General features: G+C 34.3%; 1 protein-coding gene across 2 annotated transcripts; it reads right to left on the reverse strand.

Annotated features, from left to right (window-relative positions):
• Positions 1–54,332: 54,332 nt before the first annotated feature.
• On the reverse strand, positions 54,333–59,049 carry LOC129786767 (uncharacterized). 2 transcript variants are annotated; one of them, XM_055821988.1, is made up of 3 exons: positions 58,879–59,049; positions 58,749–58,816; positions 54,333–58,684 (listed from the first exon to the last, which is right to left on the reverse strand). In XM_055821988.1, exon 3 carries the CDS (start codon positions 58,578–58,580, stop codon positions 54,837–54,839), a length of 3,744 nt encoding a protein of 1,247 aa, XP_055677963.1. In that variant the 5' UTR covers positions 58,581–58,684; positions 58,749–58,816; positions 58,879–59,049; the 3' UTR covers positions 54,333–54,836. The 2 variants fall into 2 exon arrangements, 1 of the variants encoding a protein (XP_055677963.1); XR_008750168.1 differs by having other exon boundaries at positions 54,333–54,524; positions 54,587–59,049.
• Positions 59,050–60,948: the final 1,899 nt, after the last annotated feature.

A 60,948-nucleotide genomic window follows, 5' to 3' on the forward strand; every position in this document is an offset into this window, starting at 1 on the left:
CAACATTCTCTGAGGTATCTTTAACGGTGTGCCGAAAATTAACCATTCGTCACTTGCATCATCACTTGTCGTATAAAAATTCACAAAAAAGAAGAATTTTTATATGGAAAAATTTGATGCAAATAACGTACGTTCAATTATTCCGAATAAGTACAAGTAGAATATTTGAATGTTTGTCATCCAGATAAACACCCCTTAATTTTCATCTTATTCTTTAGGTTTCTCAAAATATTCCCTTTTCTTTCTCTCGTGGGTGACACTGTCAGACGGCGATAGTGGCAAAAAATGAGCCAATAAAAATCCATTTCTACCAGGGGAAGTTAAGAAAAGGCTCTGCCATCCCCCCAAAACTTCAATGAACAAAGAAATCATCAAAGTTATAATCACATTTTATTTATTATCTTGCCACAAAGCGAGGTAGACTGAACTCATTTTTTTTTCTCTACGCGGTGATAATTTTCCAACCCCTTCTTTTCCTTACCGCCCCCCTATAAAGTGAGCTACTGTAAAATTATTATTATGGCGCTCTTTTTTTTTCCTTTAGCACTCGAAATAAAAAGGGTGACGAGTTTGATGATTTTATTTTTTAAAAGAATAACCCAACCATCATTTACCTAATTGCGTTGTCAGTAAAATGATTATAATGTAATTTATTTAGTCAACTCGTGGTAAAAGAATAACATTCTTTGATAGAATATTTCTATATATTTTTTGGTGAGACCTAAGCAATGTAATTCTTTGAAAATCAATTAGTGACAAATTTCAGCAGCATGAGCTTGAAAAAATATTGCACATTTTCATGCAATTGGGGGAAGAATTTCACAATGAATTGTCTCGCGTTGATATTCTGTCCAGGAAACAGGGGAAACAGGAAGCTTCGATCGGCGCGTGGCTGATTGACTCACTGGGTATTTCGCTATTTCGATGGAAATTCAATAAACACCGACACGAGCGGAAGAAGTCCTCACGAAGAGTTTCGGGAAAATTTATTTAATTTTCCGACTTTCATTGCATCAAGGGCATTGTCATTTCCTCTCTGTAGAGTGAGGCACCACCGCTCCTACAAAAAAAATTGGTGGAAGTGACAAAATGCCTCGTGAACTCGGAAACGTTCCAAAAAGATGCCACAAATTTTGTGAGTATATGTATGTACATGGGAAAAAAGATCACATTAAATCACACGTTTTCCCCGACCCTATGCCTCCCTACTGGGTGCACGCAAAAAGATCAACCCCTTTCTTATTTTGACGCAATAAAAGCTGCACGCTCCATGAATTCTCGCCTGGGACTTTATTCACGGAGCACTGCAAGAGGCGCATTCGGGTAGCAAAGGTTGTTTGGCACCAAAGCCAAATTTGGTTTCTTTTTTTTTTCACTCTCTCAATACTGCTCCTCCTTCCTCCTCCCAAATGCAAGAAAAACCAACTGGGCCAGGTCTTGGGTCAGGTTCTTTTAGTTTATGTATTCTTCTCCCCAGACTGTCCTGTACTCGCCACGGCGACAATATCTCACTCTAGCACCCCGCGGTGCACCCAAAAATAAAATGCCATCGTGTCGTGTATATATGAGAGCTTTCCTGTAAATTTATTTATGCCTAAAATATTCATTTTCCTTGGCAACAATAAATTCATATACATAAAGTATAACATAACTCTTGAATATTTCTTTTAGTCAATTTGTTAGCATTGCTATATGCGGTGGCTAATTGTTTGATTCTCCTCCTGGCATCCCTGCATGTTTATTGCTAATTAAAATGGCAAAAGGAATGCGACCATGGGGAAAGGATAGGGCATTAAGTGCCATTAGAAGAGGAATCTGTATGTACTTAGGAGAGACGTCTTGGTCGTCGTTTTCATGAAGAATTCGCGAAGAAAACAAATTAAATCCAAACCTCACTAATCCACCACCTCACATCGAAGGATTTCCGTTGGTGTGCTACTGAGCCCAATGGGAATGAAGTAGCAAAAGGAAATTCTTTCGCCTAAAACCTTCCAATGAATTTGGCGTGCTCCATACCACAAACCCAAAGGGGCGGGGGGTGAAGAGAGGGGTGAGAGCAAATGGAAAAGTCGCGGTAGGAAGGTATTAATTAAAATAAACCCCAATAAAACTTTCTCCAGCGAGAATTTCTTGTGCTCGGGCATATACATAAAAACAACATTGCGCGACTCAATCCACTCCCAATTATTGCTACAGAGAAAGAGCAAAAATATCTATATTATATGTAATGTATGTGTGATTATTTAAGAAATCAGTGACGCCGTGTCGACGATTCAATGGAGAGGAGAGGGAGAGAGTTGAAGAAAGAAGGCGAATGAAACAATAATATGGCACTCAAATGACTTTCGCCACAAATTCCGAAATCCTCCAATTTTTCAAGCAATTAGCTTCATTATCCACATCACCGACCTACTTTCATTCACCCCGCCAATCTTCGCGCCCTCCTCACCTACGTATACCCTCGCTTTTACCGCGCTGTGACTTCTTTCCTTATTAGCAGGACAAACTTTCGCCTCTATAAGATACAAAAGAGCTTTACTTACAAAATCCCCGCATCGCGATTGAATAAATTCAATTGCGATCCTCTCTCTCTCACTCTTCTATACACTCTTTCCAATTCCCCAAATTGAAGTAGATGGATAATTTGACCTTTTACGAGGTGATTGACTCCGGATTGCAGTGTTTTCCGCGCGTTCTCTCATTAATTTCAATCTGTCGCATAAATCGAGGTGCCATAAAGACTCACAGGCTCTCTCTCTTCATGATCATTATTCCAGGTCGCTTTTCCGAGCTTTTCCTGGTACATTTGGATGCCGCGATAAAAATTTTGTCGTCTTCGCACAGGACGCAAATGGAATAGGAAGAAGAAAAAAATGGTTCATAAAGTTTCATATCATTACGTCATCATCACACTCAAAATATATCCTCAAGTAATAAAATCAGACCACAATTAATTCATCAGGAAAGATGATTTAAGATTGGGGCAAGAAGCGATTTTTTGTGTGAGTAGTAATGTGGGAAAAAAATGAGCTTTAATTGAAAAAATAGTTATGGATAAATAAATTGTTCCAATTTGCCCGGTAATTTAAAATGCAACCCAAAGCTCTTCGGGAAGCTACTCAAGCGCTTGTCGAACATTCTGGCCTACGAATGTAATAACTTTGCATAACAATAAAAGTCAACCACAGCTATAAAAAAGTGTATGGTGAAAAATAATAATTGCAGCCAGTCACATCCCAATGGAGTCCATTACGCGGGAATTTTATTCACCTAGTCTGCACTGTGCGGACCATTAATTCGGCACTCGAGGGCCAAAGTCGCTCAATGTATTGCATGTATTGCATATGCCCGTGCGTGCAAGTCATGAAATATGGATTTATTATTGCATTTTTTGGGGCCATTAGTAGCATCATATGCCAATTCTTCCTCACTCTTATCCGAGATGTTACGAAAAGGTATTTCTATTATGTATGGTACATATGTATGTACATATAGGAAAATTCTTTGTGCCAAAGCTCACATTACTAAAAGTTCCCATAAGAGCGCTAATCAATTCCTCTTCTTCTTGTTTCATTGGGGAGAACCACGTGTTTAAGGCATTCCCGAAGGGGGTACACCAAAGAATTTCTATAGTACTGCAACATGGAAGGGGGGAGGGCTTTATAATAAATCAAGACACCAAAGAAGAGTTTTACTCCAGAATCCGCGCGTGAATTTCGGTCCCCGGTTGAGTCACTCAAATTTGGAGTAATTTACAGCCGGGTTTTAGCCGACTGCGGGAGGCCAGAGCGTCACGTTTGTTTGTTGATTGCGCCTCTTTTTCCATCACTGAACGGTGGTGGTGGTGCTCCAGAAGCACAAATGACGGAATTACATAAACATTCCGCACAGTGAGAAATGTCCCGGGAGTCGGAACATTTGGCGTCCGCCCTACCAAAATGCCACTTGACTTGCCGTTTTTATCCGGAAAGCCTCCCCCTCTCCTATATCGTGAAAAAATTCTAACTCTTTGCATTGGAAGCTCATAAATCGCCCAAAGAGAATTTTAAATGTGGGAATTCCCTACATGTGGCTGCCCTACATGTGAAAATTCAAATCAATATTGAGTATTTTTGATTGCTAAACCTTAATTAACTAAAATGATTTTTTTTATGCTGAACTATTTTACATCTAATTACTCAAAAAAATTTGTATAAAATTGTATAAAAATATTTCCAATACAACAGAATTTATTAAAAGTTTAATCCTGAAGACTTTATATATGGACTATACATATGTACGTATATACATATAGCAATCTTATTCAAAAATCCTGAAACATTTTGTAAAATATACACTCTTATATATATAGAGAGAGTCTTTCTTATGTACCTACTACTTCCAAATGAAATCAAATTTACTTTTCATTACCATTTTTTCTGATTTTCTCTCCCTTTTTCTTTGTACAAATCCATGAAAATCTTTTGCCACTGTTTATATTACGAAAATTCAAATTGTCTTCAATTTTCATTATTTTGTTCTTTGTGTTATTTTATTATTTCCATCATCCCATCATCATCAAGGCGCTCAATGGGGGTGGCCCCAAAGAAATATCATTTGCCATCCCTATATACAATTTGTGTGTATTTTGTACACTTTTTTTTCCACCGCACTTGAAACATTTTTCATACTCTTCACTCTCAAACAGTCAAGAAAGTGTTTTCTCTTGATTATATATAACTATGCGCGTGCCTCCAAAGACCTCAATATTGCTACTACTTCTTCTTCTTCTTCTGTATACATACCAAATAATACCATAAGATTATACTGTAAGAATAGATATGTATATTTCACACAAACACTTTGGAAAATTAAGGAAAATACTTTGCAAACGAATTTTGATTGAATGAAAATTTCTCAGGATAAAGATAAGTCAATCCTTTTCGTTGTCTGCAAACCACAAAAAAAAACGATCTTATTATAATCACACCTATTTACTTCCGACGTTTATCTTTAATTAATTGTTCAATTAAATTTAAACAGAACTTGAAACAAAAGAAACAAATTGTTTTTCCACACATCAGGATAATAATCGGAGGTTTACAAAAAAGAGATTTTTTTAATTTCTTTTTTTTTTTGTAAAAGATTGTCATAAGATAGATGGACTATATTGTATGTAAAGTAAAGCAATTGAGATAGATTAGAAGAATAGAAACACAAGATATCGATTACATTATCTAAAAATTGTTTTCAAACATTCAATGGAAAAGTCAAAAGAGCGTGATGTAAAATGATGGAGAAAATGAGGGAATAAAATTATTTTTCCCATCATTACATAATATGTAGCAATTTCTATGCATACACTTACATTTATTGTCATCCTCCCTCCTCTCACATAGATAACTCCAAAGCACACAGTATCTTGTGTTCTATATAATTCTCCTTCTGTTTTACATGATTGCCCAAAAAGTCAAGGACTAGAAAGCACAGAAGCAAAAAAAAAATGAAACTTGAGTTTGTGATGAAATCTGTTTATACGATGTCATGTAATTTACCATGAGATAATCTACATATTCGTCCGAAATGTTAAAAGGCATTGTTGACGGAATTTTCGTTTTATTATTATGTTCCAGTGCCATTGCTGATGGAGTAAAATGGTCACAAAGAACCATCTCAAGAAGCAATATTTTTTGTTTTAAGTTTCCTTCTTCCATGTGATCGAAATCTTACATAGCTCTCTCTCTCTAATTCCATGTAGTACAAAATATAGTCAATTTATGTATGTGTGTATGTGTGCGTTAAATACGCTCCTTGAAACAACCTCAATTTGCTCTTCCGCGAAAGAGAAATACAGTAAAATCTCATTCGCATGAGAGAAATTATTTCCCATAAGTTACAATTTGTCATTCAGTCAGAACGCGAAACGAGAGAGACAGAGGGAAGGAGGTGAAGCATAATCTTATCTGGCTATTACTGAAATCCCAAATAATGAGATTATAGTATGAACAGACCATTTAGCTTTAGATATACTTCATATGGATACCAATCCCATTTTTTTGTCAATTGTTCTAATCCATTTAGCATACAAAAAACAATGCAATATATCTTCTTATTCTACATATTTTTTCCCTGATTTTTTTTAAAGATAGTTTAATTAAAAAAAAATAGAATTATTTTTTTTTATTTCAAAAGAACAAGTTTAAATAGAAAAAATCTGAATGGAAAATTTTTGATTTGAATATTTCTACAATGCTCTTGTCAAAGCTTAAATCAATGTTTTTTTTTTCATTCATTCCTTCTTTTTTTTTTAGAAAGGAAAGGACGGTAAGGATTTTTCTGCAGAGAACAAAAAAAAGATATACTATGTACACAAAAACAACGATTGATGATATTTTGAATGGTTTCGTGATGGTGAACGCCTCTTCCATTCATCCTCACATATTCTACCTTATAAAATCTTCTCTTTTTGCCTTCACACACATTGCACAAATGACTTTTTCTGACGGCACTCTGTCAACCCTATTCGTTTCTCCACACCTCCCCCGCATCGTCCTTCTTTCCCGGTAAAAGACTCCAGTCACATTGAGAGCATAGAATAATGATTGTGGGTGGGTGGATGCCATCATGAAAAAGTGACACCTGACTGATGTGAGGTTGAAACGATGCCAGGATAGAAAATAATTGATAGCGGAGAAAAGTGTTCTTTTATCATCCCATCTTTTATCCATTTTTGTACATTCAAATGATACACATATATATACATTATAAGCTTGTTAGGGATTTTTCTTTTTTAAAAGGAAGTAAAATATTAGGATTTTTAATATGAATATTACAAAAAAGAGAATTAATTCCAGCAACAATTAATTCCACCTAATAAAATTGAAAATTATGTTCCTACCATATTATTTTCAAAATTAATTTGTAATCTATTTTTTTATTTTTACATTCCATTAGTGAATATCCTGTAAGTAAAAGGACTCACTATCAAATAGAAAATGGCAAAAAGATAGATTTCTTTTTAATCCCTCCTTAGGTGAGAAATCTTATCAGAAAACGGTATAATTCATATTCTTAAGCACTATTAACTTCTACACTTCTTGTGATATATTCTGTGTGTACAAATTCAAGATTTATATACATACTATGCACATACATATGTACGTACATACAATGAGGTAGAAACTTAATTTTATATATTATTAGGGAGAGTCTTAAGACACCCTCTGATTTTACCTCTATTGCCAAGTCTTGAATCCAATTAAATGACCCATGCGAAAATGAAGGTACCTATATACATACGTATTGTACATACAGGGAACAATCTTAAGTCTCTCTAAAGCCCAGCATGATTGTCCAACGATATATCGTTTAATTGTTTGAAACCATCTCTTGTTCATTCGATATAGTTTTGAGTATATGTGTATATATTTAACATCACCATACTTTGAAGCAATCAAGTCAACGATAATTGATATTTGGGGTTGTAATTGGGGATGTCAACTTTGAAATTTATACTTTGGTACACGCGAAGAAGAAGGACTTGATATTTAATGGGGTATTTTGTTGTGATTGGGTAGAGTGACCTTACACTCATGAATATTCTAGTGACTGACCTTTTGTTTGGTCACATGCTTTATTATTTTATCAGTACGAAGGTAAATTTGTCTTTAAGTCGAAACTTCATGAAAGATGTTGTGAAATATACAAGAAACAACACTCTGCTTGAATTTTGAATTGTATTCTACAATGTATATTGGCTTTGTAAAAGTAAATTAATTAATTCAATGTGAAACATAAAAAAAAAATATTTCTTTTACATATAGGAAGAATTTAAGCTTCTGAAAATGTGAATATAATGTAATTCTTTTTATCTATATATACAATATCTATAACGTTAAAGTTATGAAGCCAGACAATGTGATAAGAAAAGTGCCAAAAGTCCCTGGTGGTATTGCCTACGTGTGAGCCCTTGGCAACAATATGTCACAAACGTCTTTTTTACGCATCCTCCCTTACACGTGTGCCATAAAATACGGGAGAAAAGATGAAAGCCCACACTGATTAATGATATCACCGGTGTATGTGATAGATCGTATGTTATACTTTCATCACGATAATGTCAGAAAGTGTCTCACGCATTTAGGTATGTGCTAAATCCACGCATTAAGTATGATATTTGGAGGAAAAGACTCTCTCTTATCCATTCTCCTTTCCACTTATTAATGACGCAGTCATGTACCAGTTGATGCTCAAAAGAGGAAAATAGTATAAATTGAAAAAGCATGTATGTACATAAAATCTCATTAGATCTTATTCATGTTTGTGTTAATCCTTTCCAAGATAATTTTCTTAATTTATTAAACAATCAAGCATAATTTTGTCCAGAACATCTCTAATTGGATTTCTATTGCAAAGCAATTATCTCATTCCGAAATAAAACTTACTTTTTGCTACAATTTCGCAGAATTTTGAAAAATAAAATGGAAATGAAAGTAAATTTGCAAAAAGAATCTTTACTAAATTGCACTCTCACTTCATTTTTCAGAGTGTTCGCAGTGCGGGTGAGTCAAATTTTCTTACTTTTTTTACATTTTTACTTTGGTATGTTTTCGATTAAAAATGAATTTAGCTGAAAAAGCGAAAATGCAATTTGAACTGAGCAAAAGCCTTGTTGTTTTTGCCAATGGAATTAATCAAGACAAAAAATAAAACTGTTTTATCTGGTTGAATTTTCATACAGAATTTTTTCTCTCAGATTAGAAATTTAAAAAATTGTTAATGGTTGAGGTTTTGATTTTCTTTCCCCCACACCACCGTCTTAGAATTTTTCTCCCAGAATTTTTTGCAAATTTCTCCCAGAAATTCTAAAGAAAAAATAATTTTAATGGTAGAGGTTTTAATTTTCTTTCGCCCACACCACCCTGCCTGTTAGAATCTTCTCCCAGAAATTTATGCTAAATTTCTCCCAGAAATTCTTAAAAATTTTTTATTGATGGTTGAGGTTATAATTTTTTTATTTTTCCCCCACACCACCCTGTTCAGAATCTTCTCCCAGAAGCATATTGCTTTAAACTTCAAGATAAACTTAAGATAAACCCTTTTTCTGTTTATACTTAAACACATGTAATGTACATACGTATGTCGTTGAGATTTGGAAACACCTTTCTTTAACTTCATGGCTTACACGAGGAAACATTTCTAAGACTTTAAAAGATAATTATGACTCTCTAGATAGTAAATTTTGTTGATGAATAAAAGGCTAAAAATAAATTAAGTAAATATTCTAAAAAGATCAAAAAGTTAGAAAAGCATTCAACTCCATGTCCGGCAAAGTGTATAAAATTATATATGTATGTATATTTTTAAATATTTCAAATTTACATCTATATAATAAAGAAAGGTCTGTTTGTTGGTGAACGTCGTTCCGACTTTTCTATACAAATCCACACCGTTTATCCGATCGCGATGAAATTTGGTACAGAGGCTCCTTATAACAGGCGGTTTCAGATGGCCGTATTCATTTTCCCCCCAAAGCCCCCCTTCAGGTAGCCCCCATAGAGATTTCATGCAGTTTTTGCAAATTTTTGAATTTGGCGCCTGAAATGTTGTATGAAAATGATTTCTTCTCTTTGCAAATTTTTTCTTTTGGGATTGATAAGTGGCCTCAATCAAACCATCACAATTTTTTTTCCTATAAAATTTGCGCGAAGCGCAACAAATCCCCGCGAAGCGGGGCGAGGTAAATTGGAGCGAAGCGACAATTTACCTCGTTACTATATAAGATAACCCTTAATATATTAACGTTGAATTATATACAAAATAAAGGCGAAAGTTTATGTAGAGTTCAAAGTTTGAATAAACTCTCTTGATTCGATAACTCCGGAAATGAGTTAAGGACACAATATAATGCGTCAGCTGCTGTAATTAGACTTTATTTTCGGTCCTTGTTTTCTGATTTATTTTTTTTTCGACACACGGACGCTAATTTAATAAAATAATACGTGGACGGGCATACTAACTTATAATATCTGTGTGTGATGATGATGTTATCATGCCTTTTTAATGAAAATGAAAAATTTGTATTTTTTAAGTAGATATACTTACATATAGGTATTATTAATTATTAGAATTGTGTGAATACCTACATAAAAAGTACATACATATATACATAATGTTTTCATAAAGGTCTGATTTTTCCTGACAATTGAAAGAACGCGTTATATCCGTGAAAATGAATGTGCCTCATAAAGAATCTCACCACAAGAGACTACATTATACTGAGAATGAGAAATGTCTGGGTAGAGAACGATGAAAGGGGGTGGATAATGCTACTCGGGGACTTGTAAATATCATCTTCTTCGTATTTTTTTTTTTGTTAATGTTTCTGAAGTACTATTATTCACGAGAGTTCAAAGTTTTTATAGGTTGTTTTTTTTTTTGAGTGCAATGTCTTTTTATTATTTCACAAGGTAGAATAAATAAAAGCAAAAAAAAAAGTTTAAAATTTTTCATCTCAATGTTATACCGCCTCATACCAAGATAATTTGTGCAACAATGGTTTTAAAGATGTTTACTTATGGAAAACTTATATTCTCTTAATTTGTTTCTGTTTCAAGCTTTACTTTTCTGCGTAGAAAACACCTGGAACTTATTTTGAGAAAAAAACTCTGTCAAACGTTTTTTGTTTGTTTGTTAATCAATCGGATTTTAAACTTACATTACGAACGCTTTTTATGCAAGAAAAAAAGCCTAAAATACACATACATATACCTTGTATTTGATGATATATTAAAGATTTCTGATTGTGATAGAAAAGAAATTGGGTGTAGTCAAAGAGACAACAATTAAATTCAGTGTAATTTGCGTAATTTTCAGAACACTTCAATGGTGGATCCTTTAATCAAATTATTACCAAGAAAATGGAATACAGAGACATAAAACAAAAAAGTTTGAAAGGGAATAAAGAAAAGAGACTAAATTAAAGAAGCGAATTTATCGTAGATTTTTTTCTACTGTTTGTACAAATTGAGTTAATTAGTAGGGGTTAGAGAAAAGAATAAGAAATAGATATATCCAATCTCGGTGAATTATTTTAGCTTTTTTGTGAAATCGTATTGTTTTGTTACCAACATTCTTTGCAATTCAAAATTTTTGTTTTAAAATGAAACATTTCAAAATTTGCATTAAGAACTCAACAATGAATATTAAAATATAGCTCAATAAGGATAACCAAACTAAATGTCTGTGGAATATTTCATTTACCTACATACATTTTATATACATACTGACCCCTACATGTTTATTTATCTATATTGCACAATATATAGACTTTTATAGAGGGAGTACAATAAAAAAATGACCAAGTTATCCACCCCTTCTTTCATCGAATTGCATCGATTTTCAAAGTGACCGTGTTAGATTTAACCATAAACCAATCTTATATGATTTTTTTGTGAAAAAGGAAATCGAAAGTTGTAGATATAATATTTTTATGTTGGACCCTTGTAATTTTCCAAACATTTTTCATCACGATTTACATTTATTTTATTTATATATGACGAATTGGATACTTTTTCTTATATTATATAAATAGTTTTCACCACAAAAAAGCTATTGCAGTAATTGCAAGACATTTTTTCCTTTAAAGAAAAATACTATTTTAATCTATGTACAGTACACTGTATATAATGAAAAACGCTCTCATGGAATTTCATAGAAATACATAGCTAGTGAGGCATATGATAAAGCCAAACGGGCGCCTGTATAGAATTTGCATTTTATTACATTTGCATATCTACCTCATCGTGTACAAATTATAGTTTAGTAGGTAATGTATATAAATACACAAATGTATTTAGGTACATATATATGTACCTATAAACCAACGACTAGAGAAAATTTCACATATTCTATTTTCTTTCATTATTATGATAAATTTTTGTAACATACTTCTGAGTAACATAACTACATAATATACAACCAAGAGATCATCTAGTAGGACCACTTAAAAAACACTTTCTTCTCATCCTAAAACAATAGGAGAAATCATTGAAAATTTAATTTATTAAAAAAAAAACATTTAACAAATGAAAGTAATACGAATACAAAATGAATATAAAGTCGAAACAAATTTTCTAATGATTTAAACCCCCATGGAGAGAGAGAGAGAGAGAGAACATAGCAAAAGGGGTTGTGTGCCTTTTGATTTTAACCCTTGAAAATCACACCCCATATATTTTCCAACAATACAACAGGGGGTACCGTGAAAAATACATTAAAATTACCTTAAACAGAGGTAGATGTCTATTTGATAGGCTCCACTGTGTATGCATGTGTGTGTGGGTGTTTTCATTTAACAATCCCTCAAAATGAGAGAAGCAGATTAAGTGAGGATTTGTTTTTAAGTGATTGATTTTGCCACGTTGCCCCCACAAATGAGAAAGATTTAAGCGCATTGGAGAGATAGAGTATCCCTTTGCAAATTAGGGTTTGCCTAACTTAACACGACTGAATAATCCGTATCTCCTCAAAACGAGTCATTAGAGGAGTACTCCTATATATCTCTTGTACACATTCTTCACGGTTAAAGGAATTGATGGCGAAATGTATGAAGGATGATCCTCTATCGCAGAACAATTTTAACCCATTCCATCTTGTAAAGGATCAAAAAACATTGAAGAATCGCGAGAGAAACTCCCCAAAATCCACTGGGATCACATCGAAAAGTGCAAATAAAAATTGCAAAAAAATTCAAATATTGCGACGCCATTCGACGTTTTTTTCCCTATAAAAAATGTTTCAAAAGTTTTCTGTAGACTTGTCGCTCATTTTCTGTAGAGTTTTTTTCTAGTCAAAATAAATGTTTATTATTTCGTTTCTGGAGTGATTTCTACATCTGAATATGTGAAATCTTCTGCTCCTTGGAAGTCTGTGCATCTAATGATACTCTCAAAGCACTGAGAAAACAAACTAATTGCGAGTTTATTGCTGTGAATAATTTCATGAGACTTCCGGATGTCTTGACATTGCAGCCTCCTCGAGAGCGGATGCAACAAGGAAGAGGTCATAGAATCTCTGTTCACTACCCATTGATTCAATTTCAATGTGCCGGAGCAAATCTTTCGCTTCCGGAAGTCCCAATTTCTACAGCAAAACCTCGTGGGCATTCTGCAAAAAAGAACTCTGAGAGGCAAAATGAGAGTTGAGAATCACTTTTGTCAGCTCCAGGAAGTCATTGCTCTTGGGAAAGATGTATGGGAAGACGGTGATGAAGATTTTGTGGACTTCCTCAGTGTTACAATCCGCGGAAGGAGACTTTCCGGAGGAATCCCAGAATAGCTTTGAGGGCAGTTAGTTCTGCGACTCTCAGAAATGTCTTCCGTGCTGGTCATGATTTGCTTGATGACTCCGTCGAATGTTTCCGGATACTGACTACTAAACTGATTTCTACATCTGAATCAGGTATATTGCGCTGGATGGGATTCAACTCGGTAAGATTTGCTTAAATTCTCACTGCCAAAAAGGCCCAAAAAAATGTAAAAATATTTGTTTTGATTTGCAAGGGGCTGGTTCTATCAACCTCCCTCAGCTTCATTTCGCTGTGCATCACCTGATTTAGATGTAGAAATCACTCCAGAAACGAAAAAATAAACATTTATTTTGACTAGAAAAGAACTCTACAGAAAATGAGCGACAAGTCTACAGAAAACTTTTGAAACATTTTTTATAGGGAAAAAAACGTCGAATGGCGTCGCAATATTTGAATTTTTTTGCAATTTTTATTTGCACTTTTCGATGTGATCCCAGTGGATTTTGGGAAGTTTCTCTCGCGATTCTTCAATGTTTTTTGATCCTCTACAAGATGGAATGGGTTAAAATTGTTCTGCGATAGAGGATCATCCTTCATACATTCCGCCATCAATTCCTTTCATTAGATTTTGTTTAGTGTGGTATATGTACATACATAGGAAAACAACCCCTGAAGTAGTCTCTCTCCTCTTCTTCTTCTTCACTTCCATAAATTCACCCTTCGCACCTATAAATTTCTTAATTTCCACCACCGATTTCCCACCCTACCGTCATTGTTTATGGATGCCAAGAGAGCTTTTCTCATTGCATACTTTTCCAGTCGCAGAGTGGCAATGTGTACCCATCAAACTCTCACTTGCAGCACCTTACTTCCTTGTTTTTATTATTTGTGTACATAAAAATTACTTAATATTCCATCGTCCCTCGTGAGGGTGAGACTTTTTCGCACTGAAGATGGCAATATGGCATCATTATTAAGTCGTTACCCCGAAGCTACACTTCACTCTTACCCCCTGTTTTGAACTTTTTTTTTTCTGGTCGTGAAGGTGCAGACATGGGCTGAATTAACGTGAAAATGACGCGTGGGTGAAAATAAATGATTTTTTTGAGAACTCAAGGTATAAGAGGCTATACACTTTGAAAATGAAATTTGACCTTAATAATGCCATCACAACGTAACTGGTGCTGTTATTTTTTTTTTTAAGGAAGTACACGTAATCCTGCCAAGAAATTCTTGAAATCGTTAAAGTTAGAATGTAACTAAAAACAGGTAATAATAAAAAAATAATTAAATAATTTTTTAATGAAATTAATTTAAAAAAAAACATCCAATACCCTTTCACCTATATCTTAATTCATAATTCGTATATGTTTTTAAATATTTAAAAAGATATATTAGAATGTAAGCATATAGCGAATTTCTTTTGCTATATCACTTACTTTTCACATTGATACCCCTAATTTGTACGGAGAGACGTGAGGGACACCATTTGAGCAGCATTTTTTTTGCTCTGTCACAAATTCACGCCCTTTTCTTGCCTTTCACCCACACACACCGAGGGTGAAGAATGACTAAAAGAAAAAAAAATTAATAAACTCTTTTTATCCCCAGAGTGAATAATTAGCACCCCTCGGGGACTTTTTTACACGAACACTCCACCAGTACTTGTGAGACACCCCCACAGGATTGTGATTATGGCAAAAGTTTCCCTTTTTAACCTGGAAAAAGTTAGAGGTGGGGGATGATGGTGGTGTGAGATATTTATGAAATTTTATCTCTCACCTTTACCTAAACAACGAAGAAAAAGTTTCACGAGTACTTGGTGTGCTATAAAATCATAAATCTCTGCAGTATTAAATATGAATGATAAAGTAGGAAATAATACGCACATTTATATGTGAAACAAAGTAAAATATATGGGACGGTAGAATATTAATGTCATCACTGTATAATATGTAGTATAGTATGAGCGAAATATATATGTAAAATGTTCTACATATGCGAATATTTTGTATGAGACGACAGATTGAGTGAATAAGAGATTAACAAGTTTTGTGAATACACTATCCTATCAGTCATTTCCAGAAATTGCAAATAATAATTGAAGCCACTCAAACCACAGACAACCACAAACCCCACGGCACCACGATATCCCCAAAGCATGAATAGATAGATGAAGTGTACCATTTAGGAACTCACCTTTGAAGGCACCCAACGTGAGTTCAGTTCCATGGGTGAAAGGGAATATATTGTGTAATTGTTTCTATTGTAAATAAAATTGGGGTTTTGATTATTGTATGAGGATTTGCCTTCCAAACATACAAACTTTGTCCTATATATTTTATATCTATTTATGTATAATATTTCATTTACATACATACATATATGAACATAGGTATAGTTTGTCTCACACATTAATTTAAATCTTCCATAAACGGTGAATCTCTTGCAACCTCTTGGGGATCTCTTAGGAATCTCTTGGGGAAAGTGGGGGGGGAGGGGGGGTTGAAAAGAAAAAAAACATCACCTACACCCTTTGCTTATTCCAATGTGTATGCCTCTGATACATATTTGTATGTATGTACAGTACATAGTTTTCAGAATCTAAATGAAAATACTTTTACACAATGTCAAAACAAAGAATATAATTTGAAAAGTTTTCTCAATGGGAATTTCCTTGAATCCACGCGCGAAGCGTCTTTGAAAATGTTAACGGGAATCAAAGGTAATATTTTCGTGATAAAGCTATTAATTTAATTAATACATCAACCAAGTTCAACTCTGATTTAATTATGCGGTTAAGCAAACAGACAAATTAATTACTTTCATCTCCCAACCTCTAATTCCTTCACTTCAACTTTGGATATATAATAGAATATTAAGAAATCCCCTTTTTGGGGATTTGTTTTTCGTGAATAAATATTTGAGACTCAAATTAAACTGGTGCGCGTTGCTCTTTTATCTCTTACTTTACGTTCACAATTTCCCATATTTTCCTACCCAAAATACACACCAGTCAATATAAGGTAAGAGAGAAAATTCTTCGATGTGCCTTTTTATCTCGGGCGCATTTATTCCATATTCACCCGACGAAGAGCAAATAAATAAATTCAATTAAAAGCTCCAACAAAAATATCTCTATATATAGGTACCCAAATTGTGGGGAAATTTTGGATCCCTTTTAGTGGTTTCATTTTATTCAATTATGGTCAGGTGGGAAAATAATTGACTTTTCCGTTCCTCCTTTTAATCCCATACAAATGAAATCTCTCATTTTACCATCACCACCGTATTAATCCTCTGAAAGTCTTCTTGAACTAGTGCCAAATAGAATTTCAGTCTGGCTCTCCTCAATATATTAATATTGTAATTTCACCTTGTTTGTATTCACAAAAGCAAACATATGGATTTGATTAATTTGTGAAAGTGTTTGATTATGTTTATATGCATGATACGAATTATTAGTCACTTATAGTTAACCTGATCCATAATCTGATGAACTAAAATAATTGAAATTTAATTTTAATAAAAGAAAGGAAATAATTAAACATATGGATAATTTAATAAAATCCATTTTAATAAATTCTTACGAAAATTTATCTTTATCATTTAAGAATCATATTAAGTTTATTGATTTTATAAAAATTCATATTTTTTCTAATGGTATAAGTCATTCTATCACGACAAAACCAAACGTAATTCATAAATTTACCACATATATGCACATATACATAGGTAGGTTATATACGGAATTTTCCTGTCTTTTTGAAGACACGGGGAATGATTTTCCACTTTCACATGACTTACTTTGGATAAAGATTCATTTCTCAAAATATCCGACAACGTCACGATTCTCGCGTACACAAAGGACGATTCACGGCAGTTTATAGCTTTATCGTTCTTTTCACACTTTTCATCCCTTTTTTTTTTACTTTTTTCTGGGGCAACAAAAAGCATGTATAAAGGGGCGTTTAGTGGTGAGACTCCATTTATTGCATAAAATTGAGTGGTCTGAAAGAGAGATACTAAGAAGAAGGTGATATTGAATTAATTACTAAAATATTATTTAAAATCAATACGTTTTAATTCTTACATACATAGAAGTATGTATTTATATAGTATATCGATTAATGTGTCTAAAGTAGTACATAAAAAAATTAAATTTATTGCGTAATCTCTCCACTGAATTCTTGAACATCCTAAATATAATAATAGCATGAAAAGCTTATAAAAGGTCCTTTCAATATTCTCCTCTCACATTATACCCAAAAACTGCTGTAGATACCCACAAACACGCCACACGGGCAAAGAATAAAGGTATATACTTCTGGATGGAAGATTAATTTTGAACTTTTCACTATGACCAAGAGTAAATTTGGGGGATCAATAACTTTTCCTTCAACAATATACCAACGGTTCTCATACACATTCTCTCTGACGATGAAAGTTGTATAAGAGGAATGAGGTGAAATGATTAATGACATGGAATATTCTCGTGATCCTGTTCACCGTGCTATGAACGCGTCTCACGACCCTGAAAAACATTCAATTTATTGCATAAATGTGCGAAAGAATGAGAACCCCAATTTTTTTTTATCTTAAAACTCTGATAAACCCACCTTTACAAGAACACGACAAAAAATATTTAGTTAATCTTTTTATACTAAAAAAGAAGATCTAAAAACATTTGCTTAATTTTTTAAAATCTTTCTTATTTATTAATAATTTTTTAAAGTATTTTTTGTAACAATTTTTTTTCTTTTCTTTTTGCGGCTTCATCGGTTTTTCTAAAATTTTGTGCTAACCGTCTAAAAATCTAAATTATGTTATTTCTATTGATAGTACCGCTAGTGCTATGAATTAAATATCTCAGAAATAGTTAGGTATAATTTTAAAAAATATATCTATATCCCATCTGTTTTCTTAGAAACCCGTGCAGTGCATACAAAAAAAATTGCTATTATTCTTTGTGAAAATTTATATCCATCATTGAAGATACATATACTTAAGTTACCTACTCCTTTCAAGTATTTGCAATAAAAAAAAATCATATGAAATGTTGTCCATAAACATCACCGGACGTTTCTCAATTTCCTTCTTTGAATCTTTTTTCCCTATATATAAGAAAAAAAATGTTTTTATTTTCATGTCTTTTTACGAAGATCAAAATGAAAGTCTCAAGTAAACAGGAGGGAAAGAGAAAATTGTATTATATGTATATTATATGCACAATTTTTAACCCGATGTTTTCAATTTCGTGACCTCATCTTTTAGGGTAAAAAGCTATGTATATGGTATATTATTATAGATATTTTTCAGATTTTGGCACGTGCATTGCATATTGAGAAAATTCATACATTTACATTTTCATAGTGTTTTGCTATGCTATAAATCAATAAATATACATATATTATATGATAAGATAAACCACGTAAGGTGCACCATATGTATGTATTGAATTTCAACAGAAAAAAATCTACTTGACCAATACAAGTCGATATTATATAGCATTTTACTCCTTTAATATTGAATTCATGTGTAAACTTTTTCTATAAAATCTATACCCTAAAGCTTTATCTTTTTATGGTTCTACATGAAAAACTTTGTTCACACCGAATGCAAATAAATACGTATTTATGCTATACATCGTATATATGTACGTAAATGTGTAGTCCATGCTCTAATAAAGTAATGTTTTTTTTTTAATGAAAAGAATCATTAAAATAATTCATACGGCATAAGGAGGATTTTTTTTCTCAATCGAAAATAGTAAATATCTTAAAATTCTTTTTTTTTTAATGTTAAATAATATTATTATAAGTAATATTCATATATTGATATTTATAATTTTTTTATATAAACATGTTGTAGATATTTGAGGGTCTTCCTCCACTTTTTTCCCATTGATTTTGTATCCCGCGCTACCTACTACATCCTCCACTACACAAGTTACCCCATTCTTTTGGGTTGTCCCCTCTTCTGTATAAGTCAGATACACGAGAAGCAACCGATGTGTAGGTGAATGAGACAAGGGGTGGAAATTTTGGTAGATTCTCTGTCATACTTGAGCGAGGGGATGAATTGGAGTCGGAGATGCTGCTATTCCTCCGTTTCTCCGGTATGAAATTAAGGTGCGGGAGATATGAAAGAGCAGCGGCTCCAGGCTGGCGGGCACCTTTTTTGCCTCTCAGATACGGCTTCTGTGGCAGGCAAAGTTTCACCACCCTAGGTGGCTTTCTCACTGACTTGGGGTGGTTTTTGTTAAAATACAGATGAGAAGGTAAAGTGTGTTAAAAAATTTTGCTACTTAAAGAAAAACTATATGCATACCTACCACTGCACTGCAAGATAATTTGGCATTAAATAAATGAAGAAAAAAAAACACCAATTGAGGAATGTGGAGCATATAAGCATAGGATAATTTGTTTTTCACTAGCATATGGTGTGGAGAGGCAAGTTGCGATACTTTTACCTCATTCAACAACATATCTTCTCACACGTATCCCGTAAATCCTGTAGCCACTTACACATTATCCCATGGTACAATATATTATTCGTCTCCTGATGGCTTCGCACATCACATACATACGACAATTTACTGCGGTTCGTGATGGATTTCCGAAAAACTCCCAGTGGCAATAATTCATTTGGACTCGAGCCATTCTCCTCCCTGCGTTAGACTCCTCTCCACCATGGCCCTGTTTTTGATACACTCTTTTTTGTTTCTCATATCCTATCCAACCCCCTCCTTTTGCCTACATGCCACCATCGCGTCATTTAGCCGCGTTACAAGCATTCTTCTCACTGTGCAGCGCATTTCAATTCCATGTGGATGAATATAAGTGGTTTGGTGGTAGCTTTTTGATGTAACGCTAGAATAAGTACCTATGCTATATATATTTATGTACATAGATTCAAGTGATGCCCCATATCTATGCATGTAGGTATAGTTTTCCCATAATCTCTCCCACCCTTTGGGGAAAGTGCAATTGGGGTAAGCAATAAATATGTATGTATGTACTCTACGGAGTGAGAAGGTACACAAAACACACCACCCAACCTGGAAATTTAAGCGTTAATCGATGCCACGTATCGGTTCGGAATCTGTCAGTCACTCTATGCCAAGGGTGGAAAAGTCACATGCGGCCCATTTAATTACACTCAACGTCAAAGTGGGTGTTGTACGCTATGGCAAATCACACACCAGAAAGCCCACACACTGTGTACATATACGTACAACATATAGTGTATATGTACACAACAACACAACCTTTGGGAAAGGTGAATGTTAAACCATTCCATTCCAATCTCAATTTTCGAGGATGGAGAGAAGCATGGAATGCAAATAATCCAGGATGATGCGCTATTCCGGTGATTGATATATTGCCACTACCTGGCAATGACTGGCCCCAACATTCGCATGTTACAACCACCAACAACACAACACATTCCACCTGACACATTTTGCTATATATTCCAGAATGGGTGGGTGGCAAGATTAATCATTAAAGCGGTATGAGACAGCGGTTTTCATACTATACAAATATTTAAATTCGCACTAACGTTTTCACTTGGTTATGATACCCCATCAAATACTTACATACTTTTTAACGTAAAATTAACTTAATATTTTCCAACTTTTTTTTTGCTTTCCTTCACTTTTTTTTTATACTACACTTATACATACTTATATAAATTGATCTATTTCACAACCCCAAAAATTCACAGATAAAATGTAATGATATTCATGCTCACGCATAAATAGAAACTATTGAAGAATATTTCCTTAAAAATAAGATTGGTGTCAAGAGCAGAGGAATATGAACTGAGTGAGAAAAAAAAGGGTGAAAAGAAGGACATACTGAAAGTGTGATATGTAGAATACATACATACATATATGAATGCGAAATTCACCCTTGAGATTTTTGTATAATAAAAATGTATATCCCACTGCCACTTCATGGTTTTGCTGCTTGGGTATTTTGTGTGATGTGGTGAAGTAAAAATGCACGTCACCACAGGGGGAGAATCTCATGGATATTGCTTTTGAGTGCTTGTCCAATATTTATATTTCTTTTTCCTATCAAAACCAAACTGGAGAATAAATTCTAAAACATAATATGATGGTTGAACCAAAAATCCTTTTTTTTTTATCCAAATAATATATAAAACCATTGGTTTTTAATGGTACCTATTTAAAAGTAAAGCGCGTGTTAAGCAATTTGTTTATTTCCAAATCTCCCATTTCCCAGCAATTATTTATTAGTCAGTCAGTAGATACTACATGTTATAGTTTAAAGGGCGTACAAAAGCATAAACATATTCTTCAAAAAAAAAACTAATACTCTATATTGTAATTTGGTCCATAAACATACATACATATTATGCAGAATTGGTTTATGTATGAATTTCTTTGCTACACATTACAACCCTTTTTATTCTTCGTCACACTCGATCAACTCCATCTTGATTGTTAGCCAGCCACAATGGATTTAATCTTCCTACTGCCACCCATCTCCATATACATACATATGTGTTCCACTTAATTTTTGTGGTGATATTTTTGATGTGTCCACAACCATCGTTTGAGTACGGCATGCGAAGATGAAACATCTCTGTGGCGTCACTTTGGCGCCAAAAAAAGATGAACATGAACGACGAAAAAATGGATGTCCACACATATTCGCAATGAGAATTCCAAATTTTGTTAAGTCAAACACAATCTTTGCAAACGACAACAATATTCATTTTGTTCGTGAGAAACATCTTGATATTTGCCTTTTACCCATTCCCCCTGGGATTGAATTCGGTCTTTGGCTTATACAATTTTTACCCTATAGAACTAGAACGTTGAACGTCCTATTTCTCACACCCCGAAATACAAATTAGCCAAGAATTGTTCTCCATCTTCTAAGTTAGTTTCTTCTTCCTACACAAACCTCTCATCTTAACTACATACGATTAATATTGTGAAATGTCGCTATATATGCAATTTATTTTTAGTGTTGTTTTTTTCCCAAAACCGATATTCCTCTTTCTTCTTCTTCTTCTTCTTCTTCTTCTTCTTCTTCTTCTTCTTGAACAGCAGCAATTTTTCAATACTAGAAAAAGAAATTAGAAAATATTACCTACAACATTATTTCATTTTCTTACCCAAAGGTATACTCATATATGTATACTCATTTTTCGCAATGAAAACACATCTTATTTTACCTTCTGCACACAGAATTTAATGGAATTTCAGCTATTCGTTTGCATAATTAATTATTCGAAAGAGATTTACTGTTCCGAATGAGTAATCACTGGTGGGATTATCGACTTAAAATCCGTATAATTAATGGCATTCTCCCTAAAACCACTTTGGGACTTGTATTATATTATGTAGTACACACTCTATATTTCGCGCATTACTAAAGTTTATACATATACATATGTATGTAGGTATTTTCATTGACCTATTCATACAAAAAGTTTTTTTCTTCTTATATTTTTTATCCAAAAAAATCGAATATAAAAGTGTTGAATCTTAAATTTTAAATTCAACTGAAAAAAGAAATAGAAAATATAATATATGGTTAAAATTTTCGAATTAGAAAAGCACCTAAAGTCTACATATATATTATGCAAATTTGCAAAGACAAAAGCAATGTATAAAACTCATCTAACAAATTAATGTTTGAGAAATTGAGTCTTTAGGGGTTTTCACATCACATATTTCCATCTCACCCTTATCTTGCAATCTTATTTCTCAAGATCACCCGCACATGTAGTGTATCCCTTGCATCCTCAAACTGCACCTCCACTCTCAATTTGTTGCTCTTAAAATCTCCTTGATAGCATCTGGGACTTGGAGACTTCTACACATTATACACCATAGCATTTTGATAATACGTCTACAAAACAAATTGACTTACAGCGAGGATGTTTTAAATTTGAGCTAAATTTTATACATATATACACAAGTACTACCTACATAGGAAATATTACATAAATTGTAGTACACGATATGGAATCAAAATTTAAAAAAAAAAATAGAAAATTTCATAAAAATTCAACATAAAAACTAAACAGTATTTTTGCATAAATATAATTTGAAATAAAATATTATATAGATAGAAAAGACATGGAAGATGCGTACTCTTATAAAAGTAGATAGATATATTATTGTATACCTTATTCCATTCATCAGGGTATTTGCCCTATTCCCTGGGCAAATAGCCGCCACCATGGCCGCTATTTCCCCACCCCTCCCCCCAACTACAAAATCCACCCTTCACATTATTGGCAATTGTTATATGAGAAAGTAAACACAGTGGAACAAGTGCTACACATTACACACAACTTTTCATGAATTGCGGATGGCGAGGAGTCAGATACTCTTACTTTTCGGGGGTGGTTAATGTCTGTGTATTGGATGTGCCATGAGTGTATTTGAGTAAAATGGAAAGACAAGAGGTGGAATTATATTGGATAGTGAGGGTAAAAACATCGTGACGTTACCGTGTCTGCGCTTGGGTTTCCCCATAGATACATATATGTACAATGTACATGTATACAAGAATATACATAGCGAACAAAAGTGGTGGATGGTGGGTGAGCAATCAACCCTAATCGATGTTGTAATCCATCACATCAGGTTGATATGATCCATTCTTGGCCTCAATGTTTAGAGCAGCAGGCGAGATGTTATAGGAGAGATTCGAAGGGGTTGAAAGGTGGCTGTTTCTCATCGTACTTCTTCGTATCCCGCACCGCACTTCACTTCACTTCTACCCATCCCGCTCCCAGAGAGTCCTTGCAATTGAGAGGTTATTTCGATGGGGCATCCTCTGTGCGAGAGAGAAAGCCTTGCTTGCCAAATAATATGGATGAAATGGTGGGGGTGAGTTTGATCAAATGAATGAACGTATATGTGCGTGTGAGTCATGGGAAAGATTGATGAGAGATCTGTGTGTACACATTTGGGGCTTGTGGAAACTGAAGAAGCATCACACAACGACCTAAAACATCGTATCGAGACAAATTTGATCGAAAACCGTGTAAACACCATAAAACTTTTGTATTCACTCATCGTTCTAATCATCTCACACAGAGCAATTTGATTTCCACCACCACCTCCCCTCTATTTCATCGTCCTGTGACAACATTTACCATCACCTCTGCCACCCACTCTTCCACTTTTACCCGTCGCTCTTACCAACAGCTACAACAACAAAAAAACTGGAAGGAAAGCAATGTGTTAAGAGGACAGAAATAAAAATGAAAAACTTTCGTCTCTTATACAATTCACCCTCATATAATTTTCTCGGTGAGTGTGAAAAAGAAAATCACATGGGGTTTTCATGCGATTTTTTTTAAACTTCTCTTGTGCACATTCTCCTTACTTTTCTTAATTGAAAAATTATGTTGAATAACTTGAGACACAAAAAATCAATTAGAAACTTTTCTACAAACCCATAGAATTCTCTCCTCCTGACACCGTGATCAAAAAAAAAGAATGAAAGACGAAGAGGACAGCATGAAGACAAAAAAGTCGTAGTTAATAAAGTATTTTGTAGCATCAAAATAATTTTTTCCCACAATTTTTTTTAGATATAGATTTTTATTTAAAATTTAATTTAATACATTTTGGAGAAAATGAGTGAAACCACACAATATTCCAAAACCCATATCATGTGTGTGTGTGTGACCTTTTGGACATAAATTGAAAGGGGTTGAAATAAGAACGTGAGAAATGTGTTTGATACTCCCCAGGGGGAGATAAAATCTTGAGATCTTAGCACAAAGATGGAGAATTGACAAAGTGTTGAAATTTATACCCACGTCTCTGACTCTTGTACATTATAAATCTTCCTCAAAATTGTTTCATATATATTAGTACCAAAAACCGTGGTAGATTTCACCTCTTATTCTCATAAAGCATTTTAGATTTACATATACGCGCAGGGGTGTTTCCATAAAATTAAGGCAAGTTTTCTCAAGAGTATATTTTCATACTCTGAAAATCGTTCAAATAAAGCCATATAATGTTGTTAAATTTGGTTATAAGTATAAGAAAATGGTACAAAGACTAAGGACCAATTTCTCGAGAGGAGGAAGAATTTAAACTTTTGGAACTATTAGAATACAAGCCGAGAAGTGAAATTGGATAAAATATGATTCGGTTAACTCGACCACATAGGGATCCATTTATTATCAAAACTATGTCCAAGTTTTCGGTATTAAACAATACACACAATGATGAAACGCACCCTTTTACACTTAACCTTCTTCACGAATGTGTAGAGCTCACCAATCTTACGCCACCCTATACCTCAAACTTACCCCATATTATATACATATACATAGTTTATAAGGATAAATGTATGTCCCAATGGTAAAACAACAGTCTCAGTGGAAATTTGACTTAATTAAAATTTGTCGCTGATCCAAACACACCACCACCACACATATTCAAATAAATTAGATTCTCAGTCACTCAACATTATACCAAGATCCCTTTCTCAGTTTCCAAAAAGGAATAACTATATGTATCCGCATGCAACCTTTAATGGTTCCACCGGACCTAACCATTAATTCATCCACAAGAACACATTGTGTGTTTAAACTCATACACCATGGATGGCGGAAACTTTCTCACACCCATAATTTGAATTTCATCTTAAGAGATGTTAAAAAGAAATTTAGACCAAGATAAGCTTTTCTCTTGTACCACTCTGTGTGAAAGAAGTTACAGGGAAATGTACATATAAAAAATAAGAGAGAGAGAAAGTACGGAAAAGGATGGTGGCGTCAGCTGCCAAAGTGGTGCCAAAATGAAAGGATCTTACTTAAAAGGGGAAAGGGATTTGTGTAATATCTTATCAAAAAGACTGCGTCTTTTCTCACACCCACTTCAATGTACATTGGCTCACGGTAGCTTCCTTAATTGCTCCGCAAAAGAACATTCTGCCGCCGAAGAGAACACGAAAAATCTCAATATGAACACAAAAGGGAGGAATTTTTTTTTCGTGAATGAAATTAAACAAGGGTTGATTTCTTTTTCATTTTATAAAGAAAAAGTAATTACAGCCACAGAAACATTTTTCTTTTATGAAAAATTTTATATTTGTTTATTCCTTCATAATTCGCTTTATTTGTAAAATATAATATCTTCCATATATACATAGGTAAGGAATTTTCAGAGATAAAAAAATGAGAAAAATAAAATTAAATTTGGAAAACTAATGAATGAATATGCTTGATATATCATATTTTTACACGACTCCAGTCTATCTTAATTTTTACTCTTTTTACTTTACATGAAATTTCACATCCTCATACTATTAAACGATATCATACATAAATGTACTTATACGAATATATATATATATATATAGAATTTCCACAAAATTTACAGTTATATTGAAAATATAGAAGGAAGAAGAACATATTAAGCCATATCCTATCCATGTGAGTGAGTATGAGGCCAAAAATGTTAGTTGGAAATATGAAAACCACAAAATCTCATTCGTAGAAACCATTTTCGCATTCATAAATTGTTCTAAGCACTTAGTAAAACATAAAGTGAAATATTGTAATAAATTATACTTCACTTCAACATTACAGTGAATGTTCTTATATATATATACTATACGTATGTATATATTTCAAATATGAGTTAGACCTGAAATTTCCTTTCGTTGTGAAAATTCCTTCAATTTCACTCCGTTGTCCTCTCATACCCCTAGGATATGTAGACTTTTCACATTAGCTCTGTTGATTTTTTTTTTTTCAAGAGAAAATCTAAAATCTTTTCATAGAAATAAAGCTTAGATTTTAGATGATGATGACTTCAGCAGAAGTTTACCTGGATAGATTTTCATTCGTCTAATGCACACCGTATTTGCCAAAGCCTAATAAATACGAAAAGAATCAAAATTTGTCTTAAAAATGAGAGATTTCTTTTTTGTGTATACATTAAAAAATGCATCCATACTGATCTTGGAAGTATATAGTTAGGTAATCTTACCTATATTATAGAAGAAAAATTATCTACCAACAAAATATTATTATTTTGTGTATAATATTATGTCTAGGTAAATATAGGTAGGGGAGGGCGGGGCTATTTGTGTCAATTTGGATAAATCCCTATCTGCAGGACTTTCACGAGGCAAGAAATTTTCTTCGATAGGTCGTTCTCATAGGAAATTTCCTGGCCTACAACTTTGTCTCAGACCATTTTTCTCTATCTCCACGGGAAATATGAGTTTTCGAGCTTTTCCTGAACCCTTCCGCTTCTGACTTTTTTAAGAATCCGTCGACGAATATTGACACCGGCGGGGGTAATTAAGTCGGTGGAATTTTCCGACATTTCCAAAGATTTTCCACCTGAATGATTAGTTGTAGCTACTAACCAAACTCCTCACTTGTTCATCCACGGCAAGATTTATAACTTGGGAGTAATTGCCATTTGAAAATTCCAAACTGTCACAAATAGCCCCGCTCCCCCTATGTATTTAGAATAGATTAAATTATTCAATATAATCATTCAAGAAATAATATTCTCAATGCATCTCTACTGTAATAGGATAAATTTTGTCGAAATTGTATGTATTTTAATACCATAATTTCAAAACCACCAGCATGATTATTTAGTTACAAAATTTTATACGCTCCACTGACTGGTGCTTTGTGGAGATGAGCCAGAAGAGAAACTTTGAGGAGCTTCTTGTGTGAAAGACACCAAACGAAGAGATATACTTACATAAATACGTATATATAGTATATATGTATATATGTACTGTACATAGTGCCACTTCCTTGGAGCATTTTATGGTACACTTACCCTCAATGAATACAAACGTCCACTTATCAATTGCAAGAGCACTGTGTAATCACATTTTCCCCAAACTATCCATCCAAACTATGGTACACATCTTTTGCAAAGTACCACACAGAAAATGAGCTTGAAGGAAGTGGTGACGACAACCCACTAGAATAATCAGGAAATCTCAACTTGCACTGTATCCTTCTTTTGGACATCCTTCTGCAGCATCTTTCCTTATGTTCCATTGCAAACAGCTTTGAGAATGTTCAAAACTTGAAACTTCTAATTCTCCTAATATCTCATATTTAGTAAAAAAAAAACTTCCTTTTTACCTAAAGTTTTTCTTGAAAATGTCAATTAATAAAATTGAAAAAAAAAGAAGATTACCAAAATATCCTACAAATTCCATTGGGTTGAAGATAGACGAAGGAGCGTACCTGAAATGTCTAAGGGTGGAGCTTTGAAAGCTCACTTCGGCACACCTTTGCCGTGTGGAAACAGGTGTGCGCTGAATCTACGAGTTTGTGTATTTCCAATTGGACGATGTCGTAGTTATCTCTCATGAGAGAAAGTTCTCACAGCTGCGCAGGATATTTTCAACTCAAACGGGGTCCTCCTGTATTCCTTTGGGATCCACTTTTTGGGGCGGTTTCTTTTATGAAGTTGTTTGTTGTTATACTTATATATATACATATACAAAAAAAAATCTTTTAATTTTACATGCAAAGTTAATACATATTCTAGGAAAATTCTCTCTCTCTCTCTCAATATGTCGTTCGTTTTATGTAAAATATTTGTTTTTTGACAATAACATACTGCTTTGAGTTGAATAAAGTAATGTTTTCAAGTAAAACAAATTTTATGAGAAAATTAGAGCAATTTCAAAAGCAACGAAGAGAGAGAAAATTCATTTAATGTTAATATCATCCAAAGAAAAGTTTTATGCAATACACGGCTACAAGAATTATTTTCTTCGTTTTGTAAACTGCTCTGAATATTTATTTACTTTTCAAAAGACTTTATATGTACTTACACGTTTGTATATGTTTTATTTATTAAAATGAGCAAAAAGAAAATTTAAATTTACTACAATATTTTTATTACATAAAAGCATCATGTAATGCATATTTTTTTTATAAAAAAAAACAGACTAAACAGAAAAGAGATTTTACGAATTATGATTAAAAATTTCTTAGTACAAAAATATATTATTTTACAACATATAAAAACTAGTTCGAATTAATTGTGTGTTTAGCTGTGATTATAATAATAAGTATAATTTTATTATTAAAAAAAATATATACCTACAATTTTGGGCCTAATTCAGCGACCAAGAAATCATTGAAATTCATTTAAAATCTTGAAATTTCAGTACAAAATTCAAAGATTTCAAGGGTTTCTTGGTCGTTGAATTAGGCTCTTTATTATGTAGAAATCATATTAAATTAGCATCATAAAGGTATTATTTTTCACGAACAATATTTTTCCGTCAAATTTACTGACTTGAGTACATTCAAACTCTCTCTCTCTCTCTCCTTTACACATCTGTATATTTATTGTACGCACATGAAAATTTAAACACACTCATTTTATAGGCGGAAATACAGCTATTTATACAGCTTGTAAACTTTGGACATATGTTTTTGAAATTATCATACTCAATTGCGCAAAAAGAAAGTTGTTCATTTTGCGTACCTTTACATGGAAAGAATGTATTTTTTTTAATTTTGCTCATACACTTTTATATGATTCATCTTCATCTGATTGATTTGCAGGATTCCAAAAATACATATTACAATCCAGAAAACTGAGAAATGTATAAAATATGTAAAAGCTCGTAATTCGCGAAAATTAATGTATAGGTATAGTACATACTTGTGTACTACCTAACCTACATTCAATTTTTTTTTTATGTTTTGGTATCTAATTGCATTGCATTATACATACAATCTTTTAAATATTCAGCACTCTAAACAATTTGCTTGTCAAATTCCCATATGTTAAATGTTCTGTCAGCTCTCAGCTCACAAAATATTCTCGTAGAGTGAAGAGACAGACAAATTAGAGAAAGTATGTATATTAGGTACCTTTGCAATTGGACAATAAGTGTGTTGCCAAAAAATGCAATTCATTGTGTTCTTGAAATATTCAACATACTCAGACAAACATCGACGCCATTTGGTATCGTTGATGTCTAAACAATTTTAGCATAGCGCTTAAAGTTAAAAGAACAACAAGTGATTCGCGGAAAATAAATACATAGCTGCTTTACACGGCAAAGGAGAGTAAATTTGGTGGGATTGTCATGATATTGTATATCCTTTGTGCATTAAAAGAGGAAGAGAGAGAGAGATTAACTAGAATTTATATTTATGCAATTGTAAAAGTGAAGGTAATACCTTATTCTAATTTCATAATAGGACAAGAAGGATGGGGAGAAAAAGTTGAGGGTTCACTTGACTTTAAGTCGTCTTATAGTTTAACATGATAATCCAAATTTTATTTATTGCACAAGTGTGAAATTTAAGCATTCACAAATTAAATTAAATAGATAAATGGTGAGATGTGTGACAATTCGATTACAAATGCGTGTCTCTACACCAAGTTCGAACGGTGTGAAAATGATGGTGGAAATTTAATGCCAACATGTGCCTCAAGAAGAAATACATTTTATTTTTAAAGATTTTCAATTCACACCACATCATACTCTTTTTCCCCTCACTTACCGCCATTTTCCACGTTTCTTCTTCACATGGTTAACCGCACATTCTGACAGAGTCAGAAAGCAATCATTAATTTTCTCATGTCTTACACCTCTCTCGCTCTCCATGATCAAGCCTTTTCTATAAATTTAAATAAACTTATCTGCACGTCACTAGTTTCTCTATTTCTTAATGGATTATTTTTTATGCACATCGTTTTATTGGAAATATATAGTTTTCCGGCTTCAAAAGAAAAGAACATTCACCTTTTTTTTAACAAGCAAATTAGCAGGAACCTACTTTTTAATTTAATTTAAAAAAATATATATTTTATTGTAAAGTATTTTTTGATAATCATAAATTATTATTTTTTTTTAATTGAAATCTTCAGAAAAAAGAGCAAACAGGTTTTAAAAAAAATTAGGGAAAGATAATTAATTAAAAAAATTATATTTTTTTAGTAAAAGGAGCGATAAAAAGATTATAACAGTATACTTTTAAAAAATCTACGGAAGACAGAGAAAAAGAATTTTTCAAACCATTTATATAACCACCAACTTAGTTAATGATTTATAAAAAAAAAAATAGGGCGCAGAAGATTTTGATGCTTTTTTTTATACCTATTTAACCAACCTTACAAAATTTTCCCAGAGGTGATCCATTTAATTTCACCAACAAATTAAAATTTAATTCTATTTGTATCACAAGTTAAGTAAAAACGTTTGAAGTTTTACCCAAATGCTTGGGCAATAATATAATAAATTTATATAGTGTCGGCTGCTCTTTTGGAAAGCTAATTTGTTGCAAAATTTCTGCAAATACATACCTGTCACAAATAATTTATAACCTGGTTGCAGTTTTATTTCTACGCTATACTCTACGGTATTTTCGCAGAGTAAAGTTTGCATTATAAAGACTCCCTCGTAAAAACTCTATTTTGAACTGATATGCGGAAACATCAATGTGTTATGCCTTCTAATCTTGGATCTATTTAAAATGTAACACAAGTTGCAAATAGTATATAATGATACGTTTTAGACTTTTTGCTCTTTTAGCTTTTCAAAAGACAACATAACAACATGAACAGAGCAGCAATCTTGGGTCAAATACGCAATGGAATTTAAACTGATGTATATTTAATCATTTCCAAAATTTTCTCTTCCATTTTTGAGACAGATACTTTTATGGTTTTATTTAAACCTCGGAGAATCAGACTTTTCTATCCTCAAATTTTGATTTTAATTTTCTCTAAAAAAAAAAGAAATATTTCCCCAAGTTTTTTTTTCGATAAATTCAAAGTAATTGAACTTTTTCAGACATATAGAGATATACAGAATTTATAAGGAGATATTAAATTGCTTTTATTTTGACTATTTAAAAATCCAATTGTCCATGGTAGCTATCAAAATCTTCCAAAGGTTAAAAAAAAATTATTCGGAATAATTGAAAATTTGCAATAAGAAATTACATATCTCTACAATCTGAAGAGAATCAAAGTTGATTATTAGATTGAATCGAATATTTTTTTAAGGTCAGATCTATAAAGAATGTTTTATTTCATCATGAGATTGGTGCCCACAGAAAACATGCCATTAGATAATAAAATCAATTCAAAAATTTCCCGTGAAAACATCCTATTTTAGGTACCTACCTAACATATACCCACAATTTAATCTTGTAAACTAGGTGTGAAAAGCAAAAGTTTCTACACATTGCGAATAACATACATACCTATGTGTATGTACCTATATATTGTTTTATTAGCGGAAATCCGCGAATTAACCCTCTATTCGTTAATAAAATTGTTCAACAACACGGTAGAAAATCGTTCATTTGGAGGGTATTTGAACTCATTGTGCCCATGGTTTAAGAGATTATAGGCGCGCAAATCTCTTTCATTCGGTGCGATACAAGCCGGCAATGAATGAACACAATCCCCGTATTGACTGGGGGGAGATAGTTTTAGCACGGAGTTTTCACGCTATTGGAAAATGTCTGTATTCAGCTATTTACATTTCTCTCCCACCAAGTGCTTGGTATAAATGTATGTATATGTGTAACATATATAGTCGACGAGAACAATACGTGAATAAAGGCGACATGATTCACCATGCATGGGCATTTAGGTGAAAATGTTCCATTTAAAAGCTGTTTGCTCTCTTTCACACATTTTACCATTAATTCTTTTGTTTCAAAATAATATCGGCTTTCGGATGAGGTGAGTCAATATTCAATATAGATTTTTCTGTTATTGATTTGAACTTGTGCGTCTGTAGGCGCATTTATAGATCTACCATATTTAACAAATTTTTAACTTTTTCTACATTAAAAGCTAATTAAAAGCAAAAGAAAAATTATGTACTGATTCAATATTTTCTTAAATTGATTTTTCTCAATAAATAGGGAAAAAAATTTCACATAAAAAGATTTTAAGAGAAACATCTTTTGAAATTATACAGAGACACAGATATTGTATAGTACAGGCTTTGTGAGTGCAAAATGATCGTGGAAACGGATGAGTTTTGGCTAATAGCCAAACAATCTCCTTGTTTGTCATATTTTAACAACTCGATGCACGCAATAAATGTCCAACAACTACATGTTTCTCACTTTGTTATATGTTTATTGTCACAAAGGTAGATTAGTTATTTATGTGTCACGTTTCGCAAGAAAATGCCGCAAATTGAGATAGGAATATCAAAGGAAATTAGGTCGATTCTAGTGAGTATGTAATTGCTTCAACAGTCAACGTCATATTCAAAAATTTTCTTTTGGTCTTTGGTAGTATGTGGACTATTTTCGACTTCAAAATGATCAACATTATAAATATTGCTTATTCACTTTTAAGTATTAAAGCGGAGAAATGATGATATACAAAGATAGACGACTAATTACCTATAAAATGTGCACACATAAAATAAATTATAAGTACCTATACCACGAAATTTTTCGCTAAATAAAAAAAGAACAGAAGTTCTCACCTCTCTATAGTCAGATTTATTTACCTTTCAGGTGACATTCGCTCGCTTTATAGCATTTACCATTAAGTATAATTACCGTAGCTCTCCGAATCAATTGACCATTACATTTGGCACAAGCTCAAATTTTTAATTGTCTCACGTACAAAAAGTTGTAAGTGCTTTTCCACGCTGTCACCACAGAATTTTGTGAGAGTAAAAAAAAATTGCAACGGAAATTGTATAAACTTTCTTTAGAAATCTTATAATGAGAATTTAATTGATTATATTATTTTATTGTACCAAATAGCTAAGAACACGTAAAAGGAGACTACTTTCTGTACTTGCTATCTCACCTATACAAAATTGCAATATAATTGAGTTCGTGGATGGTGGTTCTCTCATCTCTTTTTTTGCCATATATTACTCTGGAGATTGTTGTGCTGTGCAGACTTTAATTTTGGCAGCGAAATTAATTTCTGACAAGCACGAATAATGAGCTTAATCTCAAAGCCCAAAAACAAATAAACATACACAGACACTTTAGGTATGATCCCGGTGGGAAGTAGTTGTGAATTTTCGTATGAATTCCCGGTTGCAATTAAGCCAACCCCCCTGAGTTTCTCAACCAAAACTCCCACACATCCCACCCAACTGTTCCTCCATATACCAAAAACAGGACACAATATCCTGAAGTCCGAAATGGTCAGCATGAAAGAGGGAAATGTATGTGAATGTGTGGCGAAAACACTCAGCTAAAGGTTGAAATTTATTATGAAGAGAGCAGCAGCACCACGAGGCTGGGGGATGCGTTGTTGGTCACTGTGAGAAGGTGAAAATGTCCACACAAAAGTGGTGATGGTGTGTTAATAAAATGCTCACACCCTTGCATATATACATATGTATATGTATGTATGTAGGAGGGTTAGGTCCACCAGAAAGAGGAAAAGGCATCCTGAAAATATATTCACCATATACGGGCTGACTAACTTAATTACTTTGATTTCCGGACCGGGAATGTAATATGGAACTTTTAATTGTTCCGTTGTTTGTTTATATATGTATATTATATATTTTGACTTTAACACGCTTGAGAGCTTCACTGCACTGTCCTTATTTAAAAGAAGTAAAAAAAAAAGAATTATATATTTGTCTAACAATTTGCTGTGAGAATTTCCTCCAGTTTGGGATAAATTTCTTTTAGGAAATTCTTATTTTCGCACTTTAACGATAACAATGCGGTGTTGGGTTTGGGTGAAGTTATTCACGCCTCCTCATTTAGAGGTGGTTTGAGATGGACATTCCAAGCAATATCTTCTTCATCTTCTCGTCCTCTTTTCACCGTTCGCTTCTTCATATAATGGTATTTTCTTATGAGTGGACACAATACCGACGTGTGAGCTGAGAAAATTGGAGTGTGTTTATTTGCGATATGGAACGGTAATCCCAAATTACGTTCCATAAAAGCCTCCTTCTCACTGTCCCCCATATATAGTTGTGTGTGCCTGCCTATCCCTAAAACGTTGCTCAAGGACCAAGAGATATTAAGGTGAAATCATTGTAGCATAATGAAAATATGGTGAAACCCCTCGTGTCTTTTTGGGGACAATATCCTACCTATACAAGACACATAATATTATATTCCACTACGGCAAAAAGGGAAGAAATATCTTTCTGCACCTAAAGAGGAAATCACAAAAAAGGAACACATATGGACATTTGTGTGAATGAGATAGTGAATGAAATGGACAGAGCACTTGTTTCCGTACCGACCGGGTCAACCCCCTGAATAAACAACTACCCATGAAATGTCCTTCATACCCTAAACTCTATTTTCTATTTCCCCTGAATAGACGCCGACACTACTTATGTATGTATGTTATGTGTGTGTGTATGTATGAAAGGTATGAATCTTTGAGGAGATATATTTTGGAAACAATTTGATTTAAGAATATTCAGAATTTCATCTTATACACGTGTATTTTTTTTACCCTTCTCAATATAAGAAATGTCAATCATAACGCGTCCAGTTATAAGAGTTGGTGTCCCACAACTCATGTTTGTTTATGCGTTGTAATTTAATTTGTGAGCAGTAATTTAATGCATATATATCGACAATCGACATGGTTATGGTTCATAATCTTCGGGAGCGTCGTAATGGTCATATCTCTGGTTCTATAACACCTACATAAATTTCTTGACTAGTTTTAGAAAGGTCTTGAAACAATCTATAAGTCAGATAATATGATAATTTTCAAGGTCACCTCTAGAACACAAAATGACGGCTTTTTGTTTTACCAAAACAGTTTTTGGCGTTTTTTGTACTCAAGAAATGGTTCTAGAGGGTTCTAATGTTCTAGAAAGATTAAAAGCTCCGGTGCATCAAACTCCCTTCACATAGAATATCAAACTGAATTGAAGCATGATCCATGATACTTGGTTCGGCTCAAGGGGTACTTTCTGGCAAATTTTAGGGAATTTTCGTCGAATATTTACAAATATTTATTCTAATCCAAATAGAAGATTTTTTTTTAATTTCAGAAGACTGAGTTTCTAAAGTCTGGTAGCATTACCCATTAAATGATTTTTTTTCTTTTTTTTTATAAGGTGTGAAACACAAGTCAAACTTTTAAATAGTCTGTTGTATTTTCTAATAGATTTTGTGGATAAAGTAAGCAAATTAATGGGTAATGTGGCTAGACTTGATATTTAAAAACTAATGCCCTATTTTACGACTTATTTTTCAGATTAACCTCTTCTGGGACAGCAGGCATCAAGCTTCCACGACAATCATCTAGTTTTTTAAATTAATTTTTAAAAATTCTTTTTATTAACCCATTTCCGTTCACTCATACAATAACTTTGATCAATTTCAACGTATCATTTTAAACAAAAAAAGAAAACTAAAAAAAATGGGTTTAAAAACTTCTTTCAAATTTTCACAAAAAAAGATTTTTTTTGTACCAATAAATGAAAATGACGGAAATGGGTTAAATATACCTACTGATTAAAAATACTAATGCTCTATTACGATTCATTTTTCAGCTGATCTTCCATCCGGTGGAAGCACTCTCACCAACGACGGGGAGTCTTCAAATCAACGATGTGAGAGCATAGCTCCCGGCAACGGCTGGGGGTAAGTCCAACCCTTAAGAAAAATAATTAATTTTATTTCTATGATTTTGAAGAAATTGAAATTGAGAAGAAATTGAACAATTTCCCACTGTTCTTGTCATTCGGAAGTGGAACACCAACTAATATTCAGAATTTCATCTTATACGTGTATTTCTTTTTACCCTTCTCAATATAAGAAATCTAATACTTTCCCCTCAATACGATATATTCGTATAAATAAGCTATATATTCTACAAATTCTCCCAAAGGAATTCCTGTTCGACGTAATACTTATAATATTAATCAATCCCCAAGAAAATATTTAGGAAAATATTCAACAACACAAATCAGTGAAGGATATTAACATGTACTATACGTACATATTTATGTACATAAAAGATACCTACACATAATAAACAACTAAATCAATAAATTCCCTTCCCCCACGAAATTCCATCGTCTTTCTTAATGTACATATATTTTATATTAGTAAATACCTATATATACATAGTATGTATGTTTAGTTAAGGACGATAGGCGCAATATTATGAAATTATTATTATTTTTTAAGGGCATTATCATTTAAGACATTTCTTTTCGTTTCATGAGACTTCCACTCGATTGTTATTATCTACGAAAGATAATACACCTTGTACTTTTACGTAGAATAGGTATGGTTAGTAAGTTTTATTAGCACAGTACTTAAAAAAAAGAAGTGAAATATTTTTTTAGGGTTTATTAATTTATTTTTATAGCTATTAAAGAAATGAGTAAAGAAGGAAAAACCAGTAAAAACTATACTCAATAAATTCAACTGTTTTTTTTACCGTATCTACATTTAAGCAAAAAGAGAATAAAAGAACAATTACCATTTGCGAATGAAAACGAAAATGTTCAGTGAGGTAACAGGAGAAAAGTGTGAATACGTGATCAGACTAAAGTATATCATTTTCATCCTGTAAATAAATATATTATGTCTGTAACATATTTAGTAGGGGGTGGGGGGGGGAGGGTGTATTTAAGTCAAAAGTCAAAAGAGTATATATCCCTAATTGAATTTTACGAGAAGATAGAAAGAAGGAAATTTACTGTCACAAGTCAAGGGTAATGTACGTTTATTAGAAAGGTACAAGAGGGTGAAATACATTTCACCCAGAGAGAGAAAGAAAAAAAAAGACTCCGCTCACCATTATTTTTCTCTGCTTTTATCACATTCTCACCGTGTCACGCTAAAGTGGAGGATAATTCTCTGAAAAGAAGCAGAAGGTTATCTGTGAGAGGGACGAATAAAAAGAATTTACCATTTGGCGTGAAATGCGAAAAAAATCTCTTTGACAAAAAAGGTGACACATTGGGTGAGTAATAGAGTAGATATACATACATACCTATAATAAAAGGAAAGCTTTAAAGAAGACAAAAAACTATAATCAATTGACGGGTTCAAGGCTCCCTCTGGAGCTTAAGAAGTACATTCGTCTTTCATCAACCTAAACAGCAAGTATACCCCACGCAATATACCTACATTTTGTAAGAAATTGAAATCTCTTCTCATAAATTACATTTTCCAAGATGAATGAATAAGGTGTGTCTCCCAATCTTTCTTCAATCCACCATCATCATTTATACTGTCGATCTCACTAACATCTTCCTTTACACCCCCTGCCAAAAGGGATATTATTTACCTCATGGGACAAACACACAAATGATGAAGAGTCTCCTATTCAAGTATTTGGATGAGAGATTACTCGGTGTAAGGTAGATAGGAGAGACAAGGTATTTAATGCTTAATACTCAAGAATTTAGAACGTGATGGATTACACCAGTCAGGATTGATAGGTTCAAATTACATCATGCCTCCCCTATGGAAACATCTTAGCCTTGTATTATATCCCTGGTAAAGTTGCCACAATTGATTTAACCTTCCACACCTACATATATCAATTCAGATATAGTTTAGATCAGATAATATGTAGGAGGTATATACTACATATTATTACCATTACGTACAAAACTAAATGACATATTTGCTTCTAAAATAATATTTATTTTGATTTAGTGAAACGAATAATTTAAAACATGGTTATTTAACTTTAAATTTATTTTCACCCTAACTTATGATTTAACAGGAATATTATGTTACGCAAGTTACGTATACCATGTGGCCGACTTCTAATTAAATAAACAAATGTAAAATTTGTTAATTAACACAATATTTGAATTGTGGGAAATTTCAATTATGTTTTTATGTTGCTCACAAATGTATAATATAAAGTATGACATATTAGTTTTCCATACGAAAAAGTATAGAGGAAAATTCCATGAAAATTATTGAGTAACACCAATAATTAGGAGATAAAGTTAATTTATTATCTGTGACAATTAATTAAAATTATTTAATCTACCCTCATGCTATACTATGTATAGGTACTTTACTCTCACACAATTATTTTTTTTAAATATAATTATCTCTTTTACCAAATTGTAAATTATCAAATTAGTATAGAATCAGTGTATAATATGAAATGAATGAAAAGAGTAATACAAAACATTATCATGGGTATATGAGGATGAGATGAAGGAGCGAGTCATTAGCATGACTTTGACCATCGTTCAAAATTTATACTATTTCGAAAATCGTCACAATTCTGCCGGACTCAGCACATGTTACGGTTCCTGACGTCTACTGTCGGATTCAGGCATGTCACTCCTCTATGTATCGCAATATGTTCACATGACCGTGTTAATCTCTTTATCCACACTACGCTCACTTCTATATCTCAACCCACCCACCCCCCTCACAACCACCCACCCCTTCCCAGTCCCGTTGCTTTCTCACCAAACTCACACTTGACTTATGTGTGTACAATGTACATTTTGACTTCTGTGCCTTTAGATACACTTCTCTCTCTCTGTGAGCCAGCCCTCAAACCACCACATTTCCCCTACTCACGACGAAAATATATACATATATGTATATACCAACATACCTACCTACATATTTTGTACTATAAGTGATAAAACATCCTCAAATTGTACCATGATATACACAATCCTTATAACTTCAACTGGTTTCAACGTTACAGCGAATGACATGTGAGTGAAACTATATAGTATGTAGAATTGTGGTGGGAAATTCTCAACTGAACATATCCACTCCTAATTTTTCACAGTTCAACGAATTGATAATAATTTTCCTCTCCGTCATTTCCATTCCGGGGATTGCCCACATAAAATCTCAATTTTTTTTTGTTCATATCTAACCACATTCAAAAGGAGAAATCCCTTAATAAAAAAAATCCATTGAATTGTTTACAGTAAAAAAAAAATAATAAAAGAAAAGAAATTCCTCCTGACATCTGTCTCACAGGAGAAAATTGTTTACAAGATTTTCGCCTCTTTTTCCACTTAATCCCTATACCGACAAATGTCCAAAGGTGTCATGGAAAATTTTTCATCGCATATTGTTTTCTTCTTGTCGCCCCCCTTACCCCACGCTCAACCCATTCCATTCACACATAATTCAAAAGATAATTTCAATTCAATAAATCACTCACGGTGACTTTATACACCACCCTCTTTGGTGTATAACCCTCAAATACCCAATAATGCAGACACGATGAATTTTGCACGAAGAAAATTGTCTGCTATATAGAATAAATTGGGGAATAGCGACAGGATTGAGAGGCTCAAAATGAAATTTGCATTTAAAATGAAGTGAAAATTCCTCGTTCGACATCGATGTTGACATTATAACAAGAATTAAAAGCCTCTTAAATATTTTTTTATTCTTCCATACCACCCCCGTTCATATATAACACCACACAATATATATATTTTCAACACTTTGTGCTATCTTTTTTCATTTTTCATGCGGAGAAAATAATTATTGCATCAGATGGAGAAATCCATATAATTCTCCTGTAGCTTTAGGTAGTATAAAATTTTTTTTTTTTTCGTTCTTACAATACCATGGAAATGCTTTTTAGTTTCAATGTTGAAATATATAATTAATCATTTATAAATTAATAAAAGCAAATTCGATTTCATGTAAATTCACTTAGGCATCACATACATATGTATGTATGAATATATGTATTTACTATAAAATATTCCTTTACGAGAAAATATTCAATTTGTTTTGCCAGAATTATTTTCGATACCATCAAGTGTGTATGGGAGAAACGACGACCACAAAAAGACTTTCTCACACAGTAGAATCACTTTTATCCATCCTTATAGAATGATGGACAAAGATTTTATATACACATATGTACATACATAGATGGGAACGTGACTTTGAATTTATATGTGGAAATTACAGATGAAAATTATACCCCACGCCCACAGCCATCACCATTTGAATTGCTCTGCACGACACACATAAGGCACTCTAATAATTTTTGGAGCAATCTGATCAAGAGTGTGGTTAAATGGAGACTTCCTTAAAATCTCCTATATCCATTTAATGTAATTGGCACGAGAGATTTTTCAATATGTATGAACCATATCCCCTTCTTTCATATATACTTACATAATACATTCTCATATTATTGCCACCGAATAGACGTTCAATGGCAATTTTAGTAAAGTTCTGTTTAAATCAAAAATAGAAAAGGGAAGAAAATTAACTAAAGAAGTTTAAGTGTTATAATACTTACACAATAATTGTTTTTTTTTGTAACGTAACACAATTAAATTAAAATGTGATGGAATATTTAATTTAGCTAGTCCAAAGACTTTCATATTTTTTGCATTATCGGTTTTTTTTGTTTCATTTGCTATTCTTGGGGAGGAGAAAATTGGGGGGGGTGGGGTGGGGCTTGAAAAGAACGGATAGGAAGAATGAAAGCGAAATCAGCTATGTCTTTTCCGGGAAAATGTGAAAAAGAGAGCATCTCACCTAAGACCTATCTGCAAATGTTTACACATTCGTAAAGCACATAGAAGACTTTCTCTAACGCGGTATAAAAGGTACCTATACATCCACATAAGAAAGTTGAAGGGTGGTATTTAATATGAATAAAAAGATGAGAGAGAAACTCCGTGTACTTTGAATCTCTGTTCAAACATTTCCGAGGGATTTAGGAATTTCAACTGATTTTCCTCAAACACGGGAAGTAAATAAATTTGTTTCCTCTTTGGATTTTATATGACACAGTGAGAATGATTTGTTTGACTTCTTTCGCAACTTTTCTTCTCTTCTTTTTACCCATCTACTTGAGACGTTGCACTTTCTCTGGATATAGGAAGTTGGGGTCGTTGTATATTTGCAAATTCCGGATTCACGTTTGAAAAAGAAAATAGATTTCAAGTGTTCTATCAAATATTCACAACTGTTGAAGAATTCTCTGTGATTCCAGGTAAAAGTTTATACTCTTCGTCAAAGGATTTCCCCTTTTTCTCAGTCAATAGTTTTTTTTTGTTGATTTAGTAGATGTAAATACATAGTTTTGAGGATAACATCAATTCTTTGATTCCCTGCAAAGTGCACTCAAGCACATATTAAAGTCCTCTGCGAAAGTTCTTTAGATTTATTGTACTACTTTTGCAACCATATCCCCGTGGAAGATGACCATCAAGATATGTATTACATCGTCTGAGAGATGTATGTATATATAAATCGACACATTCATCCAAGTATGTGACATCAGTGTGTTATCTCCTCCTATATGGTTCAAACGATGAGAATTTGTGACGCACTGTAAGAGGAAAAAAAAAAGTGTGACAGACGACGGGATGCGGTAACTTCTAATGTCCTTGTTTCGTACAATGGCGATGAGACGACCGAGAGTAGCGTATCCGGCCGGAAGAAGAGTGTGACTTTTCGAGATTATTTATCACCATGTGGCGCATTCAGCAGTAAGCACGCGGAGATACTCTGATATGGACTCTCAGATTTATGGGGTCAGAGATTTTTCACCCAAAGTCCACCCATGGAGAGTTTAGGGTTTGTGTATAAGGTATATATACAACTATTAGAAGATATTTCTATATATAATTTTGTGTACACACTCACACACACTCACTTTTTTGGGATATTGAAGGAGTATCCTCCCCATCCAAGAGTTTAAAGGTGGAAGAAGTATACGGATAAGCTCCATATGATACCTGAATAGTGTTGGTTGAACAACCCAAGTGGACGAGTGGAAAATAGATGGAAAATGCATTTACCACTTGCTGAGAATTCCACTCTATCCATATGGCTCCCGTAGTACTTCCAAATCCATGTTCCATGTTCGAAAGGTTAACACGTGGGGGTAACACAATTTGGCTCTTTGGCTGTCGCAATAAGTCCTTGTTTTTTTTTCTCTCAACACTCATCTTCAAATACTCTCTCTCTATTCTACTGTTTTTTTCCTACCCTTATCCCACCACTCCATTACGGATTCACCTCCTTGTTCTATACTTCTACTTTCCTCATGTTCTCCAAAGTCTCTGCATTTCCTTGTTTGTCCTATTTTACACTCAAATTGTGTGTGTTGTCCATTCTCCTTCTTCTTAGAAGAATTTGCTCTTTTACAGTAGAATGACCAAAGAATCTTACATTGAAAAAATATAAGAGAAAGTAGAAAATATCTATAAAATATCTTTTGATTCTACTTGTAACTCTGTGTGCTGTGCAAGACTCCAAAAAAATAAAAGAAAATAGACACTCTTGGTGCAAAAGCAAGTTGATGGAACATCCCTTAGAAATAGAGAATACAATTGGTAAAATCAGGCAAGGATTCATGTAATCAAATTAAAATGGATAAAATAGAACATTAAGAGAAGAGAAATCCCAAGAGTTTATTTAAAGCTTTCCCGAATGCCTTGTGTGAGAGACAATGCGGTGGTAAATAAGAGGGAAAATGAATGAGTTCACAGAGGATATCACGGTGCTTTCTATTGATTTTTCACAGTTGAAATTTATGCGAAGTCCCACAGCAATTTACTTTTATAAATTTACCACCCCTCCGTATAACCAAAGAGAATTTGTGAAAACCCTTAGCCATTAAACTTTCAAGTACTTGCCATCAAGCTCTCCTATATATTTGTACATTATGTATGTAGATTCACAAAAAGGAATATCTTTACCTCCATGAAGTAAAATAATTATTGCAATTCAAAGAAGAAGTTTAGTTTATCACTGATTATGAGTTTTATTTAAAAGATAACTGAAAATGGATAAAAAGAAAAGGAAAATGAAATCTTTTTCAAGTTCTTCCATTAAACTCAAAAGCGAAATATACAAATCAGTTAATAATAATAATCATAAATAATTAACGATGGGTGATGGCTTCACGTGAAATTTTCCAGACGCGCCACTAATTTAATTACAGAGAGTATGAGACTAACCCCATCTGACTCATGTTCACCGTCTTTCTTCTTTCTATATCGTGAAGATGTAGAGCGAGATATTAATGGTGATATCTAATTAGCCTTTTGCAATGTATTCCCGGGCGCAATATCCACCTAGCTTTCTCTTCGCCTTTCTTAATACCAATTTCCACACTCCTACACAAAATACACGCGCAATGTAAAATTTTAAGATGAAATATCATTCCCGTGGCGTACATATTCTTAATAAAAGGAATCTTCTTAATTCAAGACAATTTGATTCACGAAAAAAAAATAAAAAAAAGGAATATCAAGAAAAATGGATGGAACAGTATAAAGCGAAAGAACGGTAAGTAAAACTTACGGGCTGTGATTCTTTCTTTTGTCAGTGAAATGTGAAATTGACTGAAAATTGAGGATGGGCAAATTTTGAGGAAGGATTTCTCGCGCACCGAATCACAGCCAACGCGCAGATAATTTGTGAGAAGCCTTAATCGTGGGCGTTGGCTGTGATTCGGTACGCGAGAAATCCTTCCTCAAAATTTGCCCATCCTCAATTTTCAGTCAATTTCACATTTCACTGACAAAAGAAAGAATCACAGCCCGTAAGTTTTACTTACCGTTCTTTCGCTTTATACTGTTCCATCCATACTATATTTAATTTTTATCTTTGCAGTTTATATATATTTATCTTTGCATTTTTATATGTATATATAATGTATATATCTATGCATTTATATATATTTTATTTTACTTTTATATGTGTATATATAAAACGCCCCGCTTCGCGGGGCGTTGGTCTTCTGCAACTCAAGATATGACATGTAAACTTTAAAACGCGATATCTCCGGAACGGCTACATAGATTTTCTTCATTTTTGGCATGGTGATAGATATTATAATCAACTATAACATATCAAAATATGAAGCAATTCTATAAAGCGGTGCTCGAGATATTCATCGAAAACTCATCGAAAATTTTGTTTTTGATTTTAGCGCCACTTGCGGTCATTTTTTGAACTTGTGATGTTCCGAGCAGTTGTAGGGCTTTTTAATATCTTTCATTTGAGCCCGAGTTGATCAAAATCGGTCAAGCGGTTCTCGAGTTATGGTCGACTTTCGATGAAAATTTGTGACGGCCATATTGGCTAAACGGCTTGACCGATTTTCGAAAATGAGGTATCGTTGGAAAGGTCTTGATGGCCCCTATAACATATCAAAATTTCAGATTTTTAGCTGTTACAGGGGCTGAGATATAGCGAAAACAAAATTTGACAGTTATTCAAAATGGCGGACGCGGGGGTGGGGGGTTGGATTTGACTTCATAATCGGATGTCTTCCACCCGATATATGAACTTTGCCGTTGACCGCAAGTCTCTATCTATTACCGTTCTCTTGTAATTTAGCGAAAGGTTCCGGACGGCCGGACGGCCGGACGGCCGGACGGCCGGACGGAAAGATTTTTGGCGCCACCATTTTTTGGAATGTAGGGATCCTAATTCGTGCTCATCCCAAGTTTGAGCCGGATCTGACGACTTTGCATTTTAGAGTGTACACAGAAGCTGTGCTTCTTTGAAGAAAGAATCACAGCTAAAATCATTTGGAGTTTAACTTGGAAACTCTCGCTTCTGTATTATATAGCTTCTGTATGTCGCGTTTATCGCAAAATCCATAAAATGCCAAATTGCCGAATCTCTTTTTCTCTCACATACACTATGTTCTCAAATGTATATTCGGCAATCTGCAGATGAGGCCACAAGTGCACCAAGCACAGGCACTAAATTGTCCCATTGGACTAATTTAAATGCACTCACAAAGTGTTCAGCTTCCCAATTTTATGAGCTACACCTGTTTTTGGTGTTTGCTCTTGCTTTTCCCAACCAACAACCACCCTATTTTCCCCTCTTACCCATCATCCAACCAACCAGTCGCATATTTAAAAGCACCCAGAGATGAACTCATACCTTTATCCGCAAACTGAAACGTGTACACATGCCTCGTTGGGGGAATTCCAGAAAGATATGATAGCATTTTCGAACCCATGGTTCCCCCGGCAAGTTCAATGCTTCTGTGCATTCAGGTTGGTGCGATGGAGGGGGGGGAGTGGGAGAGGAATACTGACCATTCCAATTTATGGTAGAAATAAATTTGAAATTTATTCATCCAGGTACACGATGCTCAGTAAGGCAAAATGCTGTTTTGCTTTGCCCTATCATTTTCACCACCCATCATACACACACACCCCATTCTCCTCTATTTAAATTGACCACTTTCAATAGCACAATCCCCCTTATACGGGGGGATTTATTCCATAATAATTTTGCATATGCTACTTACAAAAAAAAAGACTACGCCATAAACTGACCATTTGCAAGAGGTGTAAAGTTTTGTACCATGTTTAAATTGTTCAATATTTTATAGAAAAATTTATTAATTAAAATCTTGCTTCTGATCTTTTTATTATAATCTAGAAAAGCCTAGAAAAGGATTATCTATATAATAAAGAAAGGCCTGTTTGTTGGTAATCGTCGTTCCGACTTTTTTATACAAATCCACACCGTTTGTCCGATCGCGATGAAATTTGGTACAGAGGCTCCTTATAACAGGCGGTTTCAGATGGCCGTATTCATTTTCTCCCCAAAGTCCCCCTTCAGGTAGCCCCCATAGAGATTTCATGCAGTTTTTGCAAACTTTTGAATTTGGCGCCTAATGTGTTGTATGAAATTGATTTCTTCTCTTTGCAAAATTTTTCTTTTTCCTTCGATGAGAGCTTCCCATCTATATAATAAAGAAAGGCCTGTTTGTTGGTAATCGTCGTTCCGACTTTTCTATACAAATCCACACCGTTTGATCGATCGCGATGAAATTTGGTACAGAGGCCCCTTATAACAGGCGGTTTCAGATGGCCGTATTCATTTTCCCCCCAAAGTCCCCCTTCAGGTAGCCCCCATAGAGATTTCATGCAGTTTTTGCACATTTTTGAATTTGGCGCCTGAAATGTTGTATGAAAATGATCTTCTCTTTGCAAATTTTTTTCTTTTGGGATCGATAAGTGGCCCAAATCTGCCTTTAAACCATCACAATTTATTTTCTCTCTAAAATTTGCGCGAAGCGCAACAAATCCCCGCGAAGCGGGGCGAGGTAAATTGGAGCGAAGCGACAATTTACCTCGTTTAAAGAATAACTAATCTTTAAATGAAAAAAAAACTTCTCGACTAAATTTTAAGATAAAAATAAAAAGGATTGATATTTAATGGGACAATTGAGAGTGAAATTTGGATCTTTACCTACATACATACATATATTATGTTCTCTAAACATGTTGATTTTGGGTACCAACCCTATTATTGGATAAGGTCGCATAACTTTTCCTTTATATGTATGTACATTCAATTCACTTTCACTGTAATCGGATAAATTATCCCCAGGACCACAAGTGGAAGATAGAAGAGTTAGTGCCCCAAAGGTGATTTTATCTTCTTTATACATGTATATGTATGTATGTATGTAGAAGAGGGTATTACTGGTGTGAAAATTATATTATGGGGAATGGAAGATAAGAACCTTGCGGTGTATGTGTAAAATTAATTATGGTGTTGATGAAATGGACTTTCACATGTTAAGAACAAAAGTAACACTAAAGGCTATTGCCACACCTCTAAATTAAGTTAAGGTAACTTCTATGGGGGGAGTGGGTGTAAAAGATGTGGCCTGTGTTGGCGAAAATGTTGCATGGTTCGGTCATTTTGCTTTCCATTTCTCACATCATCCCTTCAATTTGCTGCCCTCTCTCTCCTCCATTACATTTAGGGACACTAACATTTATATATAGAATACCTCCTCCTTCTCCTCCTTAACGGAATTCCCAATGGGATCTAACTCACAATATTATATGACAATATACGATGAGAATGTTCCTTCTGTTGTAATAAAGTTTTCTGATCTTACTAAAAGGCTTTACCTATCATATATTGTAAAAGATTTTTCAGTTTTTTTTTTGCATGAATTCTTTGGCTTTTTAACTCTTTCATAGATGAAGGTATAAATTTTCAGGAAAAAAAAGAAAATATTTTAACATAACGAACCCCTTGATGTAAAATGGAAAATTAGTGTTTAATCAAATATGAAATGTGGCATTAAGAGCAAAATGTAATATGTAATGTGATGCAAGAACATGGGCATATATAAGGAGATATTGTTTTGAGGCTAGGAAAGCAAAAAGGGTCAGTTGTTAGAAATTTAATTTAATATCACAAAGGTGTAAGCTCTCTTCCTAAATTTTATTACAACCAACACCCCTTGACCGTACATAAAATCTGCATGAAAATTACCAAACATTAGGAAAATTTTCAATTTGTGTGCTTCACGTATATGTATGTAATATACACACAGAGAAGATGTTGGAGAAAACATGAAATAATTTAATATATTTTGGATAATTTCTTGCTTGTAATGCACATTAAAATTATGCCATCCCATTACATTAACTTTTCTCGTAAATATTTCAACCATGGATAAGTGTCAGTGTTTGAGAGGAAAAATAAACACCACGTGTCGGTGTTTGGGAGATGAGAAACTGAGGCAATGCGGGAATTGGTATTAGAAGGAATTAAGGTGACAGTAAATGGGAATCATAAATTCGTCAAATATTTATTATTATGACCTACAGCCGCTCGTTTTTCTTCCCAACTCATCTTTTTCGTTTAGAGCAAAATATTAATTTATTTTGTTCATTACTTAAAATGCGGAAGTCCTATTTTATTTCATTGCAAATTTATTAATACAAATTTTACGATTAATACGAAAAATTTAATTTCACGACCCAAAATGTTTCTTTCTACCTATTTTTTTAAGCTTATTTGAAATACAAGAAAGGTTCAATTCTGTTAAATTAAAAGACTTTTTTTTTATGCTTTCCTTGCAAATCGGGAGTTGTAAGATTTTGTTAGTCTGTGAAAAATCTTTTAAATATTTCCACAGTTTGTATCTTTCTCTACTGATAGGTATAGAGTAAAAAAAAATACTATTTCCGGAATATTTAAAAAAAAAACTTTTTGAAAACCTTTCCGAATAAGCAAACCTTTACAAGACCTGTCAGAGTTGCAAAAAACAAAAGAAAAGATTTTTTTTATAGAATCGACTACAAGTTTGAAAAATGTTTTTTTTTCAGTCAAGGCAAATTTTCTTTAAAATATGTATGTTATGTATGATACACACATACTTATATATCTATGCTTAGTTAAATAGGTATTAAATTTGTTAAGAAAATCTCTCTATAAACCAATGAACCATTTTCTTATCTCATTTTCTGCGAAAGTCAATCATAACGCGTCCAGTTATAAGAGTTGGTGTCCCACAACGTGTAGAAGTTTTATTATGCGTTGTAATGCTATTTGTAAGCAATATTAGTAGGCAAAGTTGATTTTTTTTTGTGAAATTCAGCAATTTGATGCATAAAAATGGTCATATCTCTAGTTATATAACACTTACAGAAATTTCTTGACTAGTTTTGGAAAGGTATTGAAATAAGTTATAATCTGACATATATTGCGATACATTTCAAGGTCACCTCCAGAACACAAAATGGCGGAATTTTGTTTCACAAAAAGAGTTTTTCGCATTTTTCGTCCTGAAGGAATGGTTCTAGAGGTTTCTAATGTTCTAGAAAGTTGTAGATAATTGCAAAACCTTTAATTTGATACCAAATTGAGCAAAATCGGACAAGCCGTTCAAAAGATATGACTCTTAGAACTTTTCAAATTCAAGAATTTTTCAAATGGCCATATCTTCTAAACGGCGACATAGAATTTCTTCATTTTCGGACTGGTGAAAGATATTGAGTCAGGCTACAACATCGATAATGGGGATTCGGAGATATAGCCCCTTAAAGTTAGGCAATTTTTGTTTTTGATTTTAGCGCCTCTTGCGGCAATTTTTGGAACTTGAAATGTTCTAGGCAGTTGTAGGGCTTCTTGAAACCTTTCATTTGAACCTAAGTTGGTCAAAATCGGTCAAGCCGTTCTCGAGTTATATCGAAAAAACACTTTTTTCTTTAGGCCGCCATATTTGCTAAACCGCTTGACCGATTTTCAAGTATAAATTGTTGATGAAAACATCTCACTGAGCCCTACAACATACTAAAATTTCAGATCTCTAGCTATAAGGGAAGTGGTTGACGGTATTTCAAAATGGCGGACGGCGGCCATCTTGGATTTTGAAAATGCGAAAAAATTAAATTTTACACCCACATTTCTATAGAAAACTTCAAACCGGAAGTCTCTATTTGCTACCGTTCTCGAGCTATAAGGCAAAGTTTGGGCGACCGGCCGGCAGGACGGCCGGCAGGCCGGCCGGAACAAAAATTTTCCACCACCATTTTTGGAATGTGGGTTGTCTGAAACGTGCTCATACCAAGTTTGAGCCCGATCTGAGGTGGTCGGTTTTTCCGACGATTACAATACTTGGTGTTGGCCACGAAGTGGAACACCAACTAATTGTATATCCTTCACAATCTACATGCAATCAACCCATTGAGTCACCCATTCACCACCCAGTAAGTGAGCATGGAATTACTTTGATGTCTTCTAGAGAAGTTGTGTAGTAGATATTTGTTGGTAAATTGTCTTGACCCTAAAACTTTTAATTACAATTTCTCTCATTGTTTCTTAATGACATCTTGAATATATCTTAACTTGATGCAATTCACTCCACACCATATCATCGTATAATTTCCTGGGATGGTTACACCACACTAAACATTCTCTATGTATTATATCGAATCAAATATACTTTGGGCAAACAAGATGTACCGGACAAGGGACACAGCTCTTGTGCCATAATAATGGCATACACTCTAATAAATTTTCTTCCGAACATTCCAATGAAATTTTGGCAAAGAGGATGATTTCAAAGGAAGAAAAACCCTTTATTAAAAATGACGTAGTTTTGTGATGTTTTAGATAGAAAAAAATCGGACTATAATTTAAAGTTTAAAAAAAATTGAGGTTGATTCTTTTAAAAATCTTTTATTTTACTTATTTTTTACAACTTTAAAAGTTATAAGATTGTTGTTTTCTATGAAAAATCTTTTAAAATTTTGACAATTTGTTCGAAGGTTCTTTAAAAATCTTTTGATTTTCTTTTATGAATATAAAAAAAAATCTTTCAACGATTTTTAATTTGAAAGAAAAGAAAAGATTTTTGACAGAATCGACCACAATTATTAACATTATGATCACATAATTTTTTATTCAAATTAATTGTAATTCTCATTGTCATTGGCAAGAGAACACAAACACACACACACACACACTTGTAATGACAAGTGCGAAAAATATTATTCATTTTCTCCAAGAAAAAGACACAACAAAGAAAGAAAGGAGGAAAAAAAACAATGTCCTCGAATCCTTGGTATGAGTTTTGAGACAAATCATGAAGTGAATGATGAAAATAAATTGTGGTGTCCACAGAATTCACCTCACGAACGAGTTACGGTAAATTGTCATCTTATGTACCACTCCCCATTTTTGGATTCACCCTCGTTAAGGACATGAGGGTGGAATTTAGTGGGTGGCGGGGATTTGGTATGTTCAGTCAGTTGTCTTCAGCAGCACTCACTCTCTCCCACAGAGACCCAGTACAGACTCAAAAAGAACGGAAATGGCAAAATGATGGTGGTTTGAGTATTTTCACAATTTGACAATTTTCTGCCGCATTTCTCCCGTCAGTCACACTTTGTCCATTTCAAGGTATTTCCTCCACATCTTCTCCAGGCACATGATGCTGTCCAGTAAATTCACAAAGTCTCCTTTTCTCCTCGTCCACCCACTTGATTTATTACATTCGTATGTTGCACCAAATCCAAGGAGAATGTTGTAGGATTTTCTATCAACTTTATACCACCGCACACTCTATTCGAGTCAGGCAGTGTCTTGGAATCAAATTAACTTCCACTCACTGGAGATCATTATGCTTGATATACATATACATTCATTTATATATGTACATATAGTAATACATACGGGGAAATTTCTTCTTTCAAATTCGTTTTTATTTAAGTTTTAAATCAAAAGAAAGTACCTACTACACCTGTACACCATATATTCTTCTTCTGATTTAAAGAAAAGATCTTTCATTTGCATGACTAATTCACCATTTCCACCTCTATCATCCCCAACAAATGACAAATAATTAATTTGGCGTACACAGAAACAACTTTTCTTTATCCCAACCCCCCCACAATCTAATTAGATGGTTTTGCGTATGTATATAGTTAGGAAGAGTATCAAACGGTAAATCAATCTTAAAGTAACTCTATATACTACAACTTCTATCCGTGAAAAGTTTGTCTTGCCCATCCTTGCGTATAAAAGAGATTATAGCGGTCCTTCAACATGATCTACTCCTTAGAATATTTTCAAAACTTTCATATAGTATGTATATTTGCGTGTATACACAGTAAAGTTTACTATGAAGGAAATAGAAAAGTATACATACAAGTAGAAATAGGTATCGTAATAAATTTTGCCAAATTTAGTTAAATAGAAAAATTCTTCATGAGAAGATTTTCCCTTGCCATTTATCCTTATTAATTATCACGTAACAGTAATTCCACGGAGAAGAGATATTCCACGTTTTGTCTACACACGCACACACACTCAGAGATTGAGAAGAAAAAAAAAAAGTCAAGGAGAAAACCTAAGATATCTCTCAACTATACCCCCATATCCCCTTAAAAAGTCCAGCACTTACATATACCCACTAATCGCGTAAATCATCGTGTTATTCTTCTAAATGACCTTCCTAATTTCGGAATTCATTAATTAATCCCTCCTTGTTTTTTTTCGGATATTTACCAAACAGCACTTCCATATTATGTATGTACATACATAATTAATTTAAGGAGAACCACTTATATAGAAACGGCCTTTAACCTACTCTTATTTAAGAAAATAGAAAATAAAATAGAAATAGAAAAGAAACTATCAAAGAACAATCCAATTAAACTAAATATTGTGATAAGTAAAGATGATTTTTTTAGTTTCTTTAATTCTTTTCTTCTTCGTTTGCTGTAGCCTTTTGGGAAAAAAATTCTTGTAAAAAAATCAAGAATATTATATTGAGTTGTTATTGTATGAAATTAGTGATTTTCTTAACAAACATAAATGTAAAACAAAATCTAGTATACATATATAGCTACGTACATACCACAGAAAATTTCCTATAATAGCATACATCTTCCACCAACCATTGAAAGACTTTTTTCGAGAAAGCATCACAATGGGGATGTGATGATATTGAGAGGAATTCCTGAATAGCAAATCAGATGAGCGAGAATCGTCGTTCACATGGAATTACAGGGATTCATTCCTCTATCTTCCGTGTCGTCTCCTTTTGGTATTTATTGCCAATGAAATGAAAATCCAAAAAAGGAGCGGAAAATATATGTATGTTGGAATTGAATATTGGAATAGAAAATACACAACATATTCCACACATCGACGTGGAAAATCCCCCAGAAAAAACAATTCGAAAAAGAAAGGGAGTTCAAGGAATGAAATGCGTTTTTTTTTGTCTTCTTCTTCCTTTTACACACCCTCCCACCTCAAGTCGCGTGTTAAGGAGAACACCCCCCCTACCCACTGCCTGTAGCATCATCAAATGGCACGACATCCCAAGAATTTAATCAAACGATTTTCAATACAAATCGGAAATAAATAGGGCAAAATTAGATTGCTATACGGGATTTGTTATACATTTTTACTGCCGGTATTTTCTCAGTACATACTAAAAACCTTTTTCCACCACCCCTCCTGATCTCATACAAATTCCCAATTCACCCCTCTCACTTGGCATCAACACAACAACACGGTCAGACACATTTTACCATGCATTGATACCTTATGGGGTAGTAAATGGGAATTTATATTTATATTTAGTGAAACTAATTTAAAATAAAATGCATCTTGTCAAGATAGCTCACACAATGTTTACATGAATAAAAAAAAGCTTTCTTAGAGCAATAATAATGCTATAATTTAAAGATCTCCCTATAATTAAATTAAAACTAATCAATAGAAAGAGAATTTCTTAAATTATCCTTTCTTTTAATTTTTGCCTGGAATAAAAATAATGTATTATTGTTACTTTCTTGTTAAGTGTGCTTCGTGCACATTTATTATCCACGGAGATGGCGGTTGTTTTAACCTACAAATTACATACATTGGGGCTTTAGAAGAGGGGCGCTTTATCATTTGCTTAGACTACTTACTCTATTTTAACTTTAGGGCTTCAACGCCGCCTCTCCTCTAACTACTCTCTTCTTTGCTTGCACTAATTCTATAAAAAATATGACATAAATTAAATTGTATTCCCTTTTTCACTTATTTATCTTATTTTACCTTTTTCAATCGTTTCTCAATCTTTAACTTTCTTAATCTATAAGCCACACGTGCTTCTTCTTTGACTTCCTCACATAAAATGTCTACCTAATTCTTCTTGTTCTTTTTTTCTATCGTAATTCTTCTTCTTCTTCTATTATATGATAAACTTTAAACTTAAAAATCTAACATTTCTCCCCCACGGTGCGCGAAGCACCCAAATCAGGGGGTTCATCACTTGCACAATACTTTACAGCCAGTCTTCTTGCTTCTATCTATTCATGATCGACACTGCTTCTCCATCACTGTTTGGCTGCTGCTTTTTCTTCCACTTTCCCATGAATCTTTCAAACTTCCTCTCACCGTCGTAACGTACTGCTTCAATCTTCCCGCGGCGGTCCAAGAATCGCCGGATTGCTGCGACGGCGCTGTCAGCTACCCAATAGGTCGTAATCTTCAAACATACGGCTCGTCTAGCCAGCAAGCTGAAGATATCATCCCAGCGCTTCTTCTGACGGCGTCTCACAGCTTCACTGACCAATCCCAGATGTGTGTGTGCAGGACGATTCGGGAAAAACTGATCTATCGTCCATGTACACCACACTGCAGCTTTCATCTTCACGTATCCACGTCGTACTTCTTTGATTCTTTCCTTCTTTGCCCAAGCAATGTCTTCCAGCTCAATCAGTGGGGGCTCCCCCACGTTATTCTCGCCACTGATTCTTCTCTCACGATGCTTTTTGAACCAACGCAAGGTACAAAATCCCACTCGCGCCATTTCCATCAGCTTGCGCCACCAATCAAAGAATCTCATCACGTCCGGAAGCATGGGTTTCCGGATAACCTCACAAACTTTTTCTACTGCTGGCAGCATCTCGGGCTCATCGATCACTTCTTTCTGCTCCTTCTCTGTTGACCATTCACTGTCACTGACCTGCATCTCAAGCGTATCCTCCAAACATTCGCCTAAATGCGTATTCAAAACTACGTCCTGCAGCTCCAGACGGGGAATTTTCACCTTTTTGGTCGGTGCCACGCGCGTGCAAACTATCAGACACTCGACAACTACTCCCTCTGGATGAATAACTCGCAAATAGACTTCTCGAACTTTTTCAATGTCTTTCAATTTCACAAACTTTAGCCACTGACAGCACAACTCTCCACTATCTTCAGGGCTCCATCCAATCTTTGCACGACGAATCTCCTGTAGGATCATCCTTCCTTTCACTACGAACATGCCAATATCTCCCAGAGGACCAAATATTGACATGACTAGCCGGAGAAGCTCTCGCATCGTGGGTGTCTTTTCACCATAAAGAATATCGGGTGGTACACGGTGGAAATTTGCACAAAAAGTAAACATGTCACCGTCAAACATCTGTCGTACAGTGATCGCCTTATCGAACGAACTGTCTTCAAACTTCACTTCGTCTTTATATGAATAATCGGCTGGTAGATCATCCAACACTTTCACATCACTTGTACACCAATTTACCATGCGAAAATCTTCTGCACTTTGCACTTTTATGACTCCCCGCACCAACTGCTTGGCCTCATCCGGAGTGTCATGAATTTCGAGGTAATCGTCACAACAATTGAGAATCTCCTGGATGGCTTCCGGATGCTTCTCATTCAACATCTCATTGTTGTCAATCTTCACATTCACGGCAAGTGTGGGTGAGATACACACTTCCGGCTTTGACAACTTCTTATCATCTTCACTAAACGGCTGCAAGTATCCATCCTGGACATGCTCCGTCATCTTCTCGCAGTGCTCCTGGGTCAACTCTGGGTCCTCGTCCAGCTTGTGCTCGAGCTCGAGCGGGCAAATCATCACGACTGGGCGGTCTTCTGACACCTCAGGGGGCTGCTCATTTTTCCATAAATTACTTTCTTCGAATCTACTATCTTTTATCACGTCTGTAGCCAACTCCATAATTGTAAAACTCTTATCCTCTCTAGGCACTGCATTCTCGACTGTGTGCTTCACACCAAAGTCCTCAATAGCGGATGACGAATTGTTCACATCGCAAATCTCACCCACTTCTTCAATTGCAGTGCACGCATACTCCATGGGGGTTTCCGGACTGCGTCCAATTTTACCCATGACTATCCATCCAAGCCACGTCCTGATCAAATATGGCGCATTCCAAGCACCATGAATGACTTCTCTAGCGGTGATTAGGGCAACATTATCCACTCCAATGAGAATCTCAGGCTCTGCATTTTGCATGGGCTCAACAGGACGCTGAGCCAAATAACTCCAGTCTTGCGCAAGAGCCGTCACATTGGTGGTCTGTTTCGGCAAAGACATCACTGCTACTGTACGAGCACCCTTCACTGTAAACTCCTTTGCGCGATCAAACGTTCCCTTCACCCTGAACTCTACTATTTCAGAATCTTTCTCCAACTGTGACGCAGCATTCGCTCCCTGATACACTAGTGGCCGCACCGGCCCGGACAGACCCATCTTTCTCGCCAAGCTGGCCTTGATCATCGTGATTGAGGATCCATCGTCCAAGAATGCAAACGTCCTTACTGTGCCCTGAGGCCCAGTCACAATCACCGGAATAATCTTCATGAGAATCTTATTCTTTGCAGTTGAGTACGAGTACATTGTGGTGTTCACATGTGGCACTATCTCATCCCGCGGGGCGGTAGAGGGGCCTGGTGTAGGCTGTGGTCTCTCTGTCGGCGTGTGTAGCAACTCATGATGCTTCTTCCCACAACCATCTATTGAACACCTCGACGTTCGGCGGCAATCTGCTGCTGGATGTCCTTTCATCAGGCACAAGAAGCACAGACTCCTATTCATGATCAATTTGCGACGATCTTCGAGCGCCGCTTGCACTAGATGTGGACAATTATTTGCGAAGTGGCCTTCCTCATCGCAAATATTGCACGTCTTCTTCTTATCTTCTGTCGTAGTCATCACTTTATGCGTTTTCCCACTCCTCTGATTTTGCTTCCCTTTTTCTGGTGACTTCTCAGTGGACATCTTATCTCTGGATTGCATGATGCGCTTCATTGCGGCCTCAGCCTTCTTGTTCAGGAACTTCACTAGCACATCCAAATCTCCGAACCCACTACTTGTATCTACTTCTGACCACTGAATCTTCATATTTGTAGGAAGCTTCTCGACAATTTCCCAAATCAAGTGGGGATTCTCTTTGTAGCTCGCACGTCCCATAATCTCCAAGGATGCCATCAGATTCTCCACTGCACTCGCAAACTTCATCACTGATTCAGGGTCCTCTTCTCTAACTGCAGGAAGCTCCCTGACTTTCTCTAGCATAGACATCACAAGGAATTCGGGACGTCCAAATCTCTTCTCAAGTACATCTAGGATACGCGGTACATTCTTGCTGTCGTACAAAAGGAATTGCACGGCTTCTCTGGCGTCACCCTTGAGGCACTTGTCCAATCGCGTAATATCTTCTGTGGGTGTAAAAGCACATGCAGCAGAGGTGCTTCGCCACCAATTGATGAAGCCTGGCCATTCACGGAAGCTTCCGTCGAATTGCTTCACCTCTCTCGTCAACGTCTGTCGCGCCATAAACATCTGCATGTCTGACACGTACCTCTCTGTCGGCCTGGGAACTTCTGGAACAACTGGGGCTGGCTTTTCTTCCAGCCGGGGCTTCTCTTCCAACCGGGACTTCTCTTCCAACCGGGGCCCCTCTTGCACTTTCCCAACCGGCTCATCATCATCAAAATCATCGTCGACTCTATACGCCACAACGGGAGTCTTTTTGTGGGGAATCGGTGTGGAGGTCTTCATGTGAAGGATTTCCATGGCCTTTTGCTTCTCTAGCTGCGCAAGACGCAACTTCATTCTTGTCTCTGTGATTTCTAGGTCTAGTATACTCTTCTCCGCAGAGATCATCTTCAACTCCTGAACATTCTCTTTGCCAATGGATTCCTCGCTAAATCCCCGAAACTTCTCATCTTTTAGCGGAGACTCCTGTCCCGCCGTCTCACCTTTGTTCTCACCTCCCGGGGGCGTCCTCAACATCTTCGCACAATAATAACTCCAAAATAGAGTTAAAAGAATGTTACTTTCTTGTTAAGTGTGCTTCGTGCACATTTATTATCCACGGAGATGGCGGTTGTTTTAACCTACAAATTACATACATTGGGGCTTTAGAAGAGGGGCGCTTTATCATTTGCTTAGACTACTTACTCTATTTTAACTTTAGGGCTTCAACGCCGCCTCTCCTCTAACTACTCTCTTCTTTGCTTGCACTAATTCTATAAAAAATATGACATAAATTAAATTGTATTCCCTTTTTCACTTATTTATCTTATTTTACCTTTTTCAATCGTTTCTCAATCTTTAACTTTCTTAATCTATAAGCCACACGTGCTTCTTCTTTGACTTCCTCACATAAAATGTCTACCTAATTCTTCTTGTTCTTTTTTTCTATCGTAATTCTTCTTCTTCTTCTATTATATGATAAACTTTAAACTTAAAAATCTAACAATTATTACTATTATTATTATTATTTAACATAGAATATCTTGACTGAAATATTTACTACAAGTATGGCGTAAAGAAATGCAAAGAGCGATTTTTTTTACATGAAACATAGAATTATATTGCAAACATCTAATAAAGCAACAAACGATGGAACCGGCAGCGTGATTATTTCTTTCTTTCACAGGGAAAAAAAAGCAATTTATACAAATGATGTCTCTGCAAGTATGAAGGACTTTGCATTCTGAAATCTCTTCATCTTCCTGAATATATATAGAGAATTCTGCCATTCCCCTTTTAACATACATACATACTCTTCAAATGCAGTACAGACAGAGACTCAGAACAACGAAAAAAAAATAAGATCAAAGGCTGAACAAACGACATGACTTCTTCCAAATTATTGACTTCATTTTCACACAAAAATTTTCCAACAAAAATGTTCTTTAAAAGCCTTTTTATCTTTCGCAATAACTATTGCCCCATTGAATTCTCAAGAGTTCATGATATTTGCCAAATTTTTTGATATTGCTTTGTACATTCATCTGCTTATTAAATATGCAGCTACCATTGCCTCCTCTCTATCTAGATTATTGTCATGAGTTATGTATTATACGTTTGATATAACAAAATACACCAAGTACAAACACAAGATTTTATTGAGCGAAAATCCTCCACTGAATTATACGATTTATTTTACCACAAAAGTCCAAGTATACGAGTGAGACAAATAACTCAATTACTATATTGTACGTACAGTGTTGGACAGTGGAGTATAGACAATTTTTGTTTTTTTTTTTTACTATTTACTATTAAAGCATTATTGTTTGCTCCCCCAAAGTAGAAACACTATAAATAAATTCTTATCACATAAAGCGTTCTCACAGTAGTGTATATGTACAAGAATACAAATTACTTTAAGTCTATCAATTGACTTAATTGTGTTCTTTTTTTTTTTCATGACTGACTCAAATTTTTTGAACCATACTGTATATTTATGTAAATATTTCCTTGTAAGTATGAATGAGTACCATTTCCTACAGACATTCTACATAAATAAGAGTGCAACCACATGATATACGCGAAATTTCAATCACAAACATCCCCATTTTCTCATGCAAAGCAAATAATGTAAACAAACCACAATCTTTTAGTCAATTATTCATGATCCTAATGCTCCTAATTCAACACTCAACACGCAAAAGCCGTACTTAGAGGTGGGAGGGTGTATGTCAAAAAAGATATAAGACACAGAAGTTGTTAATTTTTCATGAAAATCACCTCACCGTATCTGCAAGAGAGGAGGGGACGAAACTTTTCCCATATTCATCGTGAAGGAAAATCATGTTGCGAAAAAAGGGGGAGTTTGAATACGCACGGTAAAAGAATCTCTGCAGCAAGCATTTCAATTCATCAAACAATTAATTAAGGAGACGCTATGCTTTTTAACAGGTACATAAGATAATTTCCTTCTGAATAAATTATTTTATACACAAACCAACTTTTCACTTTTACGATATATATATGTAGGTATCTTAACTTTGTAGAGGATAGGGAGAGAAATTTGCCCTCTAAAGTGCCTATATATGTCTGTGGCTTTTTTCTGGAATCTTATTACACTTTTTTCCGCCTCTAAGTTATTCTCCTTGTATCATTCCCTTTTACACAAATTAAGCCTTTGAAATTATTTTTTTATCTAACAAGTAAAATGGATTTTACAGACTGTTCAGTCTTACATTGAGTGTGAAAAAAAACAACCCCACACTACGTAAATTTTGTTTTAAGTTCCATGCATTGAAATACCCTCCTTTTATTTTATGTTAAAGATGGCAAAAAAGGAACCTTACTATTGTTATTTTTACCTCTGTACATTCTCTTTGATGTCCTTACATTACTCTTTTTTTTG

The sequence above is a fragment of the Lutzomyia longipalpis genome, chromosome 1 (assembly GCF_024334085.1).
Source record: "Lutzomyia longipalpis isolate SR_M1_2022 chromosome 1, ASM2433408v1".
NCBI lineage: Eukaryota > Metazoa > Arthropoda > Insecta > Diptera > Psychodidae > Lutzomyia > Lutzomyia longipalpis.

Coding starts and splice junctions, on each gene's coding strand:
- LOC129786767 (XM_055821988.1), bottom strand. CDS start 58,580: ATGTTGAGGACGCCCCCGGGAGGTGAGAACAAAGGTGAGACGGCGGGA.